The sequence below is a fragment of the Babylonia areolata genome, chromosome 2 (assembly GCF_041734735.1).
Source record: "Babylonia areolata isolate BAREFJ2019XMU chromosome 2, ASM4173473v1, whole genome shotgun sequence".
In the NCBI taxonomy this organism is placed as follows: Eukaryota; Metazoa; Mollusca; class Gastropoda; order Neogastropoda; family Buccinidae; genus Babylonia; species Babylonia areolata.
The window spans coordinates 40530320-40584132 of NC_134877.1; the positions used below are offsets into that span (position 1 = coordinate 40530320).

The window sequence follows — 53813 nt, forward strand, 5'->3', positions numbered from 1 at the left end:
AAAGGGTCAGCGTCCCACTGACATTATCTGCCTGCAACGTCTTCTCGTCGAATAACATCAATCTTTTCAATGGTTTCCATAGGAGAATTTGCAGGTCTTTGCTTTGATAAGAATCCTGTCTCCAGCTGTCTGATGTGAATCAAAGTTGTCCAGGAAAGTCTGTCCAAGGCAAAACCGAAGTGCTTCGTGCTCCAAAACATCAATTTCCTTTGACCAAACACTTGGCTTGCTGCTGTGGGTAGATGCTGTGCCAGACAAATGTTTATCAGCAGTTTCATTTCTTCCAACATCATGGTGTTGATAGTGAGTTCTCCTTCTCTGCCATCTTCACAGGCTTCATCAGCAACCTGGGGGAAAATCAACCATTTGCTTTTCTCTTTATGAAATCATATTCTTCTGAATGTATTCAACAATAACTGCTTACACAGTTTTAGCAAATTGTCTGTCATTACATACTTTTAGAACTACAGTACACAGCTTTTTAGGGACAAATTTTGTTTTAATGTCCCGTCACACATATCGTGCTTTTGAAGACATTTTGTTAAAGTATTTAAGAATACATTTGAGTTTATTGTGGTAGAAAAGAGGGTTGGATATGTAATGAAATGGAGGGTTGGGGGAAACTGGCAAATGAGGGGTAAAATGAGGGTGAAATTTGAATAAAATATCTAAATACAATTACAGGAAATTACTAAAAGGACTTCGTAAAAGAGAAGTCGTTAAACTGACAAGCGAAACAACTGACTTAAGGCCTGATAGCTATCACCTTCACCATTTCTTGTCCATGTGTGTCTGCATGCATGTAAATGTGAATGTATGTGTATGATTTGTGGACAAGAGGCAAACTTTGCCTAGTGTTAATGCAAAGTGCTTGTTTGTTGCATGGTGTCCTCCATGACAATTTTTCTAATTTCCTGCCCATTCCCAGGTAACTGTATAAAGACCTCAAAAGAAAGATGTTTATGTATGAATGCAGGAATGTGGAATAGATGGATGAGAGAAGAGGAATTTAAAGGGGGAAAAAAAAACACACACAGGAAAAAAAGTGCTTGAAAAAAAGAGTAGACATGTACTGATTGTTGGAACAGAGAATAATAATGATAATTATGGTATTTATATAGCGCTGGATCTTGTGCAGAGACAAAATCAAAGCGATTTCGCGCCAGTCATTCACCCCGCATGCATAACTCTAAACTGTAGAAACTAAAGATAAGGAAGGGCAGGCAAGGGAGGCTATTTTGGGAAGAGGTGGGTTTTAAGGCCAGACTTAGAGCTGAGTGTGGAGACTTGACAAAGCGAAAGAGGAAGTCATTCCTAATCGCAAGGTCCAGAGACAGAGAAAGAACGGCGGCCAACAGTTGAGTGTTTGAATCTGGGTATGCGTATACAGAGTGGATCCGAAGCCGATTGTAGTGAGCGAGATGGAGTGTAGAGGTGAAGGCAGCTGCAGAGATAGGAAGGGGCAGTTTTGTGATGCATCTATAACATGAGTGCTGATCTTGTACTTTATTCGGTGTGAGACAGGGCCCTAGGGAGCCAGTGGAGATGTTGCAAAAGAGGAGTGATGTGCTCAGATCTTTTCTTTCTGAGGGACAAGGTTGGGCAGCAGAGTTTTTGTATGCGCTGAAGGGACTGAATGGATGGAAGCAGGCAGACCAGACAATAGAGAGTTACAGTAGTCAAGGCGAGAGAGAATGAGAGAAACGACAAGTCTAGATGTTGCATCAGTGGGCAGATATTTCTGGAAGGTACTGATGCGCCGCAGGTTGACAGTAGCAGGACTGACATGTCTGACTGATAAATTTTTGCATGGACAGTGTATTGTCAAGGACAACACCGAGGCTCCTGACTGACGTGGAAAGAGTGACAGATATGCTATTGAACCTAGACTGAATAAGGGACAGATATCAAATTGTATTCTATCGAAAAAAAATTGGGTCTGCTGAAGTAGTACCAGACAACTATGCAAAACACGTACACTCACGTACTCACACACACACATGCACACACACACACACACTATCACCATTACCCCTCCCCTACATAAACAAACCTGCACAAACACTTACATTCTCTGAAACCTCCCAAACATTATCTTATGAAATATTTCAACTCTTTTTTTGTGATGCTCTATCTTTGTGCCATTTCATGGCATTACCCTGTCCCCAGTGCCAGCAGTCCATATAGAGAAATATCAATGGTAGGTTACACTGAGGCAAACACCAGAGAAGACCTTGCATTGCTGGTCAGTGGTGTCACTTTGGTGATTCAGTAGTGCCTGTTATGGATTCAGCATATGCAAGATACCAATCCCCTACCGATGAAAATAACTGCTTTATTGCAGAGCCAGACTGTGAGCACCCCATTTGAATGGAGACCACCACCAGTTTTCATAGTGACAATCCCCATGAATCTACAAGACACTTAGAGACACTCAGGACTCTGACACAAGCTCACCACAGTCATTGCAGTGGTGAGAAAATGAAACTGAGGCCATTATAAGAACAGGCATGAAAGTCACAGCATTTGGGATTGCTTTTTTTTTGTTTGGTTTGTTTTGTCTTTTTTGTTTTTGGCTGATAAGGACAAGGATGATAGAGGACGACAATGCAGCTTTGGAGATCCAATTAGGTTTGGGAGTAGGCAACAAGGCTAACATTTCCTTTCTTGCTGAATATCCTGGGGTTAACTCTTTCTATACTAAGGTACTATTGTGTACCTATTGGGCACATAGCGTAACGCGAGTTTTTGAATTCGTAGTTCATAGGTTACAGGTCTTGTGCAAAACTAAATGGCACAGCTCTGTTCTACAGTCACCAAAAAGTGCACCTTACTTTTATTGTGGCTGAGAATGCCTTTGTTTAAGTACAATACATGTGAGCGTACAGTCACCTAACTCTCCTTCTCACTCGCTCGCGTCAACAAGATGGCGTCTCGCTATCAACTTCGGCAAGTACTGTGGGCTCAAAGTTGAATGCGAACTGATTCTATAGTGGATATCCACTGTACATACACATTTGCCCATTCAATTGCTACAATTAGGAAGTCTATGGTTATAAAAGATCACATTTGTAAAATTTCTGTTATATTTGAAAAACTCACCCCCCTTTATGTCAGTTATGAAAAACATGGATTTTTTTCAAAATATGATAAATCAGACAATAATAAAGTGAGTGCTCTGAAACTTTGCCAAATTGTTAGTCCATTCTATTCTTTATATCAACACAAATTTCACAGCTGTATGTACTTGCATTCTTTTTCAGATATTTTTCTTGTAACAGAAACAAATGGCCAGTACAGATCATGAATGAAGTCATCGGGTAGTATAGAATGAGTTAACCAGGCTTGAGGGGTACAAACACATGCAATGCTGGACAGGAAATTGGAGCAACATTTGACTGCACTTTGGGCAGAGCCAACCATGAGCTTGAAAATTCCCATAATATGCCTCCAATAGGATTCATATCTATATCGTCCCAATTGTCAGTCCATGACCCTAACCAACCTTTGCCACAGTGGCTGTTAAACTTGAATCTGAATTAAAAAAACAACAACACATGAATGCTATGTTTCATAACAACATTAATGTAAACCGGACATGGGCGCAGAAAGCAAAGTGCGTGAGCTGATTTGGCACTTATTTCTAATAACTACAAGCTACCAACAAATCCATATAAAACAAAATCACCAAAATGTCAGCACAAACCTCCACTTCACTGCGTTTTTTGCACTATGCTGATGTCACCACCTGCACATGAACAATCAAGTTATACAGCATCTTTTTAATTGCATTTTTGTAATCATGTACATTGCAGCTGTTTACATACTGTAGCCTACCGAAATTTTTCAGCCTATAAGGCATTACTTTTTTTGTTGTTGCTCAAATCTGATCCTTGCGTCTTATAGGCTGTATGCACCCTATCTGTGTCCGAAAAGTACATTCTGACAGCCTCTCAGTACCACCTGTCACAACAAACTCCATATAATAAGACAACATTGTTGATCACAATAAATGCTCACAATCACACTGAAACAGCAACACTTCAGTCCTACCATCTTCAATTCAACATGGTTTATGTTCACCATCATACTTGAAACCAAATTGCTTATTACAACCAAATTTCAAATGAACATGATCACAGTTCGCCTTTGGGCCATGAAAAGAGAGCTGTGTCTGAGCTGGGGATAAATTTTTGCTGTGAAAGTAGAGAAATCAGAAGTGAACTGATTATTATTCAAAGGCAGAACGCAAAACAAAATGGCAGACAGGACTGAAATCAGAGCTAGCAGACTGGATTCTAACTGAACAAATTATTGAACTGGGACTTTACAATACAACAGTGTGCATTTGACTAATGGCAGCAAAATTGTGGAAAAAAAATGTTTTAAAAAAAGGCAACAGATAACAGAGCAGACAAATGAAGTAACAGAGCCGAGTCAACAAGCAGACAACAACAAGACAGATTCAAGTCTCAGTTTTTCCAAAGATAACTTTACTAATAACATCCCCTGACAGCAGAGCCATAATGGAGGACTTTCACTTTATGGCATATGTGGCTTATCAGATGTGTGCGCCTTATATGTGTTCAAAATATCATTTTTCTTTGAATTCATGAGGTACACCCTATGCACTGAAGTGTCTTGGAAGCCAAAAATTACAGTACTTTTTTAACTGAAGAAAAATAACGGCTAGTGAATGATCAAGAACAACAAAAACCAAATACAACTGAAGCAACAAAGCACAAAATTATCCATGGTTATTCTAATATATCTCCCCCCTTTGAAAACTCTTTTATTACAGCCTTCACAACATCTGTCTATGTCAAAATACATGAGAATCAATCGAGATTATAAAAAAAAAAATTAATAAAAAAAACAGAAATAAAGCTTGCAAGTAAGTCAGAGCAAAAGGACTTTTTCCCTAAAAACCATTAACAGGTCTTTAAATGTGTGTTGTTACAAGAATACTCATACCTGTTCCACAGGGGAAGTAATGATGGTAAGAGTTAACTCGTACCTGGAGTAGAATGAGTTTAGTACCCCTTTCTCTCCATATTTCTCAGTCTCATTTTATCCGAATGTTATGTGTTACCTTTCTCTCCATATTTCTCAGTCTCATTTTATCCGAATGTTATGTGTTACCTGCAGAAGACCCTAGGGTTGAAACATGTCACTGTCATTCCCTTGTAACCTTTTTTTGTTGGACCTTTCCCCTGTGGGATGTCGGCTCCATCATTATAAATAGTATCCCCACCTTCTGGAAGGTCTGTGCTAGATATTTCCTCTTTTCTATCACTCTTTGTTTCTGGCTATTTCTGTTTCTGTCATTCTTTCCTTTCTCATTTTCTACCTTGCTGGCCCATTCATCTATATTTTGTTATATCTAGAAAGCCTTCAATATTCTTTGTACTTTTTGGGGCTTGATAAATGGGCATTCTTGCTATGTTGTATTCTTTTTACGGCTTGGTGACGTGTGAGATGTCTGTTGACAGTGGTTTTGTGTGTCTGTTATTTCATAAGATTTTGCATGATATATATTATCATGTTTATGTTCAGGTTGATTTTTTTAATCCTCAGGTGAAAAATTGATGAAATGGTCAATGGAGCATGTCCTAGGTTTATGTGTATGAATTGACTGTGCCTGCGTTTATTTTATTATTTTTTTCCACATTTTTTTCCCTTGAAACGATGAAGATGCACTTTACATCTTGTGTTCCCCCCTCCACAAGGTGAGTCGTTTTTTTTCTCTCTCTTTTTTTTTTTTTTGTATTCATATTACACCATCTCACTTTTCACTCACTGATTTGAGCTGGCTGACAAGACTCTAAGGTGGAGCTGACAGCTGTGAGAATGACTGCATCAGGATGTTCTGATTAGGTTTTTTCTCTTCTTATATTTGCATAAATCAGGAAACATCTGCTTGTTTCTGTCCCTATCTGACTTTACAGAGATAATATCACATTTCATCACAATGCAAAATGAGTAAAGCAATTCTCATACCATCCTGCCTGCCTTGCTGAAATTCTTTTCCATCAACTGACGATTCCATAAAAGACTGATCCATCTTTTGGATCTCCTCTTCTGCCTGGAACTTTTCAGGAATCTGCAGCTGTAAGATCTGTAAGCATCAAAAAATGTGTGTTCATGCTTAGGCACATGCAAATTTACATGGAAGCTAGTACACACACACACACACACACACACACACACACACACACACACACACTACCACACACACATACTCACATACACATTAAGGCACATACAGAATGAGAGAATCTGTGCAGACAGACTGAAAGAAAAAGAGAGGGGAGAGACTGAAAAATGCTGCTTTTTAGCTATATATTTTCCATAACTCAGTACTTTCTTACAGTTAACTGTAATGAATTTACAGACAAAAAGCCTGAAATTAAGAGAATAAATAAGTGAATCTCTGCTAACAAAAACACAGCTAAAGTTAGAACCATGTAATAAATACTAGAAGGTCTAGTCAGGTATGCTGTATTCTCACTTGGATCTAGGTCATGCAGCAGAACTGAATAATGATAGATGTATGTAGTCTTTCCAAGGACCCTTTAGCTCATGAAGTCCAATTCAAAGATGTCAAAATGTTGTGTTTTTTTGTTTTTGTTTTTTAAAGGCAGTATTTTCTGTCTCCAAATTTGAACCGTGTGTGCATGCATGCATGCATGTATGTGTCTGTGTATCTGTGTGTGTATATATATATATATGTAGCCGGGTTGGCTACAATCTTCGTTAGGCCAGCTTAGCAGACGACTTTTGTGACTCACCAAAGGTTACTGAGAAAGCTGGTAAATTGGTCGGAAGTTATCTCCCTTTACAAGGAGCCGTATGATTTTTCATCAATTTTGTTAATTTATAAACACTTTCTTATAGATGAGATTATAGTTTTTATGTTATTTGACTTCAGAAAGGTCATACTTCTCAAATGAAATGATATCATTTGGCCAGAAAGCCTATAACTCTTTTAAATTAATATTTATGTGAGTGAATTTTGGCACGATCTTCGAAATCCACTCAGTTGAAACATACAAAATACCTTCGTTTTCTATAAATCGATATAGTTGCTGTGGAATTTAGATTGTGCATTAAAATGTAAATGATTAAGCTATCTTCTCGTGTACTGCTTTCCATGTACACCTAAGTTACAGGCATGCGATGGTACGAAATGTCTGACAGCATTTCGGCCCCACAAAACTATCTCTTCTTCAAGCCATTGGAATACGTCAGTGCCGATTTGAGCAAAATATGTTTTTACTGTAGCCGGGTTGGCTACGATCTTCGTTGGGCCAGCTTAGCAGATGATTTTTGTGACTCGCCGAAGGTTACCAAGGAAGTTGTAAATCGGTCACAAGTTATCTCCCTTTACAGGGAACCGTATGATGATTTTCATCAATTTGTTAAATTATAAACACTTCCTTATAGATGAGATTATAGTTTTGTGTTATGGAACTTCAGAACGATCATACTTCTCAACTGTAATGATATCATTTGGCCAGAAAGCCTATAACTTTTTAAAACTAATATTTATGTGAATGAGTTTTGGCGCGATCTTCGAAATCCACTCAGTTGAAACATACAAAATACCTTCGTTTTCTATAAATCGATATAGTTACCGTGGAATTTAGAATGTGCATTAAAATGTAAATGATTAAGCCTTCTTCTCGTGTACTGCTTTCCGTGTACACACTAAGTTATAGGCATGCGATGGTACGAAATGTCTGACGGCATTTCGGCGCCACAAAACTATCTCTTCTTCAAGCCATTGGAATTCGTCAGTGCCGATTTGAGCAAAATACGTTTTTACAATACCTACACATTTTTATATCGTGTCTTGCAGATGTTTGCATTTCTGTTATCAATCTGATTAGTATCGTGCATGTATAATTGTGTTGTAGTTGGTTTAAACGAAGTATTTCATTGTCGATCACAAGTGCCAAAAGCACCGCCAAGCGGTGCCGACACGGGAGCTATCCGCTGAGTTTTCTCTTGAATTTTTACATAAAAAATCTTTACTCTAGAAGCAGATTTTATAGATGATTTTTATATAGTTGGAAATTCAGGATGTTCAGTTACTTAATTGTTACAATTATATTACATATCGCGACGTATTAATTGTTGTAATGTACAAAAATGATACATGAACTCGTTAAAAGCTCGTTCATTCAGTGACTCTTTTTATTTACAGTTTTTAACTACATTATTTTTGTAGAAAATGGTTTAGCTTAAGAAAATGCTCGTCTCTTGTAGTTTTGTGTGATATATAATATGTCTATGTTAGTTCCCCGAGCCGAAAGTCAGAAGCCGCTAAATTTGGTCAAACAAACACAAGCTTGGCCCCTCAAGGCTCGCGGAGGGCCGGTTTCGTGAGTCGCTTCGCGGCGCTGGCTTTGCGGTTCGGCGGAACAGAATATAAGGAGTGAGCGAGTGCCAGACATAGAGAGAACTCTCCTGGCCTGGAAGAATGAAAGAATAAAAGAAGAAAACCAGCGCACTGCCTTCCCGAGTCTACCTTGCCTGGCTGCAGCTCTCTTCTGCTAACACCTTCTACCTGTCTTCACCTTCATCAGAGACCACCTTACCACCCCGTCACATTACAATACCTAGACATATTTATAGCCTGTCTTGCAGATGTTTGCATTTCTGTTATCAATCTGATTTGTATCATACATGTATAGTTGTGTTGTAGTTGGTTTAAACTAAGTATTTCATTGTCGATCACAAGTGCCAAAAACACCGCCAAGCGGTGCCGACACGGGAGCTGTCCGTTGAGTTTTCTCTTGAATTTTGACATAAAAAATCTTTACTCTAGAAGCAGATTCTATAGATGATTTTTATATAGTTGGAATTCAGGATTTTCAGTTACTTAACTGTTACAATTATATTGCATATCGCAATGTATTAACTGTTGTAATGTACAGAAATGATACATGAACTCGTTAAAAGCTCGTTCATTCAGTGACTCTTTTTGTTTAGTTTTTAACTACATTATTTTTTAAGAAAATGGTTTAGCTTAAGAAAATGCTCGTCTCTTGTAGTTTTGTGTGATATATAATATGTCTATGTTAGTTCCCCGAGCCGAAAGTCAGAAGCCGCTAAATTTGGTCAAACAAACACAAGCTTGGCCCCTCAAGGCTCGTGGAGGGCCGGTTTCGTGAGTCGCTTCGCGGTGCTGGCTTTGCAGTTCGGCAGAACAGAATATAAGGAGTGAGCAAGTGCCAGACAAACAGAGAACTCTCCTGGTCTGAAAGAATGAGAAAATAAAAGAAGAAAACCAGCGCACTGCCTTCCCGAGTCTGCCTTGCCTGGCTGCAGCTCTCTTCTGCTAACACCTTCTACCTGTCTTCACCTTCTCTAACACCACATTACCACCCCGTCACATATATATGCGTGCGTGCGTGCGTGCGTGTGTGTGTGTGTGTGTGTGTGTGTGCGTGTGTGTGTATGCTCTCAAAGTGTGAGGGTGGACTGCATCCCTCTATCTGTTTTATCACTTCCACACAAGACTCACAGAAAGAAATATTCCAGAATGTGAGGAATGCTAACTTCTACTGTGGGAGCTGTCCCACCTTGCCGAAACTGTTTTATCACAGGTGTTACAGGAATTACCCATTCTTATTTGTCTTCTGGATCTGTGATTTTATGTTACGCGGAATGTACTTCTGTTTCACTTGAGCTTTTGTTGTTTGTTTGTGGGACATTCATACTATCTGTAAAATGGTTATTCTATTCATGCAATCTTATAAGAAATATTGCACAGTAACAGAAAACAATAATCATACCTTGAAATTCAAATAACTATATTCTTCTGAAAGTATAATGTGTCAGCAACCATTATAAGAAAATGCATGGAAATAATGCATATTTCTGTGTTTCGAAAGGAACTGCTGATTTTGTTCCCTTTAGTAACAGGACTCAGAATTACGTCATGAATAGCCCAAGCTGGCAAAAAACAAACAAAAACAAAAATACTAATCAAAAAACTACACCTATTTTGAGAGAGATATTACACTATCTTAACCTTGGTTCAAGAAAATAAAACTGAAGATATCAGTAAAAGCATGCTGAGGCAGAGAAAGTAGCACAAGTAAAAAACTGCACTTTCAACCTCCAAAACAGGTGCATTTACAGAGCTGATCACCAGCTCAGCAGCTCTGATAATGCCACAGCAGATGCTCATGACTGAAGTCTAGAAATGTAATTTTGTGTTAAAATCAAGGTAGTAACTTTGCATGAAAAGCAAGGTCTTAGGAATTTATCTTGTGTGTTTATTTGCTCATAACACATGAATCAGAAAAGATTAATACATTCTGATCAATTGCTGGTAGTTTTCTCTTTTTCTCTACTGTCTTGTGACCTTTTCCTCCTTACTTTATTCTTTCCTCTGGAAAATGAACAATCAAACAAACAAAAAATCAAACAAACAAACAAACAAACAAACAAAAATCTCACCTCTTTTGTTGCATTTTCAACAAACCGTAGTTCCCCACATATCTGAACTTTTCCTGCAGGCGAAGCTGTGTTGGGAGCTTTTTTCTGACCTGCAGTTAGAAAAAGAAAGTCGTTTTAAAACAAAACTCTTGACTTGAGTTTATATAACAAATTCTTCTCAGCTGTGGTTTTATTGTGTTTTTGTTTTGTTTTGTTTTTTTGTTTGTTGTTTTTTTTTCCTTTCCATTTTCCCAACAATTAACTTATTTTGCTCTTGTAATGATTGAATGGGATCCAGATGTTAAATCCTGCTAATTTTCCTAAACCCGTTATATTACTGATCACATAAAAATATGTACTGTACTTGGTCACTGCCAGACACATTTTCATAGGACCCATCCCCTTCTTTTCACAGCAGTATGTCCACATATTGAGTGTTTACACTCTGAGCCATCAAGGATTAACTGACAGCACAGGATTCTGCCTTGATTGTCTACACATTGTTTTTTCCCAATGATAAAGTAGCCACAGGCCATACTTTAAAGATGCATTGACAGAAAACCTGAAAACATGATCTGTGATCAGTTCTGCATGTTGCTGTTTTCTGCATGTTGCTTTTGCTGTCTTTGTTTATTTGTGATACACAGTGACCAGTTATGCTACACACTGCTACTGCTACACACTGTGACCCCACATGCCCTGAAAAAATTTGTACAAGAATGACAAATCCACAAACTGTCTCTCATGTGATCCAGAATCCCCAGGGAATTATGGGAAGTAAAACCAAACTTTCAAAAACAATGGCAATGATATTAGTTCCCTAGACCTTTATGAGCCCAAGTCCAAAATGACACACAATTTTTGGCAGACATTCACACTGTGTATTCCCTGGACCAATGACCATTGACAATGGGCCTTGCAGAATTCTGCTTCACATGCAACTGGACTGCACTGACAGTAAGACAAACAATCATTATAAATCACCTAGAACAAATTAAACATAACATTTTCCAGGCATCACACAATACAAAGGAATTAACCAATTCAGTGCCAAAGAATTTTGTATATTTTCTTGAGTGCTCTCCCCTTGCCAGAATTTTTTGAGGATTGGAGGGTAATAAAAACAAAAATGTACATAAACCATGAGAGATACAGAAATAAAGTAAATATTTTTGTAAAGGAAAATGCATGCAGATTCTGAGTCTGCACTTTTTTTCCCAGTTAGTTTGACTATAGATGACTGTTCAGGCATTTAAAGTGAAGATAAATTTTGTGCAACAAAAAACTATTTCCACCTGCACAGAATGGCATCCATAAAAAATTTAAAAAAATTTTTAAATACAGCTGGAAATAGTATGCCTATCGTCAGATTATACCCATAGAAGAAATTAAAAAGATTATAAGTTTATAAAAACAAACCACAACTCATGTAGACAGGTAGGTGAATAACTGTCCCAACAATGAAAAACATGGGTACAGTCAATACAAGAAGTTAATCATGTTCTCTGAAACTGAACAGGCAAGCTTTTTGACAGCTAAAAGCTTTCCCAAGTTGGAGAGTGAAGTTCTTTGATGACACTCACTCCCTCCAGGTTGTACCTGGGCTGTATAAAATGTCTGCTGTACATCCAGCTTTCCTTCTCTTCAAACAAGTCAACCATCTGATTCAGTGATAAAAAGCGTTAAAACTAATTCAGTGTTTCACATCCAGTACACTTTCAACCCTGCGTTTCATGAAAAGAAAACCGCGGAGCACTGGCGGTTGTTGATTTCTGGCAGTAGAATAACCATTCACTGATGTCAAACTGCCATGTCTGCTTCCACATCCTCTGGCTGGCATTCAGCCTATCATCTTACATCATTCCTCTCCCTCCCCTCCACTTCTTCCAACGCTTGCTGCATGTATTCTGACAGTCATAGTCACCTGCTCAAAAACCCTGTCTGACTGGATAGATAGACTGAATTACCATCTAATGGGCTGTCAGTTTCATCACTGTCATTGTCATTCACCTTCGTGTTCAAACCAATCATCAGACAAGGGAGATCCTTCTCCATCGTCAGAACTGTCCATAATCATGAGTACAGCTTAAAAAATTGTGTAAATCTGTTGACTGAGACCACTGCCTTCACTGGACAAGGTTTTCAACGAATATTTTTTGCAAATGAAGCAAAACCCTTGCCACGCATGTTCTAGGTGGTCCAGTTAATAAATCATTACTGAAAAGAAAGGGGTCTTCTACCTGACATATGCTCATTTAAATAGTATCTTTTATAACTCAGACACATTAAACTAACCATTCACAGTCTGTTTATGTGCACTGAACCAAACTCCAATAAAAGAAAAATCGGAATATATGCAGAATATCAGTGGACGTCTTATAGGCACAAAGGCAACACTTTTTGCAGGACATCAGCTGTTGTCTTATAGGCACTAAACCGGAAAAACGTTACATTCTAATGCATTGTATAATCTTTCCAATGCAAACATTTTGTGTACTCTATTCTGCTGTTATTTTGGGGTAAATTTATCTAAAATACTTAGAGAAGTAAACAAAGGTAACTGCTTTCTAGCTGTGAACAAGTGCTTGGTCTGATAAACTGAACCTTACCTGGAGCCATAGCATGTTGTGGGGCAGGGAAAGACCTTTGAGAGGCCTTCTCAAAAGCCTCACGCACTTCCTGGTGCTCTTTAGGTGTCAGCACCACAAACGTCACAACCTTCAAGTTCTTTGCTTCACGCAGACACTTCACCACAGCAGCAACCACATCTTGATAGTACCTGCGTTCTGTTAGATGCAAAATCTATACTCATTCACACTGAAAAATGCAGACATATCTATAATCCTGAACTTGTCCAGGTCATAGCTTATATGGTGAATCCCACCAGCCATCAACTCCTTCCCCTTATCACTTCAGCCAGTCAAAACCAAGGATAAAAGTGAAAAGGTAGCATGAAAGAAAATGGTTTGTTTTTCGTCAGAAAACTGAAAGTCTAAGAAAAGACAGGCAAAGAAAAACCAAAAGAAATCCCCAGGTCCTCCACAATGTTTGACCACAATCACTGTGGACAACAGTCAACTGGTTCCCTATGACCACACTTCAGCTTTCTATAAACAAATTTTTTTTTAATTAAAGAAAAGAAAAAGATTCAAGCAATTTCTTTCAATGCTATCCCTTCACATTCACTCCTTGATCTGGGCGGGCTGATTAAACTATGGACAGGGTTGATGGGTTGTGGCCACTGATGCAGTAAACTGCTGAAGTGTCATTTATTTCTTTGCATCACAACTGGTTCTATCCATTACAGATAATTTAAATTACCCAAGCTGCTGTCTTGAAAGGGTATACATCCTTGTCACCCATACACCCACTCTTTGTGTTCCAAATTTTTAAAGCAGTCATGTGCTATAGGAAAAATAGTTCACTGCCACTGCAGCGATATCTGACAAATCTTCGAGGGATTTGACTGCAGTCATATCAGGCACAACAAACAACTCTCTCCATTTCAGAAAATTCAAGTGGCCACAAGTTCTGTCTTCAAAGGGTTAACATCACTCTCACCTTCTTAAAATAAATAAATATATATATATATATATAAAGATCTCACCTTAAAAAATATAAAAGAACTTTTTTTTACTGGTTTATTGTTGTTCATAGTCCAGCTGACTGCACAGGGCCATATCAGGACTGTCAAACCATACAAATGCTAAACCGCATCAACACTAAACTGTTACATACACACACACACAAAAAAATCAAGATAAACACACACCTCACACAGTTCATGACACATAATCCTAACCATTTAGCTCCTATGGGCAAACAAGATTTGGCCATTCCACTTAATTTGCCCAGATTACAAAAAATCCTTAAAAAAAAAGAGAAAAAAAAACAACTTCAAAACCAAACAAAAAATACATGAAAAAGGCCAGATAGGTAAATAACACTGCAAAATGGGCAGCTAGTGCCCATCCCAGTGTTTACATCTCACTACCTATCGCCAGAGCAAAACAGCACAGATAGTACATCACAGACTGCAGAAAACAAAAAAAGTGTCAAGGCTTGCTTAAAAAAGAAATTTCTAGCACAGAATTTCCAGAAGGCGGGGATGCCATTTATACTGAAAGACCCCTGGCATCCCCATTGGGGGTGAGGGAGGGGGGGGGGAGGACCTTTTTAATTATTTGCCTGCCTCCTTCACTATCATATTGTTGTTCATCTATTTTCTGTATATGTATAAATTATTGCATTTGGCTCACATGTGTGTTTTCACACAACACAGTGTTTAGGTTATCTGTGTGTCTGTTTGTGTGTGTATGGGGGGACAGGGGGTGTGGTGGGGGGTGGAGGGGGGGGGGTTATTGTGTCCATGGTAAACTAACAAATTCATTTTCTCTGGAAATACTTTGTCCATCAAAAAAAATTTTGGACGAGACATAAGGAAAAAAAAACACCTTTACAATCATTCCAATGACTGGTTGTAAATCTTCTGGATTAAGTTGTATTTCTATATGGTGAACAGTTTATTCCATTCAGCCTCTGGATCCACAAGGTCTCATTAGGTGCATTGCTAGAACATTTGTTTTGGGTTTGAAGACAGCATGGCATTTTATTTCTTCTCCACAGTTAAAAGAAAACAAATTCTGAACATAACACACAAGAATGACACTAACTACATCATCAACATCTTTACTGCAAACAAATATTATTTGAATGAGGGTAGTGAATTAATCAGAACTGACATTTTGACAATTTCAGTCAAAGGCAGCCATCTTGCCTGAAGTCTTGTCACTGTTGGAATCATGCATTCAACTGATAAATTGCAATAACATATTATTGAAAGAGGGTGAAGAAGGCTGATAAATTTTTATTCAGAAAAAGATTGGTGCACAGGCCTCATCAATTACTGCAGTAGGTCCCCAAACAACCATCAAAGGCGAACAAATCTAAATTACAGGCCAACTCAGCACCTCTCACGGCTGCTCAGCCGAGCACAAAATCCGGCTCTTTAGTTGGCTGAGCAGCGTCTAATGTCTTGGGTCAAAATTTTTTTAATGCCAGACTTTCCCACCGCACACTGCACTGACAGGCGCATTCCCACGGTATTTCTAGCCCCGCGCGCCAAACTGGGACACTGCCTTCTTTGTTTCACTCGGCCCCGCAGCCCCCGCCCCACTTTTCCCACATTTTCACAGCATCCACACATTTCCTGCAGCGATTACAGAAAGCTGAATTATTGCTATTCCTGCTTGTATTATTGGAGTGCAGTTTGATTTGATTTACACAATTTCATTATTTTATCAACATCATCGTTTCATTTTTTTTTTTTTTTACCTTAAAAATCTTCGTCTTTGTTGTGGAATGAAGGGCGCGGCAGTGCCATAAGTCGACAGACACTCACCCCACTCTCCATCCCCCTGCTGCTCACTCTCACCATGCTACAGTGTGTTCATTTAAACACTTGTTGTGCTGCCAAGAAAAATCGCACAACTCAAAAGTTAAGCTGATCTGCATGCAGGCATGCTAAATGTTCTGTGTGAATTTACGATGTTATTGTGATAAGCGCCTGTTTTCTTAGAGAGGGATTTAAACTTAACGATTTTTGTGATCATGTTTCTGCTTATCCTTCTCTTCTCTTTCTCCATTTATGTTTCAGCCGTTGCCACAACAACCGCTATGTAAGGAAACATATTGTGTTTGGAGTCAATGGAAAGCTTATTTTGTGTTCTTTTTAGAAAACTACTTCTTTAGTCGTTATTTCCGATCCATCCGAGGAGATGATGCGCGAAAGAAACAAAGCAGATTTACTGCTGAACAAGCGTACAGCGAGTGCCGCTGGCGCGGCCTGTTTGTCAGCCGCGTTTATTTATATCCATGCCCTACTTCCTGGGTTCACGAACTTTCGCTGGGCGAACTAAAGTGCCAGCACTGAACACCCATACTCTGTCAGTTAATCTCCAGTCACACTGTGCATACGCATATTAATGTTTTTCAAGTATTCAAACAATGGTCAACTTCCGCCATTACTTGGAGAAAGAAAAGTTTCAATAATGAAGGAGAGTCTGAAACTTTCATGCATCTATATCATTAGTCAAAAATGTAGCCACAATGGAGATGGCATCATGGACAATAGCTAGAGAATTCAAATGTGCATAAGAACAGTCTAACTTCACCTATTTCAGGACCCTTTCTTGTGACATAGTAGCATTGGATTGTTCAATGCAAGCATTTGATTAAGACAATTGGTGAAAGGCTCTGCAATACAAATGTGTGAATAACACAATTTCTTATTCTGTGGTGCGTGCATGCAGAGACAATTTATTTAGCCTGTATATGTCAGAAAGAATCATTTATTAAGCCAGTTTCTCATCAGCTCACTTATCCTCTTCATTAAACCTTAGCTGATGTATTTAAAAAATTAAATTTGGAAACTGCATAAACAGATATTAAAACTGGAGCAGCTGATTTTAACTAATACTTTCTTATCAACTATTGGAAAACAAAACATCCCTACATTCAGCCTTACAAAGAAGATTTCTTCTAATTGTGTATGGTGTAATCAGAGGCTCATTTCCAAGAAAACTTTTTGGGGGACTGCCCCATCATCTGCATCATTTCAGTGGCATTACTCCTAGACTGCTCATCCTGAGCCCCTTATATGCACCTACACCTGGGTTCATCTGCCAAAGTCTCAGAGCTGACTGTTGATGTTAGGTCGCAAAGAGGCCACATACCAGAGGAGACCTTGCACTGCTGCCCAGTCACTTTGTTAGTGTTCAGTATTGCCTATTCTAATCCAGCATATGCGTACACTACCTACAAAGCCTGCTACTTACAACAATAACAGCTTTGTCACTTAGCCAGACTGAGTGTTCCATCCACAGTAGACACCAAAGGAACTCATACCAAGCATGGAAGTGAGGGGTGACTGAAAAATGAGGTCATCACGAGAACAGGTAAGAAAGACCACAGAATCTGGGGCAATTAATTTCATAGTGATGATGTATGCTGTGGAGGTCCATTCTAGACTTTGGGACCATGTGACAAGGATGTACTCTGTCCTTTAAAAATACATCCTGGCACCAACCAAGCCAAAGAGATACAGACACCTGCAGGGATGGTCTGGAAATTCAAGCAACACTCCCAAAGATATATCTGTGAAATAGATGATCCTTGCTTGTGTGGTCCAAGTCTCCCCAACTGAACCTACAGCAAATTCAGTTCCGGGTAGGAACCGGCCACAAGTGGATAAATCCCACCTTTGTTAAGGACTCAAACCTGCTCCTCCCAGTTAGCAATACTAACCACTTCATCCCATGACTACTTATTTAGTAAGGTAGAAATGAACCTATCTGTACACAGAAATGAACTCTCGACACGTTTATTAATTATATAAAAATACTCACTAAATGTCTCCAGATTGATCTGCAGGCAAAACAGAAGCAGCCTTTTTCCAACCGAGGAAAGTATCCAGCTGAAATCTTTGTCAATGTTCTCCTGGCATACTGAATGTGTATCAGGTTTTAACCCATCACTCATGACCGTTTTCTCAGCTCCTGAAAGCATTAGCAAGAATACACATATTAGCAACAATGTAAACCAATACAGCCACTAAATATTCTTGCCATATTTCTTCCTTCAAAGATTTCTAGTGACAGTGTAAATGATAAATCAAGACAAATATATTCATTTTAACTAAGATTACTCAACCTTTTTTTTTCTTGAATCTATGAAACAAATCCAATGGTGACAGTGAATTAAAAACTGACTGACAAATGGCAAACTTGTGCTAAATAAAATAACAAGAACATAAGTCAACTATGATGAATTCTTAGCAAAAACACCATGACGCACTCTTTCCCTCTGAAACACACACACACACACACACACACACACACACACACAACCATCAAAGAAAAATTATAAATAAAACAAGGAATGCTCCCATGCATATTATTGGTGGCAGACAGACAAACTGATTTCAATTTGACACACCTTTTGCAACAATAACAACATCAGCTGCACAGGTATGCTGTTGAACATCACACTGTATGATCTGTATCTGGACTCCTTTCACTTCCATCACCACTTCTGTAAAAAAAAAAAAAAAATAAATAAATAAATAAATAAATATATAAAAAGTTAAATTTTAGACTTTTACAACTGAGTGTCACAATACTTTGAAGAATTACCAATAACTGAAACATAATTATAAACATCCAAGTGTAGAAAAGTCACATAAATATTCTCTCTGTTAAGGCATTAAAAACTGTAAAAAAAACTTGTTCAGAAAGCATTACTTAGCGGTAACAAAAAAAAAGAAAAAAAAGAAAAAACGAAGCAGAACTGCAAAGGGCAAATGAATTATTTTCAATTTGAATTCCACTGTTAGCTACAATTCTTAGCTCAAGTATGACAATCTATTTCTCCCTGTTTCTTGATTTACAAACACAGAAGTACTTGCATTCCCTTGAAATACCTGATGATAATGTATGGTTTTGACTTGTAAAAGACACACACACACACACACACACACACACACTTTCAAAACAGTATTTCTATTTCTATTTCCATCCAGTCTGTTGAAAGTGGATAAAAATGTTCAAACATAAAGTACTCACCAGCTCTCTGACTTTAACATCCAGGTATTTCAAAAGAATAAATTATGTCTATAAAGCTGTGATTGTGATTGTCATTGTCATTTCAATGGCAGTCGGCTGCAGTTGCAGAGTTAGCAGTCCACATGGAGCTATCTGTGTTAGGTCACCAAGGGGCCATAGCAGAAGGGACCTTGCACTGCTGCTGAGTCACTTCAGAGGTCTGATCCCTTTCTGTCAAGTTCCTCCTACCCCATCCCAACTCTTTTAAACAAGCAAACTCATGCTCAAGAGCCTCAGAGATACCATTTCATTTTTACTCACAAATCTATGTGTTGTTTTTTGTTTTGTTTTGTTTTTAATAGTATGAAATCACACCCAACCTGAGATGCTGTTCATATCCTCCTGTAGAGCAAATTTGATTTCTGCCATCTTGAAATGCTGAAAAAAAGATAATAACTGTTTATGTCATCTTATCTTTCATTTTCTTTACATACATTTGTCAGAAACATTCTCTTGCATCAAATATTAAGTTTTATTTCTTGAAAAGCAAAATTATTTCTGATTCTGCAAATATCAAAAAGATAGAGGAAATGCTAACAATAATATGATTTATAAAGCATCTTTCCATGTAAAACATGTTCAGCTGCACTGTACAATATAGATACTCATGTCTAATACATACATTCAAACACTAGAATAGAAAAAATATATATAAATAACAGGCATAGCCCTGTACAGCCAGCCAATCAAGATACTCAAGCACTCATTTACAACAGGTCTGTAGTTACAGCCTGTCAACAATGATGAATTAGCACCTTGCTTGCCACATTTGAGAAAAATGTTGAAGGTTCCATTAATACCTTGCTTGACACACTGTTCAAAAGGTTAAAGGTCCCATAGCCTTTTATGGCCATCAGGGCAGTGAATTCATATCCACTCTCTTGGGCTCTGCATAGGAATGTGGAGCCCAGTCCTTTCGTTTTTACCTTTATGAACTGATGTTAGATACCCATTCACACCTGGGCCGAGTGAGGCAAATCAAAGTATTACTTCTTCTCTTCTTCTTCTTCTTCATTCGTGGTCCGCAACTCCCATGTTCACTTGTATTTACACGAGTGGGCTTTTACGTGTACGACCATGTCTACCCCATCATGTAGGCAGCCATACTCCGTTTTCTGTGGTAGAGTATTAAAAGGACACAACACCATGCCAAAACAGGGCCTTGAACCCTGATCACTGGTGAACACTGAATCAGAAGTTCTGCACTTACCGATTCTGTCATGGCGGCATGCACATTAAACTGAAGAACAACTACTGAGATCCTTGTAAAACCTGGCTGAAAATATGAAGAAACAGGGCAATGGGGAAGAAAACAAAAATAGTGTAACAAGCACAGCTACAAATCCCTTAACCAGACTTGAGAGTAGCACTTTCAACTGCTGAAAGCACCAAAACTGTGTCTGACAGTAGCAGCACGAATACTCAATATTAAAAAATATCTGACATATCATTTCTCTTTATTGTGGATGGCATTTAAAATGCTTTTGAAAATGGCCAAATCATTCAGATACTAATGTTTTCGTACCAGATGTAATGGTGATTCCTGAATGAAAGTCTTTCAGTTTAAAGTTGGTTGTTTTTTTTTGTTTTTTGTTGTTTTTTTTGTTTTTTTTTGGTCTTGTTTTCTTTACTATTTTGGCCTCCATTTCAACAAAATCATCAGGTGAAAGAGCACTGTTGTGTTCAATGAGAAAATTCATGAAGAAAACCTGCACTAGTGATCAGTTGAAGTCACACTGGCACTCCCAAAGAACAAAAAAAGAAAAAAAAGAAAAAGAAAATGACAGTGGGTTTTTTTCCTGTATTCAAAGTGTCTAACATATTTTACAAGTCAACCTTTCCCTAAACTCCACTAAGATTCTTCAGCCTTGTTGCCTGCTTAAAGCAAAGAAGAAGAATCAAATCGTGAATTCTACTCAGAAACGATTTATGTCAAGTTGAGACACAGCACAAAATACATAGTCTGTTGGGCTCATAGACAAAGGCTAAATGCAAAAGTATATTCTTTGCTGAAAGCTTTGCGCTAACTTTGTGAAACTGGTCATTTCTGGTCATTGCTGCTGATGTCACTTCAATGTTTTTATTATCATTGACTTTTTAAATCAGAGAAGAGTGAGATGGAGCATATTTAGTAACAGTATTCTATAGAATGGAAGTGGGAGAACAGATAAACTGAGCTTTAATTGACTTACGCTGATAATGAGCAACAAAACTAACAATTACATGCTATTAATGCCACAGACTGAATTTTCCCTTCCCCATTTCATAAAGTTCAGTTTGCTCTCTGTACTGATTTTCTGAAAATCTTACTTTTAATTCAAATCATTGCTTGATTTTTACTTCTACATAACAGCATTTTTACATGGCGTGTACAAATTGTGTAGCCTTCTGAAGGTCAGCATATCGTACTAACCTCAAAACATAGTGGATGGCAGGGGTGTAATCATAATGTTCATCATCAGTGAGACATTCTCTCAGAAATATGTTTGCCACCTCACTCAAAAGCATCAATCAAATTCATCATCAATGAAAATTTTCAACACCAAACAACAAACAGGTACTGTCACTCTAGGGCACACAACACCAAAGCTTGAAACTGGTAATAGCACTTGTCTCTCTTGTTTGTTGTTTGATATGCCTCTATTTCCCTCAATCAGTTTCCAATTCTATCAAAAAATAATAAATCAAAACTTTACTCACAATGATTACTTTGCTTCAGAACAATTATATTTGGTCAAAGTCAAATGCAAAAAAAATCTCCAATGTATATTGTAAATATGTCTGCAAATAGTGTATTTTGATTATTGTGCTCTAAATATTTACCTGAAACACAGCAGTGTTTTTGGGGAAACAAACAACAGTGACATCATGCAGAGAAGAATGCGGCATCTCATTGAAGAACTCCCTGAAGGTAGTGAACATTGTCTCTGCAACTTCCTGGGGTAAATAGAAAAGAGTTCCAACACCCAGCGTGGGAAACACAATGCTTTTGTATCCCATAGCACTGGCAAGGGCGAGGCAGGCCTGTGTGCGAGTCCTTATCCATTCCAGGTGAGGGTAGCGGATGTCTTGAACCTGAATCAGAAGTCATAACAAATTTTTTTTACTTCTTCAACAAAGATATGAAGACAGTGTCAATGACAACACACACACACACACACACACACACACACAGAAAGATAAGGAGCTTCACTTTCAATCTGTCAAATGAAAAAACTATGAAAGCCTCTTCATCACACTTTCAGTGAAGCTACTAGACCTGAATTTATCGTCCTTTCCTCATGTACTTACCGCAGCTATAGCTGCTTCTCTGCATCAGTTCTGCTCTCTGGCCATCCCCAACAATGTCTTCCCAGAATGGGTGAAATGATTGTGTTGAAGAGGTGCTTGAGGTGTTCTAGGTATTCCTCCAATTCTTTTGTTTGTTTCAGATATTGTAGCCAGCATACAAGCTGAAAAGTGTCTTCTGTTTGTCCCATCCATGATCTTCCATGTCCCTGACAGCTGCCTTTTCGTTGCTTCACTGCATCATGCAGTGGGTTTTGATGCTTTTCTAGTCCTCTGAAATAAGCCTTAAACAGTTCGAACTGGCCTGGCCTGGCCTGCGCTGAAGGAAGGTCAAGAAGGTATTGCATGGTGAAAGTTGGCATGTCTTTCACTGTTCCCAGGATCAGTCTCACTGCTTTGTTTTGAATTCATTCCTTCAGGAGGCTGCTTCTAGAAAGTGTTGTTAGCCCTAGTCCATAGTAAACTGTGCCAGAAGAGGTGGCATTGTTCAATGCCTTTGGCTGCCATTGCCTTCAAGAATGAAAGACCCTCTTGGCATTTCAGAACAATGCCTTCAATGTTTAATGAATGTCAGCCTGTAAGACTGTATTCCTAAATAGCATGGACTATTTGTTTTCTTGATCTGAATTCCACCAAATGAGAGCTAGTGATGATCTGCCCACAGTTTTGTTGTCAGTGCACAGCTTTCGCCGGACTGATGGAAGATCCTGTATCCTGACACCATTGGGCAGTATTGTTCAGTTGTTTCTAGATGATGCAGTTCTTTCTTCTGCACCTTTCAAAATTTTGAAGACTAGGCCATTGGCCACTCATGTAAGCTCAAGGGCGTCTCCACTGTTGTTCAGTCTTTTGTATAAATGTTGTACAGGACAGGGAAAAGTGGAGATCCTTGTAACAGTCTGATGGAAAGTTTGTAGGGTGCGGGCATCCAATCTCCTGGACATAGGATAGTTATTTCCTGAAGTGCTGCTGCTATTCATCTTTTCAGTGTAAAACGTACTCCATACTTTAGCTGCAGCTCCATGTGATGTGTAAACTGGACTTAATTGTATGCATCTTCCAAGTCTGTTGCTACTTCTTTTCTTTGAAATCTTCGAAAAGCTGCAAAAGCAGCCATATTTTCCCATGTACACTTACCTGTTCTATACCCACATTGATTTGAAGTAAGTAATGTGCCACTGTTACCTCTTGCCAATTTCCTTGTTATTGTGTGTTCCATCAGCTTTCCAGCTATATTTTGCACTGTTAGGATTCGGTAGCCATCTACCTGGCAACAATCTTTCCCTGGTTTTGGTATGGGCTTAAAGAAACTGTGTGTCCAATCCTCTTACACTCTTACTTTACAATAGTTATGTTTTATTTATGACAACACACGTGAAAGTGCCCCCCACACACACACACATGCGTTCATAAGCACGCACATACAAACATACATATGCACATGGAAAAGGAGTTTGATAAAAGAGAAAAAAAAACAGCAGAACTTCTGAATAACCAAGACAATTCAGGATGTGTCAGGGTCAAAGGATTCAATCTTTCACTGCTATCTTTACAACAAAGCAGGATCCCCAAATCACCTGGCAGGAAACATGATCCCAGTATCCCACAGAACTGTCTTAGACTGATTTGAATCACAGTTTGCTCTGTGACAATAAATGTGAATGTGTGTTATCTGTTTGCGTCAATGTGTACAAATATGTACAAGTGTGAAGGCAAATGTTTAATGCATAGGTATAATCTGCATGTACAAATTCTGCTTCTGTGCATACACACAAAACCAAACCTTTTGAACCATCCAAAGACAATTTCTAAACCTATGCAAGAAAAGGCTGAAAGAGGAATGGTGACACAGAGAGAAGATGGGGTTTACCTTTGCATTCATGCTTGGCAGCAAAATATGGAAAATCTTCTGGAATGCTTTCAACTGAAAACAGTCAGTAACAGCCACCACGTGATCATCAATTCCTTTAGGATAACGTGCCTTGCACTGCTTGGACAGTTCTGGGCCGGCTGCTTTCAGTAATACTTGAGACAGCTGCCCATGGGTCATATCTAACATCTTGTGTGATGAGTTGACAATGACATCTGCCTGAAATAAGACAAACAAAAACTGACCAACCACCATGGGTGATGGTTAACATCACAAACTGATGACTGGGAGGCTGAGAGCTCAATCCCCAGAAACTAGTATTTTACTGCAGGATTTTTCAATACAAATTTGTTCTTTGATATATCTTATTCTAAGTGAAACAACTCTTTAATATAAGTGACATTACATGAATGGAAATGTAAAAGAACAGGTGAATGGTGTCTGTTCCATTGCATATTTCTTAAGGATAATGGGGAATTATAAATGCAGTATAGAACTAAGACCAACCCTTTGAGACAGCATCATAAAATATTTCATTAACTCTTAAATTGCAATATTTTATTCATTCATTTCTGAAGATTACTTCACCACTTCATTACAACATTAAAAATGGCACTCTGTGTGTGTGTGTGTGTGTGTGACAGACAGACAGACAGAGTGAGAGAGACAGAGAGAGAGAGAGAGAGAAAGAGTCTGTGTGTGTGTGTGTGTGTGTGAATAAATGCATGCATGCTTAAAAACTAACATTTGATTTTGAGCAGTTATCGGACGTGTCATGTGTGTAAATAGGTTTTAATATCCCTTCATACATATGGTTAGCTAATAAAAAATGACAGCTATCATCCTTCAGACATCAGAGACAACCTCAGAGTTTCTTCCAATTGTATTTGTCCTGCAGAGAAAAGGAACACAACTTAATTATAATATATGTCTATTTATCATATACCATAGGATTCTTCACTGTCAATGCTGATACTGGACAAAGCTGTTGTGCTGACCACCTTGTTGTACTGCTGTGAAACATGGATGACATATCGCCATCACTTCAACAACTTGAGCAGTTTCACCAGAGATGTCTATGAAAGATCCTCGGCATAAAGTGGCGGCAAGACAGGGTCTCCAACCTCCAGGTCCTAGAGAGGAGCAGCCTGCCCAGCACCGAAAGCCTGATGATCCAGTGCCAGCTACACTGGACAGGTCACGTTGTCCGCATGACAGACAGCAGGATCCCGAAGATGCTACTGTGTGGCCAGCTGAAAGAAGGCCACCGCGAACTTGGAAGACCCTGCAAGTGCTTCAAGGACACCTTGAAGACAAACCTCAAAGCCTGTGACATAAACATCGCTTCCTGGGAAACTGATGCCCTTGACCGCTCTCACTGGAGGACGCTGTGCTCTAGTGGCATGAAGACGTTTGAAAACAAGAGAACGCTGGCCATTAAGGAGAAGCATGAGCGAAGGAAGCAGGACTCAACTTCTGGAGACGTTTTCCCTTGCAACACCTGTGGGAAGTGCTGCGAATCCAGAATCGACCTCTTCTCCCATATGAGGACACACACCGACAAATAAGCCTGCCTGCCTACTCATCCGTTGGTCTGATGGGAGACTCCATCATAGGATTCTTCACTGTCAATGCTGATACTCAAGTAATACTCTGGTACAACAAATGGCTCTCTCCCTTTCTGAGAAATGGCTTAGCAGTTGCTGTCTTTGAAGGGTTTAAGCCCCCTCACCAATCTTCTCTCCCCCCTTTTCCCACAATTTTCTCCCCTCCACCTCTGTTTTCTCCTTTGAATACATAAAGGCTATATGTAAAGTCGTTGTATGAAAGACTAGCTGCTTCCTTGCGCTTGTTTTTTCCCCACTTCCATGTTGCTTTATAAAAAATTTTAAAAAAACCAGCTTGTATACATATATTGCCTTTAGGCATTTTTGTATGTCTTACTCCACATACTATTTAAATCAGTTATGCTGATACATATATATATATATATATATATATATATATATATATATATATATATATACATACACACACACACACACACAAGTCAGCGTCATTTCACAATTTTTCACAGATATTTTAAAGTTGATGTGTCCCAATGGCCACCAGTCCAAAAGCTTGACATGTCTATCTTAATTATCCATGAGAAGCAACGAATCACACTTTGTATGATAATTTCTGGATGTCATTGTCAATACCCCTCCTTACTATGCTTTAAAATGGCAGATGACGAACCACAACATTACCCTAGTAGCTTGAAACAGCAGTGTATAATGACAAAAAATTTAGATTTTGATATCCAAGATGCTGCAGAAGCTTTACAAGTCACTGACAATAATAAATTGAGTGCTAGGTGTGGCAAAATCTTGTCAGATGGCGTGTTTGGCATGACTGAAAGTTAGAATAATGATTTGCAGAGATGAGGGAGGGCAGGGGTAGTTGAAGAGCTAGATGTAGCCAATAAAGGAGAGAAAGCAGAGCAGGAGGTCGAGTATAGCTCTGTGGCTGACCAAGAGTTGACCTCAAATCATCCACTTCTTCAGGGCTGGGAGGGAGAGAAAGAGAGAGGAAGGGTTGAACAACAATAAGAACTTTATCAAATAAATGTTAATTCTAAATGGTTTCATAAGTCTATGTTTTGTTAGTAAATGTTAATTCTGTATCATTTCATGTATTCATATTTTTCTCCCATTGTGTTTCATTTAGAATATTTGATTCAATACAGTTTTTATATCTTGTCCATAAAAAAAATAATTTATCTTACAAGTAGTTTATAATGATTGTGTGTGTGCCTGAAAGCATGTGTTCATGCATATACAGTTACCACAATGACCTAAATCAACACTTATATTAACCAACCATGTTTTTTTAATGGGAAAATTATCACCTGATTTCATGTCTTTACCTTAAGATCCAGGACGTCTCCAACATGCATCCTTACTGAACGACCTCCTGCAAAGTCTGAAGAAAAAACCCACACAAATTAGAAACTGAACAATGTGCTCCAGACATGTGACAACATTATCTTTTACATTCACTGTCATTCAAACGACATTAAAGCACCAGGTAAGCAACATCTGTACTGTCTGTCTTCTTTAAGGTTTGCTTGAGCAGTCCAGTATGACTTCTTGTTTTTTACACACAGCAATATATGCATTGCATCCAACCAGCAGATTGATCACTATCCTTATTAAAATGAAATGTCAACAATGAGCAGAAGTTTTGACGTTAGCTGAATGATTTTGGTAGGCACTATGCTAAAACTCAAAGCATCCACCCCACCAGACCCCAATACACAAAGAAACCAACCTACCAGGAAAAGTAAATGATAAAACTTTATGTTTTCCAATCCATTACCTAACAAGACACCCTGAAAGCTCACCTAATTAAACATGAAAATCAATTAAAAACAGGAATGGTTCAATTAATTTTCATATAATGTTTTCATTAGATCAATATTGGTACAACATGGGGTCTTCTATTGTTATAGTGACTTACAGTTAAATGTTCTCTCCAACAATACCTTTATACCTTAAAGCCTTCTTCAACAGAAAAAGGTGAATATCAAAACTGGCAGATATCTTCAAAACAGAAGCCTCCATCCTGTACACAGACATCATCTCAAATAGAATTTCAAATGTAAAACAAAACCCCTTCTCAGTTGATATGACTTGCTTAAATCTGAAATTTCTGCTTCAAACAACTCATAGTTTCTTCCTTTCTACAAAGAAAAACTGACAAAATACATTGTCAACACCGGGCACTGAATCAGCTAAGCAAACATTCTGCTTCACTCAACACAAAATGAAAACATGTTTATATTATTTTCTTCTTCTTTAAATAACACACTATCAGTACGGATCTGCTTTAAAATATTAACCCACCAAAAAAACAACTTTGTGATTTACAGACTGTTTTTAATGGTGATGAACATGGTGATAAAGGTTGCATGATACCCGTGATTTTGGTATTATGTTGGCTAGCTTGAATCTTTCTCTCTAATTCTCAAGATCAGAAGCACTTCATCAATTCACTATCTGAAATACAAACAGCAAAAACATAGTTACCACATGACCATTCCCTGTGCTCCAAAAATGTGCTGATGTTCTCCCGTAGCACTGATGTCTCGGAGTTGCCTGCATCAAGATACAGCTTCAATAACGAGGCTGGGGTGTTTCCACTGAAAACATCCACAATGCTTTGAAGGATGATTTCCTTCCTCAGGCCACTTTTGATGAACAAATCATAAGGAATTGCAACACTCTCCCTTCTTTCTGCAGCTTTTTTCATAAAATTTTTCAGTGTTCCTCTGATGTAGTCTGCTTCCTTACCGCCGATGGTCTGAGGTACATGTATTACCACCACAGAACGCGTTCTGTCTAATGGACACCTCAGAAATAGATTTCCTGCTTTGGGGGATGGTCCAATCCATCTGGCGTAATCTTCCTCAATCCCTGTCAACATATCTGTTGAAAAATATATAAAAAAAAGAAATGTCAGTACATAATTTTAAAGGAAGTTCATCTTTCCAAATACCTTCTGTTGTTTTTTATTGTTGTTGTTGTTGTTTTTTTATTCAAAGCAAGATTCTTCCCTTTCTTCAGTAAAATCATGGACAAATCACAGTTCTCTTCACATGAATATCATTATTATCATTATGACCATCTAGGAAATACATGGAATGCTGAATCTTTTATATATGAAAATCCTAAACACTTATAGTTTTACTTTACCACTCAGTTTGCATTCCCACGTGTATCACCACACATTCCAATATATGCATACATATGCATATGTGCATATATGATTTTTTTTTCTCTGTTTATTTGCAAAAACAAAATATATTTTCTTGAACTTTCTGCAACCAAGAAGAGGTGTCATGTGTAATCTGTTTGATCTAACCACACACTGCCTGCCTCCATCACTGTGTGTGTGTGTGTGTGTGTGTGTGTGTGTGTGTGTGTGTGTGTGTGTGTGTGTGTCTGTATCTGTGAATAATGCACACTACTTGTTTAAAATTTATTCAAACATAATATCAAGATATCCAACATAAATGTTTAAGTCTCCTTAAATGTGGACATGTACCTATCTCACTTGCATACTGATATTGACAATGCTGTGTCAGTTTACCTCATACTTGGGCAAGCATTCACTAATACTGGAAAAAAATTCAAACTGTGTAAATACCTCAAAATAACTGCTTTTGAACTTTTGACATATGTTGCACTTTTTTTTTTCAGGTTTATATTTGAAAACAAAATCAAATATAGAGCTTGTCATATCTCAAACAAGTTAACATTCCATTTACCAAAATATTGGCTTTTAATAAAAAATTTTAAAATTTCCTATTCCTATTTCCTTCACTTTTCACAGTTTAATGTAGCTGTTAAAAACATAACACACGTTAAACAATATGTATAAATGTAATTCTGTATCTTTAATCTAAGTACCAAAATCTGACAAAAAGTGGCAGATCTGTGTTGCTGTCCTGGATGCCTGAGGGCATAAGAAGCCTTTCATTAAAAAATTATCATCAGCAACCATTTCATGGTCAAACCTGTCATATTATGAACTGTAAAATGTAAAGAATATTTTTGGGGGAACTGTAAAGTGTAAAGAATTTTTTTTCCCATAAAAGATAAACATTGCTTTATCCTCCTAATATCAAATATGGCTTCCAGAATGAATGCTGTACTGTTAATGTATTAAGTACATAAATCTTTTCTGGTTTCTTTACAATCATGGGTCTCTTGTTTTCCTTTCTTTAACTCTCTTTTCATTGTCTTAAATTTTCAATACATAGAAAGCATCTGCTGTTGCAGTTACCATTACTATGAACTACTCAAGGACATTACATTGAAAAGAAATAACAGCCATATATAGCTGTATTATAAAATAAAAACTTGTTCAAAGAAAATGTAATGTGTGTGCATGTTTATGCATATGCGTGTGTGTTCATGTACCCAAGTATGTGTATCAGTGTACATGTTTGCATCTATGCAAATGCATGCACATGTGCGTGTGTACGTGTGTACGTGTGTGTGTGTGTGTGTGTGTGTGTGTGTGTGTGCTCATGTATAAAGAAAGAGTGGACAGTAAAACACACAAAAAACCAACCTCTCCTGAGAATGTGCTGTATCTGGGGTGACCACACACTCCGCTCAGCACAAAGTGGCAGCACAAGTACTTGACAGTTGTTGTTTTCAATTCTCCCCTCATGTACACACACTGTGTGACCACAAGATGTGGCTGTCAACAGAATGGAAGGTGGGTGTGTCTTTATGACACACTCATTTCTCTTCTCAATCCTTTTCATTGCTTCATAGCCTTCAGGACTGTCTAAATACAAGGTATGAGCAGCATCCACAGGAATCTGACAAGAGAAAAATCTTGAAAGCAGCCCAAAGAGGTCATGTTGAGACTGTTCAGATGTGACCTGGAGAAATTCTGTTCCATTGTTTCTTTGTAGGATTTTTACACCTGGGATCTCATTCTCAATTATGTAGAAATGGCATTTGAAGAAAGTTATCATACTCTCTGGCAGATCAATTTCTTCAGTATTTCTCCTCTGCCTGGAAAGGTTGTTCTGTCGTTCAAGTCCCATTTCCTGGTCCATCAGCAATGATGTTTGTTGTCCTTGATTTTGAAAGTTATCAGCCTTCTTGCAGTTGGCACATCCCATTATTTCCTTGTTTATTTGAGGGCATTCTGCATTAAAATCACCTGTGCTAGTTTCACCTGCATCGTTCTCTGTTTCTTGTTCAAGATCTAATGTCGAAGCTTCCAAAATGTCTGCTCCTTGACCAGATGTTTGTCTCACATGTGTCTCATTTGACTGGATCTCACTGTCAACAATAACATAGTCTCCAGATTCACGCTCAACAAAATTAAATTCAGTTACAAACTGAAACTTGCCAGTGGAATCTATATTTCCAGTGTGGTGATCCTCTTCACGCAGGTCTGGTTTGACTGAAAGACTCTGGAAATCTGTGCCCTCGTTTCCACTCTCAGATGAAGTGTTATCCTTTGGTGATTGAAAATCTTCTGCATGTGTTTTATTGAATGCACCCAATTCAAAACGCTGTGTGCCACTGAAATCTGCTGTATTTTGGTTCCAAATGCAATCTTCCATTACGAATGCTCATAATGATGGCTGGAATCAAAAGAGAAAAGAAGAAAAAGTAACAATAATAGCCATCAAATTCCATCAGGTATAACCTCCCCTCACTGTCACACACACACACACACACACACACACACACACACACAAGCAGAAAATGTATCAATATAATAGATAGACAGACAGATACAGACAGACAGACAGATAGATAGAGAGAGAGACAGAGAGATAGATTGTAAAAAATCAAACATGGGGCTTAATCAGTTTATGATGCCCAGATGCACTGCTGAGTAAAGTAAAGCTTATAATTTCTAATTCAAACTTTGACCCAGAATGACCAGATGTAAAGAGATGCCAATCACTGTGCAGTGTTTGTAGGAACAATCAGGAAATTTAGTAGGAAAATTTTGAATTTGGTATGAACACTTTCACTCTAAGCTACATCAGCAAACATACATTTTAGTTTAATCCACTGGGTTTAGATATAGTTTGACCGAGGCGCAACTTGATTCAGCCATGTTCTCTCTTGTTCAGGTAAACAATTAAGATGATTGGTTCACTCAATGCTGTTTCAATGTAAACATGCACGTGATTAGCTGAGCATCATCACTGACGTGAGACTAAGATTAGTAGTGACTATCCTGGTCTTATGATCGATAGGTCTACAGTGTCTGGATAATGTTACCACAGGAAAGCAAATAACCATGCTATGAAGTCGAAAATGAACTTGTCAGAACAATTTTTATGTTGGCGTAATGCTGGAACAAACTGTAATTGAGCATAACAAAATACAGCTAAATCATAACAGTTGGCATTTCTGGATATAGTTGTTTTGTTGTTTTTTCATATGAAATGATGAATAAATAACACCACTTTAAAGATGCTGGAGACCGTAAGAGACATTCTCCTCTCAACATTCATCTCAGCAACAAATTTTCACTAAAAGCTCATTTAGGCAGCAGATTGGGAAGCTGGGAAGGGGAAAGACTTTTTTTTTTTTTTAATGGCCCCTGCCTCATTTTAAACAACAGACTCAATTGGAAAACAAAGACACAACAAAACTGGAACATAGTCGAGTGGCATCCAGTTCAGTTGTGCTTTAAATGCTTTGTTACATATAATAAAATGTAAACAACAATTCTCAGTCTGTGCAATAACAAACATCACGAAAGTTGTACCATGAGATGCATGACCTCCGCATCTATTATTTGCAAAAACCAACAATTAAATTACAGGGGAAAAAACAAGAGAGGCAAAGCCTTCTAAGGTCATGTATAATTAGCACTGAATTCAGCATACAAATTAATGAAAGGACAAATATAAAAGGTGTTCATGGTTTCTGGATTACTGGGTGCCTGAAATTAACAACTGTACTGATCAGGTCCACAACACATAAATCATTTGTTAAATGAAAAAAGTATAATGAAGATTAAAAAAATTGCTGAAATACAACTGTACAATATAAAACCAAGTTAATGGAGAGGAGAACTAGACTGCCATTAAGAAAAATGCACACTCCGAAATTTACAGGAGTTCAGAAAAATTGTCCAACCCAAAAAGTGAGTACAGCACCAGCCACAGAAGCGATCCTTTCCACCCCTTCACAATCCCACCCATTCTGGGATATACTTCATATAATACAATAATTCATATTTGAAGTTCTGACAACAAAAAGGAGACTGCCACAAACAAGTTCACCTTTTAACTTGACTGACTCTTTCCTACTGATCCTACAGCCCAGTACTAATATCAGACAGTCCAGTGTCTGGGTGGTCTTGCAGGCAGCTATTGAAATAGAACTGATCCAAATACTGTGCCATATAAATGCAGGAACACGTGATATTGTTATTTAAAAAATATAATTATTCTTCTTTAATAGGGTGGGACTGAAAAATATTGTTTCAGATTCATTCTTAATTTGGGGGGTTATTTGTGATACTCTCTGCAGCAATGGCTGTCTTAAAAAAACAACAACCAAAAAACAAAAAAAACCAAAAAAAAACCAAGACAGCTACTTATCTGCGAGCTAAACTGCAAATGCATTTTTCTGAGTTTATAACATAGAATTCAATGTCTGCCATTTTGGCAAAATGAATTGAGGCTGGTATTTTCCACAATAGAATTTTGTCTGCAGGGACAAATATTGTGCTTCCAGTACTGCCCTTCACAAAAAGAACACAGAAGTTGCAGATTTACGGTATAATTGCACTTTAGAATCAGGAATTTAGGATGCTTAAGAGCGACATTAACATTCTGTCCCAAAGTGTAAAGTAATGCACATGGGAAGAAAAATTCCAGAAAACAAAATACCATGTGATAATAGAAGACACCACACAGGACATTGAAAAATGTCAAAATGAGAAAGACCTTGGCGTATTTTTTTTTATAATAAACTAACATTTGACATACATATACAGTATATAATAAATAAAGCCAACCAGATGATAGGAATATTTAAGAGAACATTTACCTATTTAGATAAAGATATATTTCTTAAACTGTATGAAGCACTGGTTAGATCACAAGTGGAATATGGTAATATTGTGTGGCACCCATACTTCAAGAGACAATCTATAGCTACAGAAAGGGTACAAAGATGAGTAACTAAGTTATTAAAAGAATGCAAATCTATGAACTATCAACAGAGACTTATACACTTAAATCTGTATTCATTAAAGGGTAGAAGGCTAAGAGGGGATTTAATAGAAACATACAAAATGTTAAATTGCTATAATGAAGTCAATGTCAATAATATTTTTAGAATGTCAGATTATGAAAGTACAAGAAATTCAATGATGAAATTTTGTAAAGAGCACTGGAGTAATAATTCATTAGCTAATTGAGTTGCACATTATATGGAATGCACTACCTATCGAAACTAAACTTGCACAAAATACTAATGTGTTCAAAAATCTCCTTGACATGAACATCAATTTAAAAGAAAAATTTATTGTCTTTGCCGAGTGATTTACAGTACGTGTAAAAGAACATATATATGCATCCCACAAAAAAAGGAGACCGATATTGAAGGCCTTGGCAGTCAAATGCTGCTGCTACACTTTAGCATCCTAAATTCTAAATACTAAAATGCGATATTATTAACTTTGAACGTGTTTCAAATCTTTTTTGAAAATGAAATTGAATAAGAATACTGTCTATTCGACACTTAAATATTTCACCTCCTCAATTTGTCAAACCAAACATGGAAGCCGTGTTGATCGAAACCGAAACCGAAACTTCTGTTCATGACATCATATTGCTTGGTGACCAATCGCATTGCAGTCTTTCAAGAACACACCCGAAACGATATATTTTTTTGATCAAACATAGGAAAAACAACCACTCGAGCTGCATCTATCATACTGTCTTGTTAGCATTTCTATATATTTTTACTCAAGAGCATGAAACAAACCAACTGACGTGTTCTGTGAAAATATCTTCCGTGTGTTGTGAGGAATCACTTGTGTCTTCCGGGGTCATCGTTTCATGGAGCGAGGGGGGGAAACTCTTACTTGTCTTTGGAGACAGGTTAACGCCCAAAATGCAATTTTTCTTAGGCGTTTGATTGGCTAAGAGCGGATCGACAAGTCTTTTCACTGTTAGCTGCGCGAAGTTTGGCCAAACAGAGCAAACCGATAGGCCTAGTGTGCATCAGTTTGACATGGAAAGTATATGTATCGCCAAACATGGAGTATAATACAAACTCCTCCTTTTATCTTGTATTGAGATTCAGCGAATGAAATTCGTGCCGTTTAAGTCCGAATAAAATGGAAATGAGGACGGATTATTAATTGCACACACACACACACACACACACAAAACCAAACAAACAAATTGGCACTGTTGTGAAAAGGCCAAACAGTCAACAGGGTCTGCACGGGGATGGGGGCATGGCCGATGGGGGCAATTGATCTAAATATCTTTAGATCAGTGGGATGCGCTTTCCACCTATTTTTTAGAACAATGGATGAGAGCTCATGAATGTTCTCGTCTGCGACAAACATCACTGATCAAATAATGATGTGACCACAGGTTTATTTTCGCGTCCTGGAGCTACGGCACTTTTCGTGTTTCTTGCAAAGCAGGCATGAAGTGTATGCAAAAAATACAACAACAAAAAAACCCTTCAGTTTGAACCATGACACCCACTGTAAAGTGTGTAAAACGAACTTTTTTTTCACAACAATCATTCGCCAGCCGCGAGTGTTACCATTTATCACGTGATCCAATGCGTCATTGTTTCGCATGTATCAGCTATAAATAGCATACGGCGCACATGGCTCTGTTTACAAAATAGCGCGTGAGTGTGTGTGTGTGTGGGGGGGGGGGGGGGGGGGGGGGGGGGGGGGTTGTTTGTTTTTTGTTTTTGTTTTTATCGTTTTGGGTTGTTGTTGTTTTTTTTGTTTTTTGTTTTTTTTGTGTGTGTTTTTGTTTTTTCCTCATGTGTTGGCCTGAGACTGTTTGCTGTCTGGCATTCTAGCTTGGTAGCACGACGCAATATGGTACGTGATTTTGACACGGTGAGTATTTTATTCACTTGTTGTAGTCATTCTTTTTATATGTTGATATCAGTAGTAGCAGCAGCAGCAGCAACAGCAACAACAACAGTGCTAGCAGTAGAAGTCAGTGGTGTCTTCATTTTCTGAAGAATAGAATGAACAGGGCTGGCGCTGCATGTTGTGTTTTTCTTCTTCTTCGATCTTTTCTTTTTTTCCCCCAGAGAGATAGCGAGCGAGAAAGAGAGAGAGAGAGAGAGAGAGAGAGAGAGAGAGAGAGAGAGAGTGTGTGTGTGTGTGTGTGTGTGTGTGTGTGTGTGTGTTCGCGTTGTGTGTGTGTGTGTGTGTGTGTGTGTGTGTGTGTGTGTGTGTGCACGGTGTGTGTGTGTGTGTGTGCGTGTGTGTGTGTGTGTGTGTGTGTGTGTGCACGGTGTGTGTGTGTGAGTGTGTGTGTGTGTGTGTGTGTGTGTGTCTGTGTGTGTTCGCATTGTGTATGTGTTTGTATTGTGTGTGTGTGTGTGTGTGTGTGTGTGTGTGTGTGTGCGTGTGTGTGTGGTCGCACTGTGTGTGTTCGCATTGTGTGTGCGTGTGTGTGTGTCAGTGTGTGTGTGATATGACGCTTTGTGTGTGTGTGTGTGTGTGTGTGTGCCGTGTGTCTGTGTGTGTCTGTGTGTCTGTGTACGTGTGTGTTTGATGGATGCCATCACATCAATGACTGTAGGGCTATTCTGAGCACGGGGCATAATTGTTTATTTTTGTATTCGTACTTTCAGTTTTGTTTCGACAAGATATAATAAAACCTCACACAAACAACACGAATGACAATGAAACACGACATAAAATAAATGACGGACACTTGTAATTTACATATCAGTTGCTGCCAAATTGACTTCAGGTGCTCGGGAGCGGCGTGTGTGCGGGTAAGAATATTATGATTTGGGAATATATTTTGACATAGTACTTTAGCGTAGGTAGTAGAGTATTGTTACCATATAATCATACTTAGTTCGTTTTCAAACTTGATTGTAAGCTCTTTTGTTGTTGTTTCAAAGTCTTTATAAAGACATTTTCTGTAAATGACAAAGGCAAAAGAATAGCTTGAGTGAAATATATGTAATATGATAAATGGTACATTAAGAAGAAGCTAGAAGTTACTAATATTGTTACAACTTTTATGAGTTAAATGATTATAATTTCGTAACAGATAGATAATATGATTATGTGGATGAAGTGCAAGTGAATCTAGTATGGGTAGCGAAATTGAACAGGGCACAGAGAGAGAGAGAGAGAGAGAGAGAGAGAGAGAGAGAGAGAGAGAGAGAGAGAGAGAGAGAGAGAGAGAGAGAGACGAAACGAAACGAAACGAAACGAAACGAATTTTTATTTCACGAGGGTAGTGGAGTAAGCACAGCTATTGTTGTTTTTTTGTTTGTTTGTTTTTTGTTGTTGTTGTGTGTGTGTGTGTGTGTGTGTGTGTGTGTGTGTGTGTGTGTGTGTGTGTGTGTGTGTGTGTGTGTTGTTTTTTGTTTGTTTGTTTTTTGTTGTTGTTGTTGTTTTGTTTTTCGTTTGGTTTTTTTGTGTGTGTGTGTTTTTTTTTGAGGTTTTTTTTTGTTTGTTTGTTTTTTTGTTTTTTTGTTGTTGTTCGTTTGGTTTGTTGTTGCTGTTGTTGTTGTTGTTGTTTTTACATCCAGCCCTCAAAGACACACACACACACACACACACACACACACACACACACACACACACACACACACACACACACACACACACACACATGTGACTGACGGTACCAAATGGACAAGGCAAGACAACAGTCAAAAAACTGATCAGCAATGAACACGATCAACATAAAATGCTTCTGTTTGACAGTAAAGATTGAGCTTGGCACTGGATCAAGGACCAGCAGCACAACCACCAGCAGTAGCAGCAGCAGTAACAGCACCGAGGGCACCGCCGTTGTTGGCTACTCAGAGACACGGAGAGGAGCCAAGGAATGTGCAGCCTATTTTTAGAGACTTGGATTAGTCCCATTGTGCAGTGATGTGATGTGTGTGTCGTGCCTTCAGTTATAGTTACGTGAATGTCTGAATGAATGATAATAAATTCTATTACATTTACAGTTTTCCATAAATTTCATTCTGTGTAAGTGTATGTGTTTCAGTGACAGGTGAGTGAGGAAACATTATTTACACCTGAACGTGCGCTTTGAAAAGGGGTGAGATGCAAATGGATTTAATCATGATTTGTTTTTCTGAGTGATGGAAACGTTACATTACAGTGTGTATGTGTTATGTGACTCTCTCTCTCTCCCTCTTGTCTCTTTGTGTGTGTGTGTGTGTGTGTGTGTGTGTGTGTGTGTGTGTGTGTGTGTGTGTGTGTGTGTGTGTGTGTTTGTGTGTGTACGGAGGAGGTGGCCAGCGAGGTCAACACGGTTGAGATACGCATTGATGAAAAACCCTGTTATGTTGTGTATGTTTAATCTCAAATAATTGTCATAGCGAGTAACCAAACAAATTTAGATCGTATCTCATCCCCAGTGGTCAGGTTTAAGAGAGAGAGAGAGAGAGAGAGAGAGAGAGAGAGAGAGAGAGTGTGTGTGTGTGTGTAGGTGTGTGTGTGTGTGTGTGTGTGTGTGTGTGTGTGTGTGTGTTATCGATTACCATGTTTATGCCTTTATGTAGTATTGTATTCGCATGCTATGACTTTAAGTAGCAGTGTGTAGTGCACGCAGTAACATATCATAATGTAGTATTGTGTAGTGTGGACCCTGTTTCAGGGCCGCGGAGACTGGATAAAAAATATTCTTAAAAAGCGCGCCAGTGCTTTTCTATAATCCTAGAAAATAAATAATTTCGTCTTGTCTTGTCTTGTCTTGATTCTCTCACACGCACATACACACCATGATGGTGATTCACACATGTGCACACTCGGATGCAGATAAATACAAACAGATCCGAGTTCAGCAACTTCAAGTCAACTTTCGTCGTGCGCACTATGCCGACTGACAAGAAAGATACTAAACACGCGCACTTGCGCTCGCTAGGTCACACAATGCATGTTATTCTTTTTGTATCAATCATTCATATCTGTAGGTATACTACAACCACACACACACACACACACACACACACACACACACACACATTCATATTTCTCATTATCAACCTTCTCGAGTACCGTGACCTTTGATAAGACAATGGCGTGCGATTCCCCCTTCCCACCTCCATCCCCGCCACACACACACCCGAAGAGATTGGAACACTGCTGAATTTGAATATTTATCTCTGGATCATGCAGTGTAGGGGTGACAGTTCACTGTCATTGTTTCGAAACCCCTTAAGTCCATAGGGGATGAAACATGAGTCACATTCGGTGTAAGGAATGGTTCTTTCCCTTAGATAGAATTTGCATGGTCCCAGTTGCGGCCGTCTGTTGTTTTTTTGTTTTTGTTTTTGTTTGTTTTTTTTTTTTGGTGGTTTTTTCTTTGTTTTGTTTGTTTTCTGTTGTTGTTGTTGTTTGTTTGTTTGTTGTTGTTTTTTGCTTTTTTTTGTTTGTGTGTTGTGTGTGTGTGTGTGTGTGTGTGTGTGTGTGTGTGTACACATCCCACCCCGCACATATATGGCTGGGGATTGATTTTAACCGGGCCCCTCAAGCACAGCAATTGGGGCTCACTGATTTGAATTCCCCCCACCCCCCACCCACCCCCCAAAAAAAAGATGTTATAAAGGGAAAGAGAGAGAGAGAAAGCTGGAGGATAATAAATAAGATTAACTCAAAGGCAGAAAAGTGGTGGCTATTTGAATGTGTTCTGAAGTCAATTTTTGTCTGATAGCCTCAGTTTTGTCCCCTATGGATTCCTCATAAAGATATCTCGGCAATGGCAGTGAACTACAATCAACTTGGGCAAGCCAACCAGGCATTCCAAGTCAGTCATACTTTAGGAATGTTTTAAATCATAGCTGGAGTCACCAATCACACTGAATCCAACTACTTTCCACAACTGCCCACATTGGCTGTAAGAAAACAACTGAGACAACAAACTATATTGTGAAAAAAAGAAATAATAGTGACTAATGGAAAGCCTCGTAAAAAAATTTTTGTGCACATTATAGTACTGATATTATTGCAGCTTGAGGGTCCACATGGACTTGAAATACCAGGATAAAAGACATGTCAGGAGAGAAAAAAAACCGAAAACTCCAATGATTTATTACACTTTCAATTTTTCGCCACAAAAGTACGTACCTCTCAGTCCGACGATTCTGTTAAAAAAAAATCAGTTTCAGTTTCTCAAGGAGTCGCCACAGCGTTCGGACAAGTCCATATACGCTATACTACATCTGCTAGGCAGATGTCTGACAGCAGCATAACACTGAGTGTATGCATTTATATTTGTGTACCTATCAGAGTGGATTTCATTTACAGAATTGTGCCTGAGTACAACACATTTTTTTGCAATTGTTTCTTTTTCGGTGCGCCAAGTGCATGCTGCACATGGGACCTCGGTTTATCGTCTCATCCGAATGACAAAATGCTCAGTTCGATTTTACAGTCAAACGTGGGAGAAAGGGCGAGAGTGGAAAGTGAACCCAGACCATTACGGACACTGTATTGGCAGAAAAGCATTTTAACCATTTTGCCACCTTGTTCCTTGTAAAAAAACAATTGATAGAAGTTTTTTGGGGGGTTGTTTGTCTGTTTGTTTGTTTGTTTGGTGTGTGTGTGTGTGTGTGTGTGTTTAATTTTTTTTCTGGGATCTTTTCCTTCATTATGTGTGGATGTGCTTGTGGCGTGCCAGTGCGTGCGTGTGCTGTGTGTGTGTGTGTGTGTGTGTGTGTGTGCGCGCGCGCGCGCGCGCGTGCTTGTGGCGCTGCGTGTATGTGTGGTGTGTGTGAGAGAGAGAATGTGTGTGCGCGCGCACGCTCGCGCTTCCGCAAATCAAACGGAACAATGAAAGACAAGCCGAACAATCAAGTAACTATACATACAATTTATTTTCAAAATGAATTATTCGACACAACGTTGTTAACACAAAGATCACATATCCTCCATGCACACGTACTTCAACATCAGGTTAATTGATTATTAGGGTTTTTAAAGCTATTTTAACCTACGGTTGTTGTTTTAAAGTTCAAATATCATTCTTTTCAGCCCTGCATTTGCTAAACATAACTTGTTAAGAGCCATAATTTATCACAGTTTTTTCCTTCCTCAGAAAGTTTGTTTTTTGTGAGAGGGCAAACGTTCTAACTGTTAATATAAGTAACAACCGTCATGTTCGCAGAATGTTAACACAATGGTCTTCAGTATATTGAAGTGTAATGAAAGAGATAACGTATTCAAAGAAATAATCAAGAAATATGATAGAAAATTTCCAGTTGAGAGAAAGACAAACAGTGCGTGCCAAGCCGGTTTTTGTTTTGTGTATGTGTGTGTGGGTGTGTGTGTGTGTGTGTGTGTGTGTGGGTGTGTGTTGTTGTTGTTGTTGTTGCTGCTGCTGTTGTTGTTGTTGTCTTGTTGAAGTGCCTCTTAACATTTGCCTGCACATTGAAGCGGTGAAATGTCGATATGTTTTGACAAGACATTGCTGGAAATGTTGACAACCAAAACAATTTTGATGTAGCGTGTATGGATCAGTCTGCACGCTTTGACACGTCCTTAAAGCTGGAACTGATCAGACTCATTATTTCCCAAGTGAGCTTATCTGACGGGCGCAACAGCCTGGTGAGTGGTTAAAGCACTGGAATTTCAATCTGAGGGACCTGCTCTTCAACAGCCTTTTTAAGCAGCATGTAATTTTCAACTACTGTTTTAGATATGAGTGAGATCCATTGAAATTTATAAAATTTTCTGAAAAATAAATTTATTTTTAAAAAACACACAAATTAAAATGAATGTAGAAACGTTTGTTTCTTCCTGTGTTCTTCCTGGTGTTGCATTGTCATCATATTGGAATGTTTTGGAAATACATTGGGTTTTTTAAAAGACAAATTTTGTTATGTTCTATTGAAACTGTATTTGGTAACGTTCAACACACACACACACACACACACACACACACACACACACACACACATGTGAGCCAACAACAGCAAATAGGCTAACAGAAATGGGAAGTCGATATCCAGCAGATACTGATGTCCTTTCATTGGAGTTAAAATTGAACCAGATATGTACAATGTATAACAGAACCGTTAAAAAAAATATACATATATATATACATTATATCTGCAATATGATATGTGGTCTGTTCATTTTCCTGCTGAGGAAGATAAAAATCGTACTAATTTGCTCCTAACATACCATATACAAATAACAAGGAGTTTTGTGCTTCGCATGCGCGCAAATGCGCACGAAATGAACCCAGTAACAAATCAATTTTCCATACCGAACTGGGCCCCAGACAGGGAAATCACAAGTCGCTTCATGGAAGTGTCAGTGTCCAACACTTTGGTGAGGCTTTTTCAGGCAGTGAAACCTGAAAGAAAACAACGAAAGACGCCTTTCCCACCTGTCTGCTGGTTGTAAATGGTGCTTCGGAATGTGAATGAATTCACAAAAGACTTTTATCCAGGCACGCCATGTTTCCTGTGGATGTTTTCCTTCGCTTGAAATGAAAACCCTTTGCTGATTTTTCTTGGCCATGTTTCACTGTTCACGGCGAAAAACTTTCTTTACAGTGACGTTACTGTTCAGCAGGCAGACAAAACGATGGTCTTGTTGTGACCTTGACCTTGAGTACAGGTCACTTGAGAAGATTCTTGCTTTTGGTGAACCTGTTAGTGAAATTTTATGAGAGAAAACAAATAATAATTCTAGGAGAATAAAAAAAAATAATCACAGTTTAATCCAAAATCAGCCCACTGAACTCGATTGGTAAGAAAGTTAAGCTTCATGAAAGAAAACAAATGATAATTCAGAAATAATCACATTTTGATAAATAAAAAGGTCGCCTCACTGCCTTTGACTGATTACTCTAACAAGCCACACTGGAACAGATCTAATGACCCACCAAAAATCATTGTGCATGCACACACACATACACATACAGAGTTACACACACACACACACACACACACACACACACACACACACACACACACACACACTGACTCACACACACACTCGCATATATAACGTGCATGGTCGCATCTGTTGGTGACGGAACGGACAGATGAGTAAATAAAAGAGAATGAGAGACAAGACAGACAGGACAGGGACTGAATTAGTACAAGCGATTTCATGACCGTTCATTTTCCACACGTGCCACTGAGGCAGGCACTAAGACCTATCAATTAAATGGAGACTACAGTCTGCCCGATGCTACGTGCCGTGTTCATACAACAAGCTGGCCCCCTGGGGCACCCCTCTCTTCCCTGCAGTCTCTGTCTCCCCCTGTCTCCGCTCCCCGTGCCGCTGCTCTCTGTCTATCTGGTTCACCCACTGCTGGGTTCGTACCCTGGAGGACACCCGCCGTCGGTTCAGCTTTCTCAAGGCTGGCGTCAACGTCCGATCCGGCATCTCGCTGGCATCCTGACCCTGACCCTGACCATGACCGTGACCATGACCGGTCAAACGAGGACACAAGTCAGGGTCAAGGCCGTTTTCGTAATCGAACAACTCGTCGATTGTGTCCTCGTCACCGAGAGAGGAGTCCGGAGAGAGGCGGCGGGAGGGGTGGTTGTGGTGGTGGTAATGCATACTGGCGTTCAGTTCGTGCACCAGAGCGGCCAGGCTGATGTTGGCGGGCTGCGGGAGGGAGTGGGAGAGGGGGTGATGAGGGGGGGACTCCATGCTGCTGCCTGCCTCCCTCAAGCTGCGGCTCCTCCTCCTCACTCCCGCCCTGACCTCGTGGAGATCGTGCAGGGGTTTCCGGGGCCCTAGGCTGGCCGTGTCTCTTCTCCACCCCGCTCTGCCCGGCTCCTTCGCGCCGCTCGGCACGGCAGGCACGCTGAAACTCTGCGTCCTTCTCAAGTCCGGGAGAACCGTTTTCATCCCTTGCAAGGAGTTGGAAAGGTGGCGTCTCGCTTGCTCTCTTTTTCGCGCTGCTTTTTCTTGTCGGTCTTTTGTACCGGGTCCTTCGGGAACTCCTCGCGACTCGTGCAGACCTCGTCCACCATGCTCGTGCTGACTCGTGGGTGACACAGGTTTGGGATAAATCAGCGGAGGCAAACGATGCGGCGTCGTGTTGGCTGCCATCCTGACTGCAATCATCATCACATGCAGGTGTCAAGTTAATTTGATATGCAGCTTGAACAGCATGACTGTTTGCTTTCTTCTATACTGTCACCGAGAGAACTACTGAATCACTCAAGATTTTATTATGGTTTTGCCAGCGTCTTTCAGTCACCCCTCCACATTTCAGTCTATTGGTCCTCATTGCTGCTGAAACCAAGTTCTCTTACTTATTGGCCTCCATGTCTCGGGGGTGGGGGGCGAGGGGGGGGGATTTCCATACATTATATAGCTGTGGTTTAGTGGCTATCTGCTGCCGTACATAAATTACCGGTATCTGTTATCTTGCAGGTGTTCCTGTTTCGTTGCACCACACTACAAAATGAAAGGGTGCGTGTTCTTTAAAAAGACCCCGTCTAGTCTTTAATCCACTCCATAATCACCTTTTACAGAAACACAAACATTTATAAATGCACTCGTAGGGGCAGCAATATTCCACAACGTATTGCCCTGGATCTGATCAAAGACAGATATTAATCTTCCACAATGGAGCTGTCCACAGCTCACCAGTTCACTCTCACTCGCCGATCCTTCAAAGCAGCGCAATAATGTAGCACGCCCCCCTCACGTTCATTCAGACGTGATCTTCACGTACGTCTGGAAGATTGTGAAAAGGGCACGACTTGACAGGTTTGTTCATGGAATCTACGGAATCATTAAAGAGGACCAGTCACAGGCTTGTATTGAAATGGCAACCACACGTCTGTAGGTCAATGGTGTGGAGGGTTATCAATACCACGGCTTGTGAGACTGGAGTTTTTGGCTCGTTCGACCGCCACCAATCTATCAGCGCTTCGTATCGGTCTTGGACACCTTTTATCAGTCGTGGATTACGGTACACACCCTCTGGTCCTGTCTGCTGTCTCTTCTCGTCTCAGTGATCACCTGAAACGAAATACAGGTAATATATTTATACAAAAAAATAGTGATCAGGTTACAGCCTAATCCACTAGGTATATATCTCTTGATCAAGACATACAAACTTTTCTCCTTTTCAAAGCTGTTATGATATCCACATTTTAATCAAAACGGTTGTGGCCATTTCTCAACAATTGATAACTTATTTCGAAACGGGAATCTGTCTCCGGTGCTTTTCAAGTGCAAATGTTAAGAAAGAAGAAAAAACAAACAAAAAAAACAACCAACCTATAATTATTCTATAGAGCTTACATCCCCCCCCCCCCCCCCTAATCTCTCTCTCTCTCTCTCTCTCTCTCTCTCTCTCTCTCTCTCTCTGAGACAGAATCAGACAGACATCCAGGTGTAGCTGAGTTGAAACTCGGAATGGTTTCTTGATTAAGTCTCTTCGTATCGAAAGGGACATACACACACACACGCTGACACACACACACACACACACACACACACACAGAGAGAGAGAGAGAGAGAGAGAGAGAGACGAAACGAAATTCACTCAGTTTAGGCCAAGGCCCCTCCTGAAAGGGAATACAAAGATACGAAACTAATAATGACATAATGCACCGTTGATATGATATGTATACACACATACGTATATGCACATTTGTGGTGTGATAATCATGATTTCAGTTTATCCTCATTTGATTTTAGCTTGTTTTCAGTCATCCATGTCTTCAAATCGGCGATGCAGGCCTGAGTTGAGTCAATGAGAGAGGAAAGAGAGACGGAGGTCCCGACAGATACAGCTGGTTGTCATCGGAAAAGCTATGGTGGGATAACGAATTATGATTCACAATGGTGGAAATCGGTTGTGTATCGAGAACAAACAGAATGGGCCCAAGCACGTAGCCTTGTGGCACACCAAACTGTACGTCGGAAAGGGAGGATGAAAGACGGCAGACAGAAACAACATTGGACCGGTCAGACAGATAAGAGCGGAACCATGAGATACCCATACGCATATATATTTTTCCACACATATGAACACCATACATAATTACCAAGTACAATTCACTGACACATCTCATCCACATGAAAAAAAATCTGATAAATGAGCAATAGTTTGTAGTTCAAGAGAGAGAGAGAGAGAGGAAAGGAAGTAGGCTACAGGCAATCATGCATTGACAACTTCTTTACATAAATCAGTGTCATGATTATAGCATTCAGAAACAATTATCTTTTTTACTGTGAGAACAAAGCGCGCCTCTTAAAAGCTTTAAATGAATACACGAGTAGCTTAATTTTTTCATTATTTTGGATTGTCATCAACAAGGTGACGTGAAAGAGACATGGATTCATGTAAAAATATCTGGGAACGTAATCTTGCCTGAGACCACACAGAGCAGGACAACAAATTAAAATATGCATTTCATCTCCGTGTTGAGTTAAACACAACAGACAGGTCGAGGTATTAATGGAAACTTCATAATAACGATCATGGTGTATTGCAATGTCTGTTACTCCAAATCTAAAATCTGTCAAATAACATTTCATGTATCTATCAGTATCTGTCAGTATGAAATCGAAAACCATTTTCATATTTCCGTGATGATTAAAGAGTTATATAAAAAGGAAATCTGTCAAAGAGAGACAGACAGACAGACAGACAGTACAGAGGGGAACAGAATACCGTCAGCCATATGCATGTCCCGTTCACAGTAAAACACTATAACGATCTTTAGAAATGCTTCGACTACTGGAAGTCCCTGCAATGCATATCACAACGCTTTTTAATTCCTGCCACATACCAACACAACGCCGGTTTAACTTCTGTCTTCCCAAGAGCAGAAAGCAAACACAGACCGACCCAAACAGAGGCAGGGATCCAAGTCTTTTGTTTTCCTTTCTACTCTCCATTGTAGGTTTCTGACTGTTCTCCCCGTTGACACACTCAGCGACCGACCCGTGTGAGCTGTGACACTTCGTCTGGCAGTATGATTAACCTTCCCGCAGGGACAAAGCCCTCGTTAAATCATCCTCACAACTCCACTCTCAGATCCATTCTTTTCTCTAAGGGAGAAAGTGGACCGCGATGGAATCCTCATACTACAAGAAACAACTGAGAGAGCACCCCCAAAGTGTTTCCAATAAACTAGGACATCAAACACAACGGAGTAATCTTACCCACCGCACTAATCACATTCTGCAGGCAACAAAAGTTAGAATTTGCTTCGTTGTTATTATTATCATTATTATAATTGTTATTATTATCATTATTATTATTTCATTATCATTATTTCATTGCTACCTCTCTGTTTCTGTGGTATTTTGTTCCACCACTGACGCAGGCCCTGACCATTCATTTCCATGGGGGAAGGGAGAAACAGCAGGTGGTGTTGCTGGGATTCACGCTCCATGCTTTATCAGGACTGTCTGGCTCTTGCCTCGCCATTTACAAAGAATTCGAACTATGAAGGTCTTTCTGTCTCTGTTCATCTGTTCGTTTTCGTTGACCAAATAACAATTAAGGCGCGCGCGCGCGCGCGCGCACACACACACACACACACACACACACACACACACACACACACACACACACACACACACACACACACACACACACACACACACACACGGTATCAATAAAAGAAAAAAAAAGCGGGCCTTAAGTATAAAACCAGCGACTGACTGACAGCGACTGTCAAGAATCCTGCATGTGTCGTGAAAAAACAACAACAAAAAACCGCCACCGGACAAAGAAAAAAAAACAAACAAAATCAGACGGTATGATCCTGATCGGTGATCAGTCGCAGCAGTCCTGGGGCCAATCGATGAAGCTAAACACGTGACAAGTGTTATCGTTCAGTGAGATACAGGGTTCGGGGACTTGTTCCCTGTGCTGGACCTGTCCGGTATTGATTTTCAGGCGGGTGGCGGCCTGGTGCCTGCAGAGAATGACCGCTGTTCCAATCTCTGATCATTTCCCACAGTTACCCTCTCGAGTCAGTGTTACATGTCAGAATGGCTGGCATCCTCTTGAGGCTACAGGTCTAAAGATCTTGTGCATGGATTTTTTTTTTTAAACCTCACCTCACAGTAAAAAAGCATGCTATAAATTCGAATGATCAGTTCCAAGCTGTTTACCTCACTGTCTATGCGATCTAGCCTATATGTACACATTCTTTCATTCTTGTATTTTGGTCTTCTTCTTTTTCTTCTTCTTCTTGTTCTTCTTTGTGGCTTGTTTCCATCTGGTTGTTTACAAACCTATTCCGGGCTATTTCAGCTGGCTGCCAGTCACTGGTAAATTATGCTGCGTGCTTTCAAACTTTGCATCGTGTTCCCTTTCAAATACGCTTAGAACGCTTGTGTTTTTCTGTGGTCAAACTGTTCGCTCACTATGTGACATTATCTGTGCATTGATTTCGTCCAGTAGTCCGCATGTCTATTTTAATTCCCATCTGCCTAATAAAATGATCAACTTATTCCGTGCCCAGAACCATCGTATTTGAAAAGATCACTCATCAAACCACTCATCTATCGTAAATCCTACACATTCATCCATATTTTCATAAAGGTATTGGCAGGTTTACAATTAGATAAAAGACAAAGACTTAACAACATTGTAATCTTTTGATACGAAAAAAAATATATACATAGGGAAATAAATTCCTTGCCCTGTCTTGCCTGGTCGTACAAAGACAGAAAGGAAGAAAAAGGAAGAAAAACAAGAGAAAGAAAGAAATAAAGAAGATCCTCAAACGGTACAAGCACAAAAACCGCCAGCTTGCAAAGTCCAGGTGTAGTTCTGGCGACGGTGCCATTGCATGATCTGTATCCCCCCCATGGATGCCGGTCAGGTCTACCACCCCTTCTGTGTCTCCAGTCACTCACTGGACGGGCCGAATCGTGCCAGTGGACGGCCCGGGGGACCTTGGGAGTGAAGAGATTCGAGTCACACGCGACCTGATCTGAAGTAAAGACCATACATACAAATGTATATAGAGTCTTTGAACGGCTGAAGTGGTCTGTTTTTCCTGTGGGTGTGGGGATCGCGGAAGGCTGTCCACACGATACCAACTAGCGTTGATTAACGCCAGCAAGAGTCAACAACACTCGTCTCCGGTTTACGATCGGTCAGCCCTGTTTGTTGGCAGTCCTAACCTGACACCACACACCACACGAACCACGTCATATCTATTAGAGAAGGCCGGACAGACCGCTCAATGAAGCACCAGGTCTGTGTTTAGCAGCGGAGACAAACTACTAACTGAAGCATGACACTGGACACATATTGTCCGTTCCCTTTCGTGAAATACCTTTAGTCCCGACGAACAGGTTTTCAGATCACCAGGCAGACAACTAGCTTTCTGGAGTCATGTCACACAAGACGTTCGTAAATCCATGTCCTCTCACTGACTCGGTCTCTTTCTTGCTGAAGATGACAGATCGGTATGTAGGTAAGCCTCTGTGTATCGCCAGTTCGTTTTTAACGAAGCGTTGACATTCACTTCTCTCGCCGGAGCTTTGAAAGGAAGCTCTGGAGGTAATATACTCCGGCTATTGTTCGCTCGGTGGTGCCTTTCGCTGTATGAGTCTGTAATTGAATGCGTGTCGATCTTTTCTCTCTTTTTTCCCCTCACGAAATTGTGTGTGTGTGTGTGTGTGTGTGTGTGTGTGTGTGTGTGTGTGTGTGTTTAAAAAAGAGAGAGTGGGAACGCGCGCGATCGCGCACGAATGTGTGTGAGTTTAAAGAGAGAGAGTGTACATGTGTGTGCGTGCGTTTGTGTGTGTTTGTGTGTGTGCGTGTGTTTAAGAGGTGTTGTTTTGGGTTCATTACATGTGGTGACAGGTGAGAGTCAGACCTCCCAGGGCCGTGTGACACTGACGATGCGGGTGGGGAGGGGGTGAGGACGACGGGATGGTTGGCAATGTATGGACGGATAGGTGACTATAGACCTATGGCTTTCTGGGAAGACAGAAAAAGAGACAGACAAAAAAAAAGGGGGTGGGGGAGTGGAAGTGGAAGAGAGAGACCGGGAGAAATTGAAAAAAAGAAGAGAGAGAGAAGGGGGTAGAGGGAGAACTCTTATGCTTAGTACATGGTGTTCAGATTTGTAGACTTTGTACACTGACTCACTGTGTATACCTGCTATTTTTTTTCCGTTTCCCTCCATTCCCCTCTACCCAGTCCCTCCATGTCCGACCTCTCTCACATAAATTATGTTCTTGTGCTTGCGCAAGTATATGCACGTACATACATAAACCCACACGCAAACACGCACAAAGAGACACACACGCACAACCACACAGCCCGTATACTTGTTGATATGCATATACATATTCTCCTTCCCATGACACCTCATTCAATACACACCACAATCTCTTTAGACCTTTTTCTTATAATATACTTTTCCTCTGATACATAACATGAATACTTTTTACACTAATATTCACATGCATTCCCTTTCCTTTATCCACTTCCTTACTCCTTTCCGTCTAAAAACACTTACAGTGAATAGACGTTAAACTGAAGATAAAACACAGCTCGTATACGTTTGTGTAAATTACCCGGTTACACTTTCATACAAGGTAAGTCCGTAAGCTCCAGTTGCACGGGAAGTTTCTCAGTGACGGATATATAAATCAAATTCGGTCATTTCCAGTGTTACCCACTAAACACCGCAACTGAGTGTCCGGGCGTTGTTGACGTAACTAATGAAGGACAATTTCACACCATCAAACGACACGTTCTCGCCATCAAATAGCTCTGAAGTCGTTTGAGCGTTGAAAACTACTGTTTTCACTCCCAGCTCTGGGTCCTTAATTAATTGGAACAATTTTACAGTTTTACAGACCATGTATCCTTTGTGTTCGGATGTTTCTTGGCAATGTCTCTATTTCACTAAGTTGGCTTTATAAACTGTTTGCCGCTTACTTTAAAACCCATCTTCTATTTATTTCACAACACCGTAGTTGTCACTGCAGCATCCATTGGTTTCTCGCCGATTGAAATCACTACCTCGAACTCTGTAGTGTTTTGCGTGACACCGTGAAAAGCAATACGAACGATCCAACCAGTAAAACACACATAGGCTTCAAACACACACACACGCACGCACGCACACACACACACACGCACACACTGACGTACACGCACGCACGAACGAATACACACACACGCGCGCGCGGTTAACTTTTCCGATTCGTAGATAATCACTTCACCTGAACGAGAGAGAGAGAGAGAACACGATATTCAAAAGAGCTGTACAGTTGCCTGTTAGGGATCACACTGAATATAGCTTAGACGTGTTTTTATCATCCGCTGACGAAAATATGCAAACACATTACGAAATAAGTTCGATCGAAGAATGGAGAAAAGAACAAACACAAACCATCCTTTTCTTCAGACATCATCAATGGGGTTCCAATGAATGTGAAGCTTATTAGCATTTCAACACGTGTAAGATATCCTCTGTGTGTGTGTGTGTGTGTGTGTGTGTGTGTGTGTGTGTGAATGCGCGCTTGCTTTTTTGCGTTTCTATGTGTCTTCAAACATTCACCACCAAAAGCGAACGAGGAGTGAATGTTGAACATGCCAGTTTATCATTTCGACGAGCGCAGTCGTTGACAAGGTTTATCCCGAGACACATTTTGATGTGGCCTAGTGTTTACCCGGCTTTAGCCAACAGCGTTCTCTATCGCACAGTATCGGGGTCGCGCTGTTATCTTCAACAGGACCTGACGGGTTCACTTCGGCTTGTAGTGACGATCACCTGGAGAAAAGTAAAGGTTTTCGTGCCCGTGGCCACGAAATCACCGTGCTGTACATGGCCCGCCAAGTCACCAGCAGTAAGAATGGTAGTCGTTGACAAGACAGAAATCCACTGACGAAGTAGTGCTGGCTGTGTCTTTATAAACCGCCACCAACATCCGAACACAATAACTTCAAAATCGTTCTCGCTCGCTCGATCTACAAGGGTGTGGCATGGTTATGTTCCTGAATGCGGGTGCGCACTTACACACACACATGCACACACACACACACACACACACACACACACACACACACACACACACACACACATCAATATGAATATTATTGCACACGCTGATAGACAGACTGACAGACGGACAGGCAGATACTCACCCCGTTTGACCCTATAGGGCTCTTGTTTCGATTTCGATTGATTCGAATCGGAGACCCACACTCTGTGTATGTGTGTAAAACAGACCGCAGATGAACTCCCACCTTCAAGTTCCAAGTGACCACAGCTGTCACCACCAACACCACATCTGAACGCACACAGAAACCCTTCAGACACGACCCAACGTCCCTACGTTCAGTTCGCCCTACCAAAGCGTATTGGGGGGACCCAATACTAATGCACGCAGCTGCCACTACACTCAGTCACACGTTCACCACTTTCAGGTTCCCCCCGTGGTGGTCACACCACTACAGTTCGCGACCGCTCATTGTTTGTTGTGGAAAGAGGTTAGCGTCCACAGGGTGGCGGGGGGTGGTGAGGGTGAGGGTTGTGGAGGGAGTTGCTGAAGTCTTTTCTCCTATCACTGTTGACACAAGGAATAAGTGAGTGTTTAGACACGCTCGTGATTTACAAGGCTGAAGTCGGGGTGGGTGTCTCCTGCAGCTCCAAAGTACCTCTCGCCTCTTAGAAGGTTTTAAGTGTGGTCTGGCCGAAGTTTCGATCTCTTTCCCCTCCACCCATCCTATCCCTCCGCCCCCAAACTCCCCCACACCCCTTCCCCACCTGCTACTCTCAGGACGTTGCACTGCGGCCTTTTTTGTTTTTTCCTCAGCATCTGAGTATACTTTATGTGTGGACTCAAGTGTGTCATAATCCTATCAAAAGTCGAGTGCTTACTTGGTACTGTACGGTACGTACAGCTGACTCCTTATGGGCTTATATACAGACACCATATATGATGTACTGTACTGTCCTGTACTGTACTGTAAGTATGTATGCGTGTATGTATGTATGTATCTGAACAGGGACAAACCAAAGAGAAGAAGAACTACCACTCATACTGACATATAAGAATACGATGTTCGGTTTTTTACGATCTGTGCCCGTGAAATCATCCCCTCTTTCCAAGCCATCAAAATGGTCGAGCCATACTGATAAAAGACGGTGACAGTCTCGTGGTGAAGTGTGCATACCGGCGTTTGCGTGTGCGACTCTCTCTTAATTAATGCTCAATCTTACCGATTCAAATCTATGTTGAATGGTCACGTTCGTTTACTGTTATAGTTAGTTTTTCTTTTAAAGGATGATCTCCTTTTTTTAAAATAAAAATTTCACCCATTATCATTATCTAACACACACACACACACACACACACGCACACACACACACACACACACACACACACACACACACACACACAGAGAGAGCTGACATGTGTGGACAGTGATTTTTCCCTTACCAGCAGTTTTTTTTATGAACACTCTAAAAAACATTTTCATTGTATAAGTACATACTTTCAAACAAGAAAGAAACAATACACACACACACACACACACACACACACACACACACACACACACACAATCTGAAACATAACCAACACACACACACACACACACACACACACACACACACACACACACACACACACACACACACACACACACACACATTACCGTCAATATCATCATCATCAACATCATCAACATTTTTTTTCAATAGCAAACATTGATGGACAGTTTCATTCAGGAATGATCAACTAGAGATGAGAATTCTGCAGAACGTTTAAGGATGATTTTGGAGGAAAAAAACCATTTGTTAAGCCGTCCATGAAGTGTGCTT

At 39.8% G+C, this 53813-nt stretch overlaps 2 protein-coding genes across 11 annotated transcripts in view; both read right to left on the minus strand.

Moving 5' to 3' along the window:
- Window positions 1–226: 226 nt before the first annotated feature.
- On the minus strand, window positions 227–34915 carry LOC143301246 (uncharacterized). 3 transcript variants are annotated; one of them, XM_076615404.1, is made up of 14 exons: window positions 34573–34634; window positions 30391–31426; window positions 28341–28739; window positions 27179–27234; window positions 24271–24489; window positions 21936–22187; window positions 19433–19490; window positions 18448–18543; window positions 17859–18008; window positions 13062–13238; window positions 10474–10562; window positions 6001–6118; window positions 3707–3748; window positions 227–347 (listed from the first exon to the last, which is right to left on the minus strand). In XM_076615404.1, the coding sequence occupies exons 2-13, from the start codon at window positions 31403–31405 to the stop codon at window positions 3714–3716; spliced, it is 2664 nt and encodes an 887-aa protein (XP_076471519.1). In that variant the 5' UTR covers window positions 31406–31426; window positions 34573–34634; the 3' UTR covers window positions 227–347; window positions 3707–3713. The 3 variants fall into 3 exon arrangements, with proteins under 3 accessions (XP_076471519.1, XP_076471511.1, XP_076471503.1); XM_076615396.1 differs by lacking the exons at window positions 227–347; window positions 3707–3748; window positions 34573–34634 and adding an exon at window positions 34814–34915 and having other exon boundaries at window positions 5755–6118; XM_076615388.1 differs by lacking the exons at window positions 227–347; window positions 3707–3748 and having other exon boundaries at window positions 5755–6118.
- A 7001-nt stretch (window positions 34916–41916) lies between these two features.
- Window positions 41917–53813, minus strand: part of LOC143301261 (uncharacterized) — a 19971-nt gene continuing 8074 nt past the window's right edge. For 3 of the 8 annotated variants that reach the window (XM_076615432.1, XM_076615450.1, XM_076615423.1), the window contains one exon: window positions 41917–45009. In XM_076615432.1, the coding sequence (XP_076471547.1) occupies window positions 43213–44106 (894 nt within the window). In that variant the 5' untranslated portion in view covers window positions 44107–45009 and the 3' untranslated portion in view covers window positions 41917–43212. Of the gene's footprint in view, window positions 45010–48750; window positions 49270–49301; window positions 50102–50553; window positions 50615–51377; window positions 51915–52132; window positions 52603–53813 lie in introns of those variants that run through there. The other 5 variants (XM_076615414.1, XM_076615458.1, XM_076615478.1 and 2 more) reach the window with 5 other exon arrangements.

Excerpts from the sequence above, each read along its gene's own strand:
- LOC143301246 (XM_076615396.1), bottom strand. The coding sequence starts at position 31,405 with ATGGAAGATTGCATTTGGAACCAAAATACAGCAGATTTCAGTGGCACA. Across the intron at positions 28,740-30,390 it reads ACAGCACATTCTCAGGAGAG|ATATGTTGACAGGGATTGAG; the intron begins GTTGGTTTTTTG and ends ATTTTTCAACAG. Across the intron at positions 19,491-21,935 it reads AAAACACTGCTGTGTTTCAG|CATTTCAAGATGGCAGAAAT; the intron begins GTAAATATTTAG and ends TCTTTTTTTCAG.